The sequence below is a fragment of the Rhyacophila brunnea genome, unplaced genomic scaffold (assembly GCF_057557595.1).
Source record: "Rhyacophila brunnea isolate RB1 unplaced genomic scaffold, BYU_Rbru_1.0 scaffold_8, whole genome shotgun sequence".
NCBI lineage: Eukaryota > Metazoa > Arthropoda > Insecta > Trichoptera > Rhyacophilidae > Rhyacophila > Rhyacophila brunnea.
In genome coordinates this window covers 40,139,834-40,200,759 of record NW_028233350.1, presented here as the reverse complement: position 1 = coordinate 40,200,759, position 60,926 = coordinate 40,139,834, and the positions used below count along the sequence as shown (strand labels likewise).

The 60,926-nt window shown below is 35.0% G+C and overlaps 2 protein-coding genes across 2 annotated transcripts; one reads left to right on the top strand and one right to left on the bottom strand.

Moving 5' to 3' along the window:
• Positions 1–4,095: 4,095 nt before the first annotated feature.
• On the bottom strand, positions 4,096–6,943 carry LOC147064229 (DEAD-box helicase Dbp80-like). The gene is made up of 2 exons (XM_085958613.1): positions 6,810–6,943; positions 4,096–5,560 (listed from the first exon to the last, which is right to left on the bottom strand). Exon 2 carries the CDS (start codon positions 5,554–5,556, stop codon positions 4,153–4,155), a length of 1,404 nt encoding a protein of 467 aa, XP_085814739.1. The 5' UTR covers positions 5,557–5,560; positions 6,810–6,943; the 3' UTR covers positions 4,096–4,152.
• A 982-nt stretch (positions 6,944–7,925) lies between these two features.
• LOC147064228 (cytoplasmic dynein 2 heavy chain 1-like) lies at positions 7,926–39,042 on the top strand. Its single transcript, XM_085958678.1, has 23 exons — positions 7,926–7,985; positions 9,869–10,033; positions 12,264–12,369; positions 12,453–12,579; positions 13,675–13,808; positions 15,193–15,422; positions 15,928–16,027; positions 17,210–17,352; positions 18,507–18,731; positions 19,611–19,754; positions 20,648–20,869; positions 21,382–21,567; positions 21,904–22,032; positions 23,172–23,317; positions 25,539–25,691; positions 27,015–27,224; positions 28,050–28,299; positions 29,012–29,161; positions 30,908–31,113; positions 32,436–32,551; positions 33,378–33,691; positions 34,564–34,722; positions 38,866–39,042. The coding sequence occupies exons 1-23, from the start codon at positions 7,926–7,928 to the stop codon at positions 39,040–39,042; spliced, it is 3,852 nt and encodes a 1,283-aa protein (XP_085814804.1).
• The last annotated feature ends 21,884 nt before the right edge of the window (positions 39,043–60,926 follow it).

The following is a 60,926-nucleotide window of genomic DNA, read 5'->3' as shown; positions in this document are numbered from 1 at the left end:
TTTGTCTTGTTCTGTTCTGAGCAACGAAAATATTTAAAAAAAATCGCTTTTCTTACGGGTTGCCATAAAAGTGAACCAGGCAGAAGAGAATGCCGATGTTTTAATTGTAACTACTGACATTTTAAGAATTCAAAAGCGTAGTAATAATAGGTGAAGATATTGACCTTCTTGTACTGATGTCGGCAAGAGGACAATTCTTGAAGAACTTATTCTTTCGAAAACCTGGAAAGGGAAGGAAACCAGATGTGTTGTTCTCGACAAAATCGTTTAAATATGACGCACGTACCATTCTTTTCACACACGCGCTTATTGGGTGTGATTTTGGAGAAGAATATTCAGTTGAAGGAAGTGGTCACAGTATTCAACAATCCAGATGCCAGACCTGATGAAATACATACATGGGAGCTGCATTGCAAGACTTTGAAGACGTACAACCCTTGCCTACTCCACTTCCACCAAAGCGGCAGAAACGGTTAAAAAATTAAGATATTTGGTGAATATTATTATTCTGTAGGTAATCATTTGTTTTGCTATCATTACTAAAACTATCAACATACTTTATTTGTAAGATCTTAAATTTAGATTAGTATTTATTTTCATCATTAAAGGGGAGAGGCATAGAAATTCATTATCAAATTAAAGCTTTAAACATATTTTAATCGATCACAACGTATCTAAATACAATGGGAAAAATAAAATATTTTTTTTATTTCAAAGACAAAGCGATGAAGACTAAACTAAAACAAAAGTGGTACTGATTCGTGTCGTGGCACAAGCGGTACTGATGGGGGTATTGGAATGTGGCCCTTTCTACCACTCCTACCACCCCTACCCCCACCACCACGCACCATCTGGAACATTGGGCCCATTGACCATAAAGTCTAGTTTGTAACCCCAAACCGTTTATTTGTAAGATCTTAAGTTTAAAATGGTATTTCTTCTCATTAAAGTTTGATTTTTACTAAAACGCGTGTTTTCGAATACATATATATATATACTGTTTTCAACAGCAAATATCTCATAAACGGTCAGAGATAGAAAAAAACTTATTGCATATAAAATTTAGGAAATTTAATAATCTTTAAAATTGTTTAAAACAATATTTTTGCTACGACCGACCGTTTTTGACATATAAACGAAAAACAAAAAAAATCCCAAAATTGTGCGGTTTTTTGCCCGCCAAAAGTTGTGCCGAAGTCATCCGAATTGGCAAACTCGTTTTTTTCTTACTCATTATCATATATACAAGAAGGAAAAAAATCTTTTTGCAACCATTACGTATTTTTCGGCCTAATTTGACTGGACTAATAATAAATTATTGTAGAAATTTTATTTCCTTCGATATTTTGTAGGTACAATCGTTTTCATTAATTACTATTTTTTTTTTAAATATAAACTCAGCGCATCAGTATTTCAATAGGTACCAAAGAGATTATAGACTTTGATTGATAGGTACAATATGATTTAATTAAAAAAAAACGTAGATACCTACTCAAAATAATATAATTTTGGTAAATAGATATAATAATATAATTCGTGCTCGGCAATTATTTCGTTCAAAATGGAGAAAAAAATTTTCATATTATCATGAGACAGGATCCACTACAGAATGAAGGCCTCTCCTAGCTTGTTCCACTTCTCTCAATCCTTAACTTTCCCTCTGACTTCAATTTTAAGTTGTTTGGAGCGACCAAGGGAAGGAGTCGACCTGGGGCAGTCTTCACTCTGCCCTGAGAGAAGCAGAGGATCAAGAGGGATGGAAAGTCTAAAACAGGGGTAGCCCCTGTTGTATTGATGATTGAATATTTATGGCGATCGACTGATATCACTTGTAATTATATCATGCGAGAACAATAAAAACACATTTTTTATAATCAGATATGTATTTTGAAAACAGATATTTTATACATATAAAAAATAACGATACAGAAACATCGAATTAACGACAATAGTATACTTAAGTAATATTATTATGTCTTTCACTTCTAAAAAAATGAAGTAGGTATACATACATTAACTGTAATTTCTACATAGTTACACAATTTACTTGTATATCGAATATTAGAAATTTGTAGTAGCCAAGTAACATGCAACCCTTCGCCAGGAAACATACTTAAAATAAATTCTCTACAATATGAATTATCATTTAATTACATCAATAATCATATTGCATCAAATTGCATCGTACAGCCATGTATTTTAAAATTTAAATATCCCTTGAGGAAAATAGCTCCGCATACGATTTTTTTACTATTCGAGCAAATTTGTGGTTTGTGTTTTTCTTACTTAACTAGTCGACCCGCTACGCCGGGATCCCCTCAGGCTAGAGCCCTGTCAGACCCCCCCTTGTGGGAGCCATGCCTGCTGGTGTATAATGCAATGATAACTGATAAAAGTGGGTACTGTTTCCTCATTTTTACATAAAGTAATAAACTTAACATGATTTCCAACCATAGCAGGATCTCCATCAGTCGTTACCGATACTAGTTTATGAATAGAAAATCGAGCACGATTAATATACGGCTTAGATGCATTAAATATATCTTCTCTTTTGGATCGTTCCTCCATTGGTAAAACTGTTAATAATTCTTCTGAAGCAAACATGTCTTTAAAAACCAATCGAATAAAAATGCATAGTTGTGCAATATCCGTGTAATCTACTGACTCGTCAAATTGCAAGGATAGGAATTTACATTTATTTTATAAATATTTTCCTGTAGAATTTCTTCCAACTTCTCATCACTTGTGTTCTTCGAATGAGTGTACATCTTGATGATGATATCTAAGAGAAGAGATAATAACTAGCGGATTTGAAGAGCTGGAACGTCGAGTAGTTTTGACTCGTTTGAACAATAGTACAATATATTATTATGTCCCCGATCGACCAAAAATACCTTCGCGATCGACGCACCGGCCATCCAGTGTCTAAAAGATGACAACATGGAATGACCAAGAAGAGGGAAGCGTGTCGTCGTTTAGTTTCTTTTGGGTCTATATAATAGTATTTAAGTAGGTATATTATAATATCACTTACACACTCGTAAAGTGACATGTCTAGTCTGACTTAATAAGTTGAGGAAGCGGCCAGATCCATTTCTCATAAACCAAAAATCTGCTAAGAAACCTTTTTCGCGGAACAGACAAGATACACATCGAATTGTATAGCCCATTGAAAAAAAATAGAGATGTACGCGAAAGAACAAAGAGACTTACGCACCGGAGTACGAGGGCCAATTTAAAGCACTGAGCATCACCACCCAGTATTCTTAAATCGCATTTTGTAATATTTCGATGATTAGGTAGGTATCAAAAATTTCATAGGATGACGATTATTGATTAACAAAAAATAAATAAGTAGGAAGAAGCCTTATAATGTAGAGGTGGCCCTCGACTTTCGCACATTATTGGTTCCTGAAAATGTGTTCAAAAGTAGAGGGATGTAAAACAAATATCAAAAAGTGTACTTCAAAATATTTATTTATCGAGTATAATTTTTTTTTAAAAAAAATAAAATTAACGAGGTGTATAAGCAATATAGCAGTGTTTTCTTTATATACTTGTCAAGAGTTAGTTGAATACCACCCTTTTACGTGTTTGAGAAGGTGACAGGGAGCGGAGGAGAGAATGCATGGAAGCGTACAGTTTTTACATTATCAAAAAAAATCTAAATTTTAAGAAATGAACGAAATAGTGAATTATGCGAAAGTCGCCTGTATATAGTCAGTGAATCAAAATGACAAAGTGCTGTAAAAAGTGTAAAAGATTAAATTTCACTGAGCTAAGTTAAAATTATCTAATTATGCATGAATTCTATTACCATTTTTTCAAGTGAATGTGAACGCGAATGAATCTAAAATCCAGTTTGTTATATATGAAAGTTATAAAACATATACTCTACCTACCAATATTTCTCTTCTGAGTATTGATAGTTTTTCTTTCGATACTTTAAAAGGGCATCCTCTGTCAAATGTCTGTGGCCAACTTTAGATTTTATTTTTACTTTGATATAATTTTTCAATGCATTTGATCAAATAGCATTTTATTTGACATGTTGTTTGCAAAGCTGTTTTTGTGTTATAAAGAAAAGGCATAAAGTAGCATACAACTTTTTTTATTAAATAAAATAATAATTATTGAGAAAAAACTTAAAAATTACACTCCAATCTTTTCAATTTCATCTGAATCTTCTGTATCCAGTAAAGCTATCTTTTTGCCAAAATGCTTTTCAATATTCTGGCAAATTTCCAATGCCAGAGGGGAATCGATGAGATTGATGGCGATGCCGGACTTGCCGAATCTTCCCGTGCGTCCAATCCTGTGCAAGTATGTCTCGCAATCTGCTTTCTTGTCTAAGTCCATCGGCATATCAAAATTCACAACCAGTGTTACTTGCTCTACGTCGATGCCTCTGGATAGCACGTTTGTAGTGATAAGTACTTTTTCTTGTCCAGACCTGAATCTATCAAGAACAGATATGCGCTGTTCAACCGTTAGGTCTCCGGATAAAACAGAAACTGAATGCCCGTCTTTTGTCATTTTTTCTGAAAGCCATGAAGCCGTTTTTCTTGTATGACAGAATATTATCGCTTGGCCGATAGAAATAACTCCATAAATATTACAAATGGAGCGATATTTTTCGTCTTGTCCTCTGCATTTTACATAAAATTGTTTGATGTTATCCAAAGATTCTTCTTCACGCAAGAGACGAATGATTAGCGGGTTAGGTACAATAATTTCAGCAAACTCCATGACAGGTGTGTCGTATGTGGCGGAAAAGAACATCATTTGGCAAGTTCTCGGTAACATTTTATGAATTCGTATACATTGATCCTGATGCCCCTGTCTCGAAATCATAACATCTGCTTCGTCCAACACGAAGACTTTAATTTTTGTCAGATCAAACATTTGGAATTTGACACCCCAGTCCAACATTTTTCCAGGAGTGCCAATTATAATATGATCGGTGATTTTGGCAGATCTGGCCATTTCTTCGCCACGTACTGCATATTTTAATTTTATTTCTGGGCAAAACGTTGCCATTTTTGCGGCAACTTCACCAGTTTGAATTGCGAGTTCGTACGTTGGACTCATGCATAGCACTTGAGGGTGTTTTAAAGCTGGATCAACTCTACTCAGCATGGCTAAAACAAAAGCGGCTGTTTTACCGGTACCCGATTGAGATTGGGCAATCATATTTTGAGGCGGGTCGGCTAGTAATGTTGGCAATGCTGTTTCTTGAATTTTCGACGGTGCATTAAATCCCATTGCATAAACTCCTTTAAGTAAATTTGGCTTAAGATGCAGAGCCTCGAATGTTTTAACAGAGTAAAGCGGTGAGTTAGGATCTCTTCGTTGAATTTCAATATCTTTCTTTGACTCGACTAATCCATTACGAATGATCTTCTGTAGTAGTGATGTCTCAGCCGGATTTATGGCATCAACTGACTCTTCAGTCGGGTCTGGATCTTTGGAGGTTTTAATGTTCAGTCCAGTAACTTTGCGTGCAATTTCCAGATCATCAACAGGCTTTTCCCATTGCAGTTTCCCGGTCGCCATTTTTCTAGAAAAACAAAACATAAGTCGGTTATTCAATATTGGTGGAGTAGCCACATTTAATCATGTCATTTCATCATGTGAAATTACTCAAATCATTTTGTCACTCTTAGCTAACTGTCGCGTTTGCTCGCTGCACCAGCACTATAAAATATCTAACAGTTAAATAATGAATGCGATAGATAGTTAATAACCTGTCAGAAGTGATATTATTGTCAATGAATTGTTATGTAGTGACAGATCGCTTGATGGAATCATAGGTACCCTTCGATATATAAAATATGAAACAGGTGAATATATTTATATAAAAATTATGCACAGAAATTTATAAAATGTATGCCATTTCTTATAAAGATATGTAGAGTAAGTAAACTTTTATAAAATTGTCAAATATTTAAAAAAAAAAAAAAAAATACATGACGGCCATTATATAGCCTACACGTCACAAGTATACTTGAACAGTGCGAGTGTACACTTGAACCATGTCATCGAAAAACATAGTAATAAAAAAAACTGACTGCTTGAGGCTTGTGCAAGTCTCTGCTACACACATTGAGTTATGGTTGTGCATATTATATTATACAGTATAGAAATTCAATCATTTTCGTGTGGTTTGTATGTTCAAGAGACTTATGCAATATTATCAACCTACTTGTGTAAACAATGGGCAGTACTAGATGTTAACAATATTGTGTGGGAAGATAATAATAATTAATAATATACTTTGCTACATAATGTATAAGCAACTCCGGTAAATATGCCGCAGATGCCCACATGAGATTTTATAACTTTCTTTTTAGACCAAACCAAACCTAAACTAACCTACCTCAACTTAATATAATCTTAGTTTGTGATAATGCTGCATCAAAATGTATGAAAATTTCAAAAAATATTGAAAGAAACAAGTCTACTTCAAGTGAAAATTACTCATGGCTAGATAAATTTGCGGTGAAGGGTTTGAAACAAGTATTAAATATGTAGGTACCGAAGTATGAAGTCTGACTAGGTGACATATTGTCTCAATTGATAGCATCGCTTAATGGACGAAATTGGTAAATTAAAGGTTATATCGATTGAGATTGGACTAATGAGAGTTTCTTAGCACTTTCCTTCATCGTTGTATTGTATTTCCTTTGATGTCTAATATGTTGTGAGGTCGCTATCAAACCGGCTCGATAGTTTTCTAATTCGGGAATACATACATATATCAACAATACTGCGATAATGAGAGATTTGGAGAATACAAACATGCTTACTTTTTCGTTGGGATAAACTCTGCACGAATATAAATGGGATATTAGTGTAGAATAATAATATGAAAACCGCACAAACAGAATCCAATGCAGATATCCGAATCCGGCATGACGTTTTGTCTGTTCATAGATACTCCGCTCAAACGGCTCAAATCCGAAGTAGAGAAGACAAAATGACTATCTGACCATAGACAAAGATCAAAATAAATAAATTATTGTGTGTCAATCAGTTAACCAATAAAAAATCTGTAGCACATAGTACTATTCAGCTCTTACAAAACTATCCAAAATCTACTAAATTAAATATTGAAAGATTGAATATTTGAATTAAATTATTATAATATTTTATTTGTATAATACAATAAATTTTATTTAACTTTAAATACTCATTTTTTGTACTATTATTATCTTGAATAGGCCCTTTTTATTAGGCTTTTGAAGTCATTACTTTTACAGGCTATTAATAAAATTACTAACTACTTTGAGTTTGCAGGCAAAATATGTGGAGTTCCAAGGCATTTGCTCTGAATCGACAAAATTATAAATTATTTATTCATTTTTTATTTTTCAATAAAAAATATTCATTTATTTCAATAGCTCGGAAAAAAAATTTGGTATTTTTCCAGCATGCCATATTAAATTTAGTATAAGTACATGGCAATATTAGTTACCATAGAAATTAATTCAAACATAAGGGATTATTTTTAAAAATTCTTAAGAATTACAAATTGTGCTGTCATCGCCAGAACTATGACAAAAAACTCAGGAAAATGGATTCAATGAAGGAATTTATTACGTCTACAGCGAGTAAGAACTTTATTTACTTTTCGCAATCTTGTCATTTTAAGACTTCTGAACTAACGAAACCCTTATAACACATTCTATAAGTACGTATTAAAATGACTAAATAAACTTTTGAGTTTACTTCTACATGTCAGTCGTCATCATCTAGCCTTTATTGAAAACAAATATAATTTTAAAATTTAAACCATATAATATGAAGTAATTGGTGCAGATAGTATTTTACCAATGAATATAATGTTTTTGGTGGCCCTTTGGACCCGTTTTTCGTTTGATTCAATGCCTTTTCAATATTTTTCGAATACCCAAACGTGAGGAATGTACAGGACCGCTGCAAGGGCCCAGCTGCATGTGTGTGAAAATATAACTCCGCTCCAAGTTAGAAAAATAGTATAATTTCAAAAAGTGTTGCTAATTTATTAGTGACATACATGAGTTTAAAGCCAGTTTTACACTCTCTGTCTGCGTAAACTGAGATTATAAAGCAAGTCTAGGCAGTTTATACAGTCGGTAGGCCAATTCAAATTATTGTAACAAATATAAATTACCAATTTTTATTAATTTTACACACTTTTATTAATTTTTTTTTGATATTTATTTATCATACTTGTCATTCTTTTTGATTGTAACTTATGGAGAAATGGATGCGCTGGCTCTTGCACGATATTGTTTCAACACTGGTATACATCAACATATAATATTAATACTGATTTATGTATTTCCAGTTCGATATTATGATTCTCCAAAACTTGAAGTGGTCGATGACAATTCAAACAATATTGCGTTGGAGAATTTCATAAACAATGCACAATGTCTAACCCTGAGTGCTTTGATACAAAATCAAAAAATCGAGTATCATACAGAGGTAGGTCTTATTCTCGTAGAAAACATTTTTTTCTTGAGTAGAGTATTCGTTTCAAAATTATTATATTTGAGAGGAATTCAATCATAGCCATATACCATAGATGTTGAAAACCTCCTTCTATAGAGATGGAGCCTAAATGTATGAAATTGATACAATAAAAGACTGATTAAGTTAGCAACAGGTGACTTCGTATTACAGGTTCATTTGCAGAGAACTTCACACTACTGCTGTAACATTTATTTGCCAATTTGCTGGGCCTATAAAAAGACAATCCGTCACGATGAGTAGATAAGAAACCGATAATACTACATTTCGGCATTATTATTTAGTTGAAAAATCAAGTAAAATTTGTGTAAAACCGATTATAACTGCACTCGAGTAAGTAATTTCAGTGAATATAAAAAATAGCTGCCATATTGCGTGAATAAAAAAATCGTAATATCGATTGGGCGATGTTCATATTTGTGGAGTTTACCAACTTAACCATGCTTCATGCGCTTGCTAAATAATTTAAAATCGCAAAACAGATATAATGTATAAGGCTCCTTTTATCTATAGTTTAAACTCTTTGATGATAGCAGAATTTTTGTACTTAGAGACCGACAACTATAACTTGAGGTGCGGTCTTTTGGAAAGCTAAATTTCGCAATACACTGGTAATACTCGCATCGTGACAAGGTCACGCCTCAAATTATAGTTGTTGGTTTATTTTATACATTTATATACTGAATGATTTGATTATTATTCAATTATGGTTATAAAGAAATTACTATTTTCACTCAGAGACAAAGCAACAGAGCCTAAATATATGAAAGTAAAGCTGTAAAAAGGTTATTATAGAATTATAGATAATGATAAAATAAATTGCAAGTCACTTCACATTGCAGATTCATTTGTAGCAAACTTTAAACTTTTTTCATTTGCGTCTGTAAAAATTTGTATTATTAACAAAACGTGGAAACAGGCCATTGAAGATGGCAGCTTAAGAGTTTATAGTCACCATCTTTAAGTGCGGCAATCAGACCTGTGAACGGGACTGGAGACGAACCCCGGAAGCTTTGATTATGAATCTTGAGAACACGTATCGGAACCAGAACCTTTTAAATATGTAGGGGTTCTGCGGGTTCTATTATTCTATTATTTTTTTTCATCATCCACTCATGATGGAGTCACTTGTTTCAAAAAATAGTAATTAGTAATAAGTTATATATTCCAAAGTAATGTTTTTTGAACTAATGTGGTTAATACCTATAAATTGTGGTGGTCATATATTCCATTTGGTAATGGTATCTTCAAAGAAGAATAAAGACCTTTTGATATCCCCTGTCTAGGCGAGGTTGGTGTAATAATTACTTATGCCAATATATTTACTAACAAATATCTTGTATTGTGATAGGTATCTAAGGGTGAAAATGGATCGCTAATATTCTACAAGAGCACCCCTGTTTCATTGGAAAGCGAAAATGCCATTCAGTATGTCGGCATCACTGCCCTGCCCAGCAACCCTGTGGAATCTTTGTACCTTACATTACATCATGTATATGGACCACTTCTACAATCGGTCAGTACTGGCTTAAAGATTTAAAAAGACATATTATGTTTTTATCAAGATGAATACCGAAATTTATCATTTGAGTTTATTTAATATTAGCTAAGTACCCGACTTGATATGAGGTCGCTTCGTAGGTGGATATACATTAGTGTTCAGTACTGTAAAATAGAGGTTGTTTTTTAAGCCTGTCAAGAAAGATCATTACATGGCATTACCATTTGAAAATGATTACGGGCATATGACCACCGTGGCTGTTCTTGGCATAGCTCATTCTGGAAGTCCAATTTTGGGCCACTCTTTCAAGCACTGCTGGCCGTATATCACGAATAACATAAACAATATTGATTTTCATGGTGTCAATTGTTTATCAGCATAAACCAGTGACTTCATGTAGGCACTACGGCTACGCGATTGGAGAACCATATATGGTTCTACGTGTTTATTTTTGGAGAAACAAAAGTTATAATGAGGCAGTTTAGAATACTAACTACTTCATTGTTATGTTTGTTTTGTCAAAAATAAACACTTAGACCCTTGTATTGTCGATCAAGAACTTCTTGTCCACATGTTAAAATTGTGAACTAACAATCACCTCTAGTGCAGCTAGTCGCACTTCCGTTTTCAAATGAGGAACTCCCCCAAATTTATCATTTCATTTTACGCTCCCGCGGTGTATGGATCTATCAATTTACCTAATTTGAAGCTTTTTATAATAAAAATATGTCTAAAACGACCAGGAGTGATGTTAGAATTATTATTAGTAAAGTTTTAGTATATTGCGAAGAAGAAAAAGAGCCGATACTTTATTTAAACACGCCTCTAGCACGCGTTGCCACCAATGTCAATGTCAACATCAATGAGAAGTCTTCTATATGTGTATCAGACTCTAATAATTATTGTAATCAAAATTTTAATTTTGCCCTACATCTTAATATTATACATAAGCTTTGAATTGCAAAATAGCAAATTTCACCGCAAATTAATATTCAGCACCATAAAATACATGTATCAGACAATCAAACCGGATGATAATTTTTTTATAGAAGATTCACTTTTTGGCCGTCGTATTATAGATGACAGATTGGCGACCTTTATCACATTGCGTACTTTTGTCTGCCTCCTTATCCATTTGTGGTGCTCATGCCCAAGATGCATCTTTCTGTATATCAGATATTGTGCACTATGATCAAACTTACTTTTGACGGACACAACATGCACAATCTCAAATATTGCACGATATATTTTGATTTTGCTGATAACTACATGAACCACACAAAACTATGATAACATTATTTTTGTATAATACTTTCTAGTATAGGTACCTACGTACCATGGCCGACTATATTCAGGCTGTGGCACTGAATTGAAAATTCCGATGGTAGTGCTAGTTATTGATTGTCTTCGAATGCATTGCCATAACCTGTTGTGTAATAAATGAAGATTTTCGATTGTATATTTTCCTCAAATTATTAGGTACCATTTATTTCAATATGCAACAAACAGTTCATCACAATATTGCTAGCACTACCATCAAAGTTTACAGTTTCGTGTCATGGCCTGAGTATAATAATGGGCTTTGGTTTAAAGTTATGGTGGTTACATGCTATTTCTAGTCATAATTTCCGTGTATTTTGTCACACATTTCATAAAATATTCCCCGCGCCAAGATGGCAATTATTGTCAAGATGTTCTGGCATCCAGATGGCGTCACCAAATCACTGAACAAATGATAGATGCACGGTTGGTGATGGAGTGAGCGTATAGGTTATTTGTAAATTGTACATATTACATTTTTGCTGCATCACAGTTCACCGTGAACTGATGTACCAGAAAGAGATGGCCCTATAGCATTGATATCAAAAAATTATGCGTTGTTTGTGGAGCGTTCCAGACAGTAATGTTCAAGTTTTATTAGCTTCAATAAGAATATTAATTTGATATTTGATAGGTATGGATGACTTGATACGTACGAGCTATGCTAACCTAGTTTTGAATCAATCAGAATTTTATATAAAAATATACCTACAATATGATTGTATTTCTAATTTATTTACCTACCTCTTTGCTTCTGGTTTTCTATTGTATTCTGGTGATTTTTAATATGTGTTTTACTTTGACAAGAATTTAATCTCAATACTATACGGCCATCTATTTCCGATACAACAGTGAACAGTAATATGCACAAATTTCCGGACACGGAGTATATAAAGTTAAGTTGATATTAATTTCCACGGTACAGGACTCTTCGGTAACGGTGGATCCAAAGATTCAAGAGATGTTATCGCATCTTGAGGCCGGTTTACGTACAATAGCCAGCGGGAAAGACGGTGGACCTAGCTTGATGGGTAAGTATTTATTAATATTTAACATTCACCATTAACCACTCGATTGTCGGTACTCTATTTAATTATTATATGTATTTTTTCAGTTGTGTTATCGGTGGATGATGAGACAGATTATTGGCAAACTATCTTTGCCGAGAGCAAGACTCGTAAACAAAGAGATATGGCTGAAGCATTTATTTCAATATTACAACCGTTATCTCAAGAAGTCAGGTGGGTAACTGAACAATCATTGTCTCCACTCTCTTTAAATATCTCTAGTCTAATCTGATGCCAAAATACATCATCGCTTAAGAAACAACACCGCGGAAGTCAGTTAATTAAAATTTTCAGGGGAAACAAAAAACGTCTCAAAAAAATTGAAAATTGATACCTTTTAACTTATTTTTTTTGTGTTTAGTTAAAAAAAAAACATTTTTTCATTCAAAAAGAATTTTTCTATAGAAGGAACACGGTGTAGGATTTTTTTATCTACCGAATGTTATTCAAAACTCAAAACCGCCAAATGGGGACTTACGTGGTGTTGTTTCTTAAAAGACGACATCTAACCCCAAAGATTCCTTCAAAACTCCAAAAAAACCTTCTTCTATAAAGACGGTACCTAAATGTATGGGTTACATGTTAATTATACGTAAAACATTTCTTTCTACATGAGCTTTCTTATCGGAAAGAGAAACTATTCGGTTTCCAATTTTATTAGATTCAATATGAACATTATTTCAATTTTCATAGCTGATTTTCGCAAAATTCATGAATTCAAGAATGAAAACCTAACCTAACCTAACAAATAATCTAGTATATCGACAAGAACCGTGTTTTATTTAGACATGAATTTTATGTCAGTACTATACGATCCAAAGAGGTTGGACGGTCTTTAATATATGGCCTTATATTTCCGATACAACATTTCACGGTGAAGTGTGATACGGCGAACTGCATACGTACAGGTTTCCGGACATGAAATGTATGAGATTGAAGCAAAAAAAAAAAATGGAACACTGGTACACTGATTAAGTTGACTACAAGTGATTTCGCATTCATTTGCAGAGAACTTCACACTACTGCCATGACATTTATTTGCTAATATAAAGAAACTGTACGTCACTAGTAGATACGCAGCCAAAAATACATTTACAGGCATTATTATTTAGTTAAAAAATCATGTAAACTTTGTTTAAAACTCTCAAACAAATTATTTGTATAAACCCAATTTTTTTAGAAACAACACTACTTTACCTCTGGTGTCGATATCTTAAATGTCGTTTGCTTGAGTTCAGACAATATTATATCATCTTGCCGTTATTTCAGATCCATAGATGTGGTGGGAACGTCGGAAATACAGGAGGCCATGGAAAGCTCTGGAGGATACCTGGATGATCTTTGGAGGCACTCCAATTACGTTTATCCTCAAAAACGGATGGCGCATCTAATGGATGTCATCGGTATTTATAATTAAATAATCTGATGTTTGTTTTCGTCATATGCAATGAAATTTAACTAGATCACAATATTTATTCACAATAATACCTATTGGGATCAATAAACAAATAAAAATAATACAATATTTTATACGTAACTGGGAAGCGCCTCGGAAACATATCTATTAGAGAAATCTGAGAAAAAATGTTGTACTCAGCGGAATTTGAAACACATCTTTTGCTTGCCGGGTGAGGGTTCTTACCATTAAGTTACAGTTGTCTCAATAACTGAGGTGTTTTAAATTCCGTCAATAATGGCTATCATCTTTGTAATTTAAAGAAGGTAAACGAATTACTAGCTTGATTCATAGATGGTGTCAGGGTTACTCAAATTTTTATTAACATCCTTGCATTTACTAATAACATAACTGTTGGTTAAAAAAAAAATTCACATAAAAAAAAAATTCTATATTCTTCATTAAAAATATATCTAGGAAAAGCCTCAAAAGGTTTGGTGGGTTAAGAGCGTACTTCAGTGAAACGGAAAATAATTTTCAACTGTAGGTGTGACGAAATTTTGCACTCGTCGCCAATCGGAGACCGACTGTCGAGGTGTGCACACATCGATTTGTTTTGTCATGGCGTCGGATGAATATATTCTTAAATCATGTAAAGATGATTAAAAACCTTTACGTATGTACTTGAAAAAGAAAACATGTCAATGAATATACTATTATTATTAGTAATATAACAATAAACATAACATTAAATGGACGCATGTATAATTTTTATGACAAATTATATTTCGTTCGGTACGCGTCATTTGCACAATCCGCGCATCGCCTAGCCACGATTTTTTAGACCATACCTCAACTGAAGTATAGCCTTAATGGTAACAGCCTTCGCTTGGCATCCGCAAGATGTGTGATTCTCCTAATAGGTATATTTTTGAGACTATATTCTACATTCTTAAATTTTGTGTACTTATTGAACATGCATAATTTTGAAAACACTTCTGAGAAAATATATTATAACTTATAACCAATAGAAAAAATCTTTTTGAAAAAAGTAAGACATCCCGCAGGAATCGAACCTGCATCTCTCGGGTATCGTGCCCACGCACTTAGACCACTATGCTAAAGGAGTCATACTTAATTGAGACAAATTTTGTGTGCATATTTATATTAAATCTTGAATCTAAAAAACATAATACTAGATAATGAGAGATCTTTGAGTATGAGAAATAATTTTAAATTAAGGTTTTATCTGAAGTTCTTTACCAAGTTCTTTACCAACATTATTTTATAAAATACTGAAAAAATTCAATAAAACTGTCACATAATTAATTGTAATAGATTTTTGTTTACGCAGATACCAAAGTAATCATTAAATATATCTTTTTATTCAGGGAATGCTTGTATAACAAAACTCCAAGAAATCCTAACACCTCTCGACGTTTGGGGCTCAGATACTACAGTAATAAAAGTTCTGACGGAATGCTCGTCGGCTGCATCGGCGTGGCTCTCCGCTTGCTATTCTCTGACTCAGAAATACTGGCCGAACCATTCGCTGCACGCATGGGAGGGCCAGCCGCATGTTCCTCGATATTTGAACATGTTTCAAGAGAGGCTCAAAGAGGTAATAATCAATACATTTTTCTAAATTATTGAGATGAATTATTTTCTTGACCGGATCCAGATTTACCTATCGAGTGTCGACAGCTTTAAATACTTGGGGGTGCATGCATACTTTGCAAACAGAGCTTGCTATCCGAATGGGAATGACTGGGATTCAGAACTGTACTTGGTTAAAATCAAATATCGTCTATTCAACGCTTGTATTCTGATAGGTGCTACTTTACAGTACCGAGTCATGACACCTTAAGAATGCTCAAAGGAGCTGTATACTGAGCTTCGAGAACAGATACCCCCTTTTTAATCTTCTGATGAGTCGATTGCGTCATCTGCGTGAAAGATAATCACTACTGGCTGGATGGATTAAATAAAGTCATACCTCTGTGTTGAATGTATATCTAAATGGCCAATCTTGATTAATATATCTCCATTCATGTTTCATGTTCATTACTGACTCGTAAGGTCAGCCTCTGGTCAACCAGATATAATTTTTTTTTATTATGTTTTAGATAGCTGATGTCAGATCAATCCATCTTCAACTTACAAAACTATTATCCACATCGGAACAAGATGATTTAAAAGCGTCGAAGATATTTCAACCATTCCACGGTAATACCGGTGTACATTACTTATTTACTTCCTCCTATCATGCTCCACCATCGATGTGTAAGGCAAGCACAAGGTCACACCACTTCCCTCATCCATTATAGTCCACCATATTCTATACAAAACATGATGCATTTATGTACGGATTATTACAGCCTTTTAGAGCCACAGGCACAGCGTATCTGTGTAGATATATTGTGATAACTAGAGTCCGTATTCTTTATGCTGGCGTGCGGTTTTCCCCCCGCTTCAGCATCTTAACACTGCATTCCCTCTAGTTCCCTCCCATTGAAAACCTGCAACATTTGAACGCGATGACACAATGCTTTCCGTCCGCAAGCGATGTGACGTGCACGCCAGCATAAAAAATATGGACTCTTACATTATATTACTTATTTATTTATTTAAGAATACAAAACATTGTGGACATAACAAATCTAAATTCAAGACGTACACGACATGAGATTTACATTATAAGTCAAACATTACCCTCACAAGAGAGAAGAGAATATAGAAAAAGAAATATATATATAATAACAAAAAAAAATAATCAAAACATACTTAAGTACAATTTAATACAGAAAAATATAATTTTTGAGAACGAAAAACCTAGAATTTTATACAGAAAAATACAGTTTCAAAAACAAAATGCAAAGTACATCATTGAAAATGTCTATGTCTTTAGGGAGTGCATTTACTAATCTTGCACCCCTCGCTAATGGTGCCTGATAGGCTTGACACGAGGAAACGGTTCCAATCCAGAATAAATCATGGCTGCGACCACGTAGGTAATTGACAGGCGCATGGAAATTCAAATTCATTAGGACACCAGGATTGGAAACCATGCCTCGCGATAACAGGCAAAAGTGTTTCAACAGCAGAAGAGACCGACGAGATTCAAGAGAGTGAAAAGTAAGCATGCCTTGTAGAAAGGCAGTCGGAAAATAATCATATGACGAATTATCTAAAGGAAAATAGTTAAATGTTTATCGTATCAATACCTCTGTTTGTAATGTAATATAAAGTTTATTTTTATTAAGGTAAGATTTAAATAATCCCTAGGAAGGAGTCTTCACCACAGCTACTGTCAGAAGAATATGAATATTTATGACAATATCCATAAATATTTTTTTTTCTAATTAAATTTAATAATCATTCTAATTTATATTTTAAATTTCTTTCTAGGTTTAAATCTATGGCAATGTACGCCAAACAGTAATTCTGGCTGGGTAAAGTCAAAGTCTCACTTTGAACGTCTTTTGAAACCTGCCGAAGACAGAATCGCTGAAAAACTCAGACCCAAACTTGTCAGCTCGTCAGCGAAACAGGTGATAAAACTATTTAGGTATTACATTGATGATTTATCATATGATTGTCGGATGGACTCATTTGTTCATTTGTCTGTCTCATTACTGTCTGTCTCGGAAGCATGTATACAGATTGGGACAACAAAAGATGCATATTAATCTCTTTGGTAATATTTTTGCTCTTCCAAATTGGTCGTAATTTAGACTTTTTGACTGGGTGTTTTTTGCTATTGCTATTCTACTTTTGGTGTCAGTCTTGCGTCCACCTTTATCAGTGGTGGATCAGCGACCCAGCACTTCTTCAAACTGTTCTTATCAATATTATGCTACGTACATACGTAATTGTCTATGTCGCTGTTATTTAAAAATTCATTATTTCAAACAAATTTAAATAATGTCAGAAGTGAAGAAGAAAATAGAAAACCTATCTGCATCATCGCATAAGTATTTTACATCACTTGATTATCAAATTTGTGAGTGGTTTCATCAATACTTTCACGAGATACGACGGCACACACTTCACATTAACCGGTTCTATGCATTCAGCGAGTTATCTCCCTTTATGAGGCCGTGATCGACAAGCCGAACATACAAATTTCGCTAGTTATCTCGCCCGATTTTATACCCAAATTACTAGCCACTGTCTATTGATTTGCATTATCTAAAAAACTAAACACACAGTGACATCTGATTGAATAATTATGAAATACTACAAATTATCGGTATTACAGCGATTATAGTATGACATTTAACATGTGTCGTTAAAAATCTTGCGGCCTCTCAGATACTGCCATGGTAATATCGTGAGACATAGAAAAGGTTAACATTGGAAGAAAATTTAACAAACTTGTCAGCATTTTGGATTTGGGAACTATTACAGGTGGTAAATGCGGAGTTACGTGTTTGTTTATCTAATTTAGAGCCACGTTTTCACGTATTTTTTTCTCAAAACTAATTGCATCCTTCTCACTAATAAAAATATTATCTATATCATTTTGCTATTAATATAATATTGTTTCCTAGGTATACAAGTACATTTTTTGGTGCCACAAAACAAATTCCTCTTCCCCAGTATACAGTGAAATAAAAATATTTAGCGGACACTGATCTATTGGTAAAATTCTTTGCTGTCACCTTATTAACACAGTTTAGTAGACAAAGTGTATTATTTATAGATGCTCCATGAGTTTGGCAGATACACGGCACTCATTGAGAGACCAACAGTTCACGCAGCACTTAAGAAGGAAAGGGAGGTCTTCATGAGTACTCTGGGAACAATGTTAAAAGAGATTGAAACGCAAGTCTTGGAGGATAAATCTCCCGTTGATAGTGAATTCAACATTCAGGAGATATCTCCACTTGTACAACACATACAGTGGACAAAGTATATGATGGGACGGGTAAATATCATTTAATAATTACATAATGCAACACTGCTAAAAGGTGTCATCCCCTAAGAATCTAATTCCAAGAAACCCTAAAGAGTCCGGAATCATTATCGGGCAGACTCATTGAAATATGAGTATATATAATATGAATTGCCGATTAGCTGCGGTGAGACCCTCTGTATGTATTTTTAGATTGTGCATTTTGGCTCACCCAGAGAGCGTCAAGTTTGTCTGGAATAAAAATCAAAGCCAACGCGGTTCGAAACCAGTAGTAACATTAATTTTTTTCGGTTCCACATTTTTTTTCGGTGCGGCTGCAGATCTTATAATATATTATAGTCGCCACAAATAAATCTCGTGATACTCTACACAATCCGATGTTCTTCTTTATCACCCAATACAATACAACCCATTGCAATATGACTAATAAAATTGTAGGTTATGTAGATATGTCTGACATGTCAATACAAAATTCTTGTGTTCGGCTCATTACCGACTAGATGGCGCTAGTTCGGCTTTATCCGCTTGGGGTCGGCAGCACGAATATATCCAAATTTGACCGACATGTCTACCAACTTAAATTTTCGCTGTATTACGAATTAGAGATAGCCGCCGATAACAGTTTAGTGTATAGAATACCTTCCGTGCTAATTTGGAACAATTAAAATAACGGAAACGTGTTAAAGTGATAACCGTTAAGAATAGACCTGTTTATATCAATATAGGAATATCGAAAGCACCCGCCGCTTCTTTTAGATAAATTCAGCATTCATTTAGCAGTGATTCTTGGACTATTTATTATGGGATACTTTGATTACAAAGTGATATAAAAATATTATAAATTATAAAACTGCATATCTTTCATAGTATGTAACAATCGAATTTTTCAAGGTGTCCGAGATTGAAAAGACGACAGACCATTTGCTGAACGACTTGGATGGATGCGCTCTTATAAAAAAACAATCTGTCAATCTACAAAATGAACTTCGTCAGCTACAAACACAGCATTACGAGGACTGGACCAGGGACCTGCAGGTTATCATTGATTTGCAGTATTATTATAAAAATAAAATTTCCAATTATGTACGTATGTTATGTATTTTATGTCTTAGTTGTAGTAAGAGGGCCCGACAGACCTTGTGATACTTTCAGAACACACAACAGGGCTTTTGAGGGGGTCAAGAATTTCGAGTACCGGCGAGGCTATTCTAACATATCACCCAAAAAGTGATAAATATGATATATTTATGTATTTAGGCAGTTAATAAAATTATCACGAGAATTTAGCTATCAAACGTGCTATCTTCACTCCCTCTCTTTGCTGTGCTAACTTTTAGAGCGAGATAGAGTACGTCAACTACATAGTGAAAATTGAAATGCGACTATGTATTTTGAAAAATAATCTGCATCACAGGTCACGGCCGCCACCTCAATTTATAGTTCCCTGCGAGCTATCAAGTATCGAGTGGCGAGTAGCAATATATTTTTTTTTAATATATACTGCAATGGCATGACTCATAAAATCAGGAAACCTGATGCATGACTGTAAACTTGGAAGGAGTTTATTTGAATGGAATCGTGCTGCACAGTATCTTCGGACCCGTCAATGTCCTACAGTCAGGGTGGAGACGGGAATACAGCGAGCTGTATACTTTATACAGGAGCCCACACATCGCACAGTTCATCAAATTGAGCTGCCTTAGATGGCTGGGCATTGTGGGCCAGGATGGACGAGTTACACATGACATTCCGAAAGCCGGAAGGATAGTGGAAGTAGATCATAGAATAGGCTAAGACCCACACAGGGTTGTAGCACCTGGAAGAAGATGAAGAATTTAATAGTTCTTTCTTTATAATTGAATATGAAAATTAAATCAATCAAATATATATTTTGCAAAAAGAATTTTAGTCTGTTATTCCTCTTACAGATGGAGCTAAATAACAAATCACTCATCCTGTTGCCGGAATCTCCAGTCGTGGAGTTCTCGGCCAATAACAATCTGATGAGAGTTACGTTCAACCCTCGCCTAGTAGCACTAGAGAGAGATGTTCGCCACATGTCTGCGTTGGGTTTCAGCATCCCCTCACCCGTCAGGGAAGCAGTCAACCACGCTGCGCAGTTCATGGGACAAGCAAGGGCTTTGCAGCAGGTCAGTTTTCTCTTAACGCTATTGTCTGCAAAGCTATTGAAGAAATCCTTCTCAAGAAGATGGATCCTGAATACATGAAACTGAAAAAAGACTAATTATTATTAAATTAGTGTAAAAAGTCATTTTGTATTACGATTACAAATTCATTACACATTGACTATTTGGTACACTTGACTTGTACCGAAACCAAAACATTCACATTAAAATGAACATTCACAACAATCACGTATGTTATACATACATAATACTCATTCATAGTAAACATCAAAATAGCTGGCATTATGCCAATATTATTTTTTTTGTGGCTATCAATTCAACCATACTAAAAATGACACAGAATCACTGTGAAGTATTATAATGTAAACATTTTATAAGACATCCTCTGGTCCAATCTCTTTGTTTCTTCGGATGAAAAAAATCTGAAACTCAAAAAAATCTGCTTTGTTTTACAATCCATGACAGGCTTTTTGAAAACCGACATTCTGTGAGTTATTATTTTTTTTAATTCATAGGTTGCGGCGTTCCACAACACCCAAGGCGATCGTATGATTGTCTCGCAGAGGCCAATGATGCTCCAAGCTGCGATGCAATTGGCAGCCCTCGTCAAGGAACAATCCGCCGTGCCCTGGAAGAACATCGAAGCGGTTGCAAGATACGTTGACAAACTGAAGGAAGCCGAGTCAAAACTTGTCGAGCAGGTCAGACATATCATAAATCATCCACCGAAAAAATTTATAATTCCGCAAATACAGTAGGATTATACGAACTATAGGTTTTTCTTTTTAAAATACTACATACATTTCTAAAGCAGACAATTATTTTAACATGTTTAATACTCATTATTTATTAAGAAAATCTGTGATTTTGTTTTGTTTGCAGGAATCTTAATAATATCAGTTCGAATTTTCTAAAGTAAGGTTCATGTTTACGAAAGCAAGCGATTTTTTAAAAAATTAAATTCATGCACAGATATTTCGCAAACTGGATTGTTTACTGTATTATGATTATTTTGATTTTCGTTTTTATGCTTGCAGAATACTTATTTGACAAATCAACATAATGCCATGAGAAATATAGTAATTACTCTGATGGATACAGATTTACTTCAAAAGCAATCCGAATGGAAGAAGAAGATCAGAGAAATGAGAGATATCATTGAAAAGGTTTGATATTTTAATCATTTCGTATAGTATTTTTTAGTATTCTAGTATTTTTTATCTGACTAATCATTCTCTTTCTTCTCTTGGTGCCGTCTTCTATCAAAGGTCAATAACCAAATTGCAGTACATCTACCTATCCTTGGCCAGCAGTATCAGATCACCAACTCCTTGGACATTCAGCACTTATGGCGTTTCAGTATCCAACAGAATCTCTTTCTGCCTCCGTCTCTCCTGCCCCCAATATTTCCCTGTATTATGACTTGGAGTAAATCAAAATAAGTTTGTGGCTATTCTGTGTTTGATAGTATGCTATCTCAATATAGGTCATGTTTGCCACCAGGATATCTCTCCATCTGTCTGCACCAAGCTCTCTCTCCCCTTACCTAACTGCATGATGCTGTGTCTCTTTCTAAACAGGGCAAACACCTCAGTCTAGTTCTCCTGACCCTCCTTTTCTATTTTGGTTTATTAAAGAGGAGACTTGTGGGTGGTTGGGTATCTTCTTAATTGCATTTATTTTATGTTCTTTTATACCATTTCTTTAATAGCAAAGTATGTTGGCGCCCTTTCTAAATTACTCTTCTAACCGCAATTGGCCACTGCGATAATGTTATTCACCTACCTACCGGATCCAAAATGGTTCTGGTGGTCCTTTCCGTAAGGATCGGACCTCACCAGAGAGTTAGTGCGAGAACCTAATACCCTGAGCTAGCTTGTGCCTGTTATTCATCTAGTTGCGGAATAACAGTGTTAAGGATTTAGGTAAGTTGTGGTGAACTGCAACGATGAAAAAGTCCATTGTGACAATGGCAAAGTTTATTGTGCACCATTTATGTCGTATATCAATGGCCTACCTCCATCCCTCGCATTGATGCGTATAGTTTATGTTTGTACCTTCCTAGCCACATACTGTATTTGTTGTACATTGCTCTGATGCCCTTCGCCCTCAAATAATTTGTCTTTGACCGTGTGATTGCGGAATATGCACTATTAATTTATTCAGGGTTTAATATATAAAAGGATAATTAATCCCATTTAGCCCATAGTAAATCTGGCTCTGCGCACACTCAACACCAATAAAATATTATCGTACCAAGCCTGAGATCTTGTTGCTTTAATTATTCTAACGGTATCTTTTATAGGTCGAGACACGTGGCTTTACCAACAACCGCGCATGGAAAATCCATTGGGATATCCAACTGTATAAAGCGTTGGAACATCAATACCGCAGTACACTTATTAACCCTTTGCCCCATTTGCCTGTCATCAGAGTGGAACTTCTGTTTAGGTAAATAAATAGTTATAGTTTTTATATTAGAATCAACTTTACCTTCTTAACTAAATAATTGTTACTATGTAATATATTACATTATAAGACATTGAAGACCTTAGAAGATATTGACTGTGACCAAAGAATTTGGACTATAAAGAGAAGGAGTCTTACACATTATTTCTGTTATGACATTTGAAATTATTTTGCAAGCACTGAAGCGTGAACTCCAAAAATATTAAGATCACTCAGTTCCGATATTCCGATTTTCTTACATATGCAATGGCGGCTATTTTTTATATTCACTATGATTACTCACTCCAGTGCAGTTATAAACGGTTTTACACAAATTTTACATGATTTTTCAACTATATAATAATGCCGAAGTGTAGTTCTATATTTTAATCAACACTGAATATGCACAAGATAAGAATGTAAGAATTTTTATTAAAAATACGTAATTTTGAAAAACTGAAAAAAATTTGACTGAGTGGGTTTCAAACTCACATTTTTCACTGTCTGGCTGAGATCTCTTATACATTAATCCAGTGTCTCCCAACCAGTGTGTCGGAAAATTATTTAAGGTAAAACTTTTTAATTTAGTGATTATGAAATACTAATTAGTTTTAAGTGCGTCGCTAACTCAGGAAGGTTGGAAAACACTGCATTAAGCTATCAATCCATCTGTAATTCTTGCGAATATTTTTTAATGATTACACTACCTGCGAGTCTATTTTATACACAAGCCTGCTTTCGGTCCGCTACGGCAGCTAAATAGAGTAGGAAAGTATCGAATTATTAACACTTATTGTAACAATTAGAATAAGTTAACCGTCTGAACTGTCAAAACTGTCTATCTCTGTCTAAAATTTATCAGAGTCAAGAGAGGTGCTGTTAAAACATAGTACTTATTGTAACAATTATAACTAAATTATTGTACATTATATAATTTAGAAAAACACTTTCTGAGAGAGTATATTGTAACCAATAGAAAAAATCTTTTTTTGAAAAAAGTAAGCCACCCGGCCGGGAATCGAACCCAGCATCGCCACGGGTAAACGCCCCAATCGGCGCATTTTATCCATTATGCTACGGTATGACATACTAATAGCGACAAATTTAAACTATTGGTCACTGTAATACCTACTCATTAGCGTTCTTCGAAATCAAGCTACTTTGGCAATCGGTTTTTGTTTATTAAATCAAAGTAGGTAACTATTTTACTATTACTTAGATTACTAACCGACATCGTGTATCGACGACTATCACAGATGACAGATTCGATAGCTATGTATCATTTTTTAACACGTTGATCGCCATGGGGGTCACCGGTGACCGGCATTGGATTACGTTCAGGGGGCCATGGGGGTCACCGGTGACCGGCAAAGAAGACCTGCCTTAGAGTTGTTCTACAGCGCCGGCGGGCACGCGCGCAGTGCATTTTTCGATACGCGGTGACCGGCATGGCCCTTCTGTATATTACTGCCACTTGGCCTGAAAATATGTCTTCCCAGTCACAAAATATAGGCTCACTAATGTAAAGAATGTACATAATGAAAAAAAAAGTTTTCCTTTTAAATTGTAAATGTGTTTTTGTTGATATAAAAATAAAAATTAAATAGATTATAAAAATGTAAGTTATAAAAAATATGTAAATAATAAAAAAATAGAATAAAAAAAATGATTATAAGGTATGTATACGTATATTTCCAGTTTATGTGTATCCAGGTATTATACTTTTATTCCGTAAACTTTTATTCCGTATTTGTGCCTTTTCTGTTTATTGTACTATCTAAATCTAAATATAATTCGACCGCGAAATGGCACCATGCTCTCGTCAACACATATGGACAGGTGACCGGCGAAGTGGCCGGCCCGGCGCAATAGAATAAATTAACTTGTTGGCGCCGCGACGGACACATGTGGCCGGCACATCATAAAAACCAATATTTACGTAAAAAAATCATCAAAATGAAAAAAAACATTATATTCTTTCATTACCTATAAAATAATACCTTAGAGACAAATAATCATTTTTTAACTATTTTATGTAAAACTAGTTGGCGATCAATGTGTTAATGTGCAATCTACAATATATTAATTTCACTATGGCTACCAATTCAACCATATAATACTGAAAGCTCACGAAGCTCCCTCTAGTTATTGTCAAACTCTGTTCATGTATGATTTTAAAAATCTTCTCTACTTTGTGTCTTCCATCTTGCATTTCCAATTTCAGACACCAAGAAGTTCAACTGCAGCCTCCGTTGGAAGAACTTCGCGCCAATAGTTATTCTCAACTGCGTAAACTGGTGTCTCTTCCTTCGCACTTCATTGGACTCCAATCCAGCCCGACTGATACTGAATCTATTTTTGGATCAATCGTTAAGCGGTAATCAAATACATAATCTATTAGATGTCCGTAATGCTATTTTCTGCATTTAAATACACTAAATGGTCATTTTTACAAAGAGTAGATGCCTGAATGTTGAAGGAACGGACCATCAGAATACTGGAGGTTTTTGAGAAGTGGTTGTATCGGCGTATGATGAGGATTTCTGGGGCTGATCACGTTACCAATGAGGAGGTTTTAAAACGTGCGAAGGGAACCAGTAAATGGGAATCATTTGATTTTAGTCTCTGGAATGAGAAATAATTCGTTGTTGAAATAAAGCCGAAAAGGGCGGTTGGTGACAATTTCCAATAGAGCAATATGAAAAAAGCCTTTTATTGGTTTTATTGTATTCATACACACGTTTCACTAAATACCCTTCCAAAAATAGTTGCAACTCCATAACCTTTTAATATAATCATATAGAAAATAATCAATCTAATTAGGAATGTGATTTTTTGGCCGCCATCTTGGTATTTCATAGGCTCAATATTACAAATTATCAAGTTTATCTTCAAATTAGTATATAGCACCATAAAATACATCTATATACTGAAAATCAATCAAATTACACGGTAATTAAAGAAAATTGTATTATCCTCCGCCATTTTGGAATTTAGGGGCTCTTGCGCATCTATTCTATACACAGGACTGCTTTTGGCCACTATCTAGGGTAGGAAAGTATTAGCACTTATTGTAACAATTACAATAAGTTAGTTGTAATTGTTACAATAAGTGCTATGTTTTAATAGCACCCCTCTTGACTGTGATAAATTTCAGAGTGGGATAGACAGTTTTGACAGTTCAGTGGGTCTATTCTATACTTATCGTTAGCAGCAAGATAGGTGCTGTTAAAATATAGCACTTATTGCAACAATAAAAACCAACTTCGTGTAATTGTTACAATAAGTGCTAATATTTTGATACAAACCTACCCTAAGTATGATAATATTTATTACTTTATCACTTTAGCGGTCGATAAGTATAGAATAGACCCACTGACTGCTAACTTATTGTAATTGTTAGAATAAGTGTTAATATTTCGATACTTTCCTACCCTAGTTAGCTGCCGTAAAGCCCGAAAACAGCCTTGTGTATAGAATAGATGTGCTGGTTAAATTTTGATCTTTGCTCAATATCTTCAAAATGACCCTTAGGTCTATGCTTATTCATCATGCCAAATTTCATGCTTTTATTTATGACAATTATTATCGGACTATAATCATTCAATGATACTCAATAAACATGACAATATTTATTTAAATCTCCAGTTGCGGTATATATTATGTAATAATAACTGTTACTGTTTATTTGTTTTTGTAGAAATAATTGGTTGATCGGTGGTGCGCTGGAAGAGGTGGAGCGTACATTGAAGACTGTCATTAATTCAGTCCAGCGTTGGAGAAAATGGGGCGCAATGGGTACGGTGGACCTGGACAGCTTGTGTGATGTTCACCTTACTGATCCGGCAGATTGGGACAGAAATTTTAAAGATTGCAAGGCCTTCGGACAGGCTATTGCAAAACTTCCTATGTAAGTAGCTATCGTAGTGTGCAAACAATAGTAGTAAAGTCTCATACGATTTATAGAAACTTAAAGTGATATAAATAAATGTTGACATGTCCAATTTTATTTTTCATGGATTTATTGAAAAAAGGGTTACAATATTATATGGGTTAATAATGTGCATATTGTTCTCGTTTGAAAATAAAATACGTTAGAAAAAAGAAACTAACATTAAGCCACTAAAATGTAATTGACTATTTTTTTTATTCAACGAATAATTCACATTATTTAAGAATGTAACATTCTATTTATCCGTGGCGTTGGTTAGTATAAAATAATACCTACTTTGATTTAAAATACAAAAGCCGATCGCCAGTAATAGCTCAATTTGGAAAGCACTTCAGTGAGTATTAAAGGCCATTACTTAAAATTTGTCACAATTAAGTATGACTCCTTTAGCATAATGGTTATATGTGCATGAGCGCGATACCCGAGAGATGCAGGTTCGATTCCTGCAGGGTGTCTGACTTTTTTCAATAAGATTTTTTCTATTAGTTATAATATATTTTCTTAGAAGTGTTTTCAAAATTATGTATGGTCAGTAAATAAATAATTGTTTTGCTTGTATAAAAGCAAGAAATTTGGCGGGACATTAACCTGTATCTGGTGGATTTGCGCCAGTATGCTTTTCCAATTAAGCTACGGGCATCTTACTGAACTAGTAGCTGTTACATGAAATTGTCGTTGGGTGTTGTATTTTTTTTTCTCTGCAAAATGATATTTTCTAGTGTGTGTGTGCATGAGATATTTTAAAATTATGTATGTTCATTATTACTTTGAATTAATCTTTAGGGAAGACGAGCGAGTCGAGTGGATATGGATTAGCAGCGCATCACTCCGGAGTGAATTGGAAGCACACAACCGGCGGTACTGGTTAGCCCTCACCACGTCTCTGCAGACCAGCCTCCAGAGGGATACCGCCACGCTCGATACTTACATTATGTCCGCTAATAAAGCTCTCACTCAAATTGTTCCGAAGAATGCTAAAGAATTGGCGACTGCCAACGAAGAATTTCAGGACCTGAAAGAAAAGGAACCACAGGTGACTTGTATCAAATATGATGTCATGATTAGTTTATATAATTTGTAATCTTGAATCATACAATGATTGATAGGATGTTTTTTTTCTGTATTCCTTATGGCAGTGGGGAAGGGTGGAGGTAGTCTGTTAAAATCTTACATAAGTAGTGCACACTAAACTTTGTCAGTCATAATAATATAATGTATTTGTTTTCATTGAACTGACTACAAATTGCAGATAGTGTTGGTTAGTTTTTACAATTCAACTCTGCGTAAACCAAGCCATAATAGATAATAGTCTAAAGATGTTCGTCTATCTATAAAATATATAAAATTATGCCATTAAATCATAAATAATTTTGTATATTTTTTAGATAGAAGAATATTTTTCTCTTTTATGGGTTTGGAGTAGGTAGAGCTTAATGAATTTTAAAAAACTAACCAACACTATCTGTAATATTATGTATTCTTAATTGCACGAAAACAAATAAGTAAACTAACCAATACTTTCTGCAATTTGTATTCTTAGTTCGTTGAAAACAAATATGTATTGACAAAGTTTAGTGTGCACTATGTATTTATGTTGGATCTCAACAATGTACCTCCATCCTTCGCCACTGCCTTATATGGGTTCTTTAACGTCTCGAAGATTCACGATCACTCTCCAGTGTTCTCAATTCTTTCCAAGTCGCTGCTCCCATCTTTAAAGGGGTTTAATTAATCTTTTCTTTTAGATGACGATCCTATTGGAAGGATTACGCAAGAAGCAAAGCATGGTTCGTGCATGGGGAGGGGAAAGGACCCGTCCTCTGGAATACCTCACGAAGCAGTGGGACAATCTCATCTCGCATATGCAGAACCATGAACAGCTAATTATTCATCAGGTAGGTACTTATATAAATTTACCTAGAGAGCATGGACTGTATTAGCAAGAGCCTCGTGCATTTTTATTATTAGCCGGCTAGTACATCAGCCTCACGCGCCGCATGTCGAATTTGTTGATGCGACGTCATCGTCATCTACATAACAAACGTTGTCAAATGGAGCTTCGCAGATTGGTCGAATGCGACTGAAAAACATCTGTGTTGCAAAGCGACAGATCGAGTATCGACTCCACGAACATTTTGGACGCCGATAAAGCCGACCCCACACTTGCGCAAAGCGCGCGATTCGGCCATTTTTGCCATTAGTATCTAGACGTCACTGCTCGCCGGTGAAATGATGCACTGCGCATTGATATATGCCTAATTGACAGATAAATCCAATATTTTTGCCTTCTACTTTTTTAGAATTTTAGATTTTTTACCTTCTACTTTTTTTGCCTTCTACTTTCTAAATTTCTGCAGTACCAATATATAATAATCGCTGTTTCATCGTCTGATGCCATATTTACGTAATGGCGTCTGGCCAGGGTATATTTTTTTGACTTTTCGAGACACGAGTGGCGCTAGTAGATGTGCACGTTGTCACACGCAACAATGTTTCGCGCGTCTCGGAACTTGGTCGCGAGTTTTGATAGGAGAGCCGGCTTACAGAATATGATGGTATTTCTGGGACATTTTTAGTGTGGCAGAGTTGGTAGCCACGTTGATACATGGTGCCATTGTTTATAGCAAGCATATCCTATGCATCAACCGGTCGATCACTGGATGGATTTTGGTCAATTACACTGTTTGCCCATAGGAATTGAGTCATGAACAGTATGTACATTCAGTTTTAATACATAATTTCATTGAGATTTTGAAAAAGAAGCATTAATCATTCTTATTTTTATTTCCTTAACTGGCTTACGTGAAAGTCATTTTCAAATTCATTATAAGAAAGCCTTCGTGACCTTGTCAAACGATTTGATTTGTATTGCGTCACTCGTGGCCACGCAGGAGTAAGTGAAAGATAATATGTGAATCCCCACGCTTTAATTAAGTTAATTAAAAAATATATATTTCTTTACACTACTTCTTTCACACTACAACAGGCCATGAGTCCTAATGGCAGTAGTGTAGTGAAACAATCACAAACACCCAGGCTTTGAGAAAATCACTTAAATCTATTGTAGATCACAATAGATTTAAGTTATTTTAACCAGGAATTGAATCCCTGGACCCCCGAATGAAAGGCCGGCGCCTTACGCACTGGACTATGAGACATAAAACCGGGGTGTAGTTTCCCGTTACCATCACGCAGTAGGTTCTTTACATGGTAAGAGAATAATTTGACAATGATTGCCTAAAAGAAGACAAAACTTATAATTATGAAGACAAATGAGAAATTGCGTAGGTATTTATTTGTTTTGGTGAAAGATAAATGTTATTTAATTGTCCTTAGGCAAATATAATACATTTCTTCAGGTTTAAGAATGACACTAGTAGAGTGTGGTAGATCACTGGCAGTTTTGTTTATAGCATTGTATATTATTTGGCAGTTGACGTTTCAGTAATATTCAGTAATATACATAATGCTTTCGAGGAGCCATTAAGGAAGTCGACTTGGTGGCCTCTATCCAGTGGTGACGACACATACTCAGTAAATACCATCGTGTTGGTTTTCGTTAGTATAATTCAAATATCGTAGAATCAGCAAGAACTTTGTTTTGAAATCATTATCATGTTATGATTTTTATATCTTCTCAGGCAGAATCGGTAAAAGCGAGTCTCTTGGGAGAATGGGCCAATCTTAACGAGTCGGTTGAGGTGTGGCATTCGAGGTGGAGTCAAAATAAACCGAAAGCTGACCAGTTTTCAGATGTGTCAATGCCGCAGTTGCGCAACAGCTATCAGCTGTTGGCTGATGCCACTCAGAATTGGAGTACCTTCAAAGAGAACAAGGAAAACATGGTGTAAGTACTTCCATAGATATTATTTTAATTTATTTTATATATTTAAATTTTACTTACAACTTTGAAGTAGCATCTCTCTCTCTCTCTCTCTCTCTCTCTCTCTCGGCCTCTCTGTGTCCATCTAGATGTTGGCCACTCACCGTTTCTGGGGGAAGCCATAGTGCCGAGTGCTAATTGGGATTCCTTCATAAGCCTTATGCTGAGTTCTAGATCATTCGTGTCTATCAATGTGACTGTTCCATCTGGGTCTTCGTACTCTCAATATAGTAACTATGTATATTACTTGAAGCATTCAGTCTAATATGTATGTGCCAGTGGCGAATGGTAGAGGTAGGCTGTGGAGATCCCATATAGATAGTGCACACCAAACTTTGTCTGCCCTGCCTCATCAAACCATAATTTAGTAGAGGTAGGCTATGGAGATCCAATAAACATAATGCATACTTTATCAGTCATACATATTTGTTTTCATTGAACTAAGAATACAGGTTGCAGATGGTTTTTAAAATTCGATTAAACCCTGCCTAAGCCAAACAATAATAGATAAAAAATATTTTTCTATCTATAAAATACCTATCTAAAATGAATACGTGTTTTAATTAAGGCGCTAAGTACCAAAATAATAAAAACTGACATTTTTATGGAAAAATGTTCTACATACCAACGCCAATAACTTCAACTATGGTCTAAGTGCCTCAAGCAAGTCAAAAAAATACAGTAAAATATTTAAACCTCTCGACGTTGTAAGTCCGTTGGCGTGTTTTATTTATAACGGTGTAAGTACCACTGCAGTGGTCAACGGCATTCATTATAAAATGGCTGACGATGGTGTGTTGATACTCGCGAGTTCCTAATACATAAATAATGGAAGCCGCCGTGATTGCTTCACACTGTGAAACTACATTTTTCAAAAGATTGCTTCATGCAATTTTACTGCAATGACTCGGTATTTTGTAACTAAAGGCAATACTACTTTTTGGTACTTAGAGCCTTAATTAATACACGTATTCAAATTATGTATGAGTTAATGGCATAATTTTGGATGTTTTATAGACAGAAGAATATTTTTTATCAAATATCTATTATTATAGTTTGCTTTAGGCAGGGTTTAATTGAATTTTAATAGCTAATCAATACCATCTGTAATTTGTATTCACATTTCAATTCAAATGAATAAATATGACTCCACAGTTGTATACCTCCACCCTTCGCCACTGGTACCTACAGAGTTTCAGATTGCTCTCGCCATATTGAAAATTCTTCATTTTCGACCATTATGTGGCACCTGGGGCCTTAAGTTCTAAAGCTAAATATTATTTTAGGAATGAGTGCAACAAATTCGGTCTCGAGCTGGAAGAAAAATCTCTGTGGACTGATGTAGAAAAAAAAATGGATGATGACGCGAAGTTTTGGGAACTTTTCAAACAGTTTGACGAAGGTTTGTACGGCAATCAAAGAATCTTTGAGAATAATTTTTCTTTAAATAAAATAATTTTTCTTGACCCCCTAGTCTACCAATTTTCATACAACCAGTGAAGAGTTGGAAGTTTATATGGTTGATGTTGCATAGAAAAATGGAAAACTAAAACTTCCAATCTTTGGTATACAGGAACACCCCCCTCCCTGATCATTGATCGCGGGGGATACATTTTGGATACGGTCACAATAAGCAAACTGAAAAATTAACATTAGTTTTGTTCAGCGTTGCAAAAAAGGATCGAGTTGTTTGACCTGTCTACGACGTATCGGCTTGATTTTGTTCCACTCGAGCTCGTAACCTAATTATATGAGGCGGCTCTCGTGGTGAATTGCGTAAGGCGCCGAGAGTTCTGGGTTTGATTCCCGTTGAGGACACAATATTTATGTGATTTTCTCAAAGCCTGGGTGTATGTGATTGTTCAAAATGACTAACAACCACCAAAAAGCAATGACATGGTTATTAATTAAAAAAAAAAAAAACTTAATTATATGTGAGGGACTGAGAAAGATTGTACATTTGTGATTCTACTCATTATGATGATTCCTGGCATGTGGCACATGTCAAAATAAGTGCAGGACCAAAAAAACAATTATTAAAAATCGTCATGACAATATACCGAATTCGCATTCACAATGAACGAGGTTACCTGTAATTCAAATCACCTATCAGGAGTGTGCTACTAAATGTGAGATTTGTAGTATGGTTTTTTGATAATATAATATATTCATATTAATATTTTGGTACCTGTGATACCTTGATATTATATTGTGTTGTAATTTTTCAGATTTGTCATCACTGAGTTCCCAAGAATGGTTCCTGTTCCAAAAGAAACTGCATTTACTCGACGATTTGGTATCCGATTGGAGTCAGAAGCTGGAGCCATACACCGCAATCACGCTGTTCATTCAGAAAGAAATCAACCAATATAAGGAAATCGTACCGTCTCTGAAGCACCTGAGGGGCGCCGACTTCACCGAGAGACACTGGCGGGAAATATTCTCACTGCTCGATATTGCACCCAAACCTGCTGATACAATTGTCCTTGGAGACTTCCTCAATGTTGCTGGCAGTATCAAAATCAACGCCAAAATGCTACAGGTAGGTAATAAATAATTACTTTTATAAATGTATCAAAGTTGGCACTACAGCTCACTGAGATTCTTGGTCACCTTCAAGGATGTCTCCACTCCCCTCTATCTATTACTAAAGATGTATTTTAAAAATTTGGTGCCTCAGATGATTTCACTTATTTTTGGTATGCTACCGTTTATGTAGTATTCATTATTTTCTTCTTCTTCTTTGACCATGTCCGATCCTAATAGGATTATATGAGCCTCCACAGAGTGAAATTTTGTATTACCAGATTTAGTTTTTACGATGAATGGATGTCAGCCACTTGCTCAACCTATCAGGTCCATACTCTGACTCATACACAAATTGAAAAACAATATGTGAACTTGCCAGTATGCAAGACAAGAAGATTGACGAGCGACAGGGATTCTTGGAGGCGCTGTGTGGTGTCCATATGCTCCAACTGAGGGGTAGACATAGTTGAAGAAGAAGATTAAGTATGAAAGAAAATAATAATGGCGATTAAACACATTTGTGGATATTAGGACAAGTCTTGAGATGATGTATGCACAGTTTCAGCTTGGTGCGATTTTGCCATTCAAGGTAACAACCTGTCAAATAAGTCGTGTGTGTCTATTAAGAAATTGCTTGATTTAGAATAACGTTCAGCAATCAAATGTACGGAAGAAACTCATGAATGCATGGAATATCCAACAGATATATACGGCAGGTATACATAGTTTGTATGCGATAGAGATATTGTGTGTTACGTTCACTTCCTTAGTCCCTTGAGTGCTTTCGTGAGTCTTCTTCTTTCATGGTTGTTTGATCATTTTATCTGTCATTAAATGGCAATGTTCCATATTATAAAATTAATGGATTTCTTATTTGATTGACAGAAAATTTGGACGTCTGCCTCACACGAAGCGGTCGTGAGGGGTGCCGTGGCTGAACTCGAGTTGTGGCTGGCCGGAGCGAGGCTGCTCATCGTTAAGCACCGAGACGCCAAAGGACAGGAAGTGCCCATCATCAAAGATTACAAAGATATATTAGCCAAGGTATTTTCGCTTTGAACTACTCAATATTGTTACATTCTACTGATTCTACTTTGGTAGTTTTTGCTGTATTAACATTTTTAATGCATATAAAATATCATCGATATTCAGGAAAAAGTGTTTATCAGCAGAGCAAAGAGCAGAGGGATTTAAGCAACAAAGTAGGCTTGAAAATAAATGTAACAAAGACGAAAGTCATGTTCAACTGCTTGGCCCGCAAAGCAGTTGAACATGAGAATGAGAAAAAGAAATCCTCATCAATGGCACTCAACTCGAACAGGTGAAAAACTACGTCTATCTAGGACAACAAGTGTCTGGATAGTAGATGGATGTATATTTGATGAAATTGTTCCCAGAGTAGAGCTGAGTTGGAGTGCTTTTGGGCGCCTGAATAATGTCTTATGTCCCATTCTGTCTAAGTCAACCTCCGAAAATAAAATTGTCATTTCCGCTGATAGTGACGTTTGCTTGAGTGTCTACCAAGGCTCGAAATGGACAGGAACGCACCGGAGCGCCGTTCCTGTTCGTGAAATCGGTAAAATTATCGCTCCGTCTCGTGAAATAAATAATCTGACCGTCTGAGCTGGATAGGCCATATAATAGAAAATCTAACACACTTATTTTTATGAAAAAAAAACACATAAACTTTGATAACTTTACTATGTAAAAATCTTCAGAAAACTGTCGAGCGCTCCGGTTCGTAAATTTTTCCATTTCGAGCGCTGGTGTCTACAATATATTATAAAACTTTAGAAATCTCTTCTAAGTTTATAAATAAGCTTTTATGGATTTTTTATCGTTGTAACATGATAAAGTGATGCATGCATTGCAAACATCAGACCTTCAGAGAACACAATATTATGTTAAAAATCGATACTAGTTAGAGATAGCAGTGGCAAAGGGTGGAGGTAGACTGTTAAGATTCGACATCTTATTTGTCTTTATTTGTTTTCATTGAACCAAGAATACAATTTGCAGATGGCACTAGTTGGTTTTTAATATTCAGTTGAACCTAAACCAAACCATAATTGTTTAGGTATGCTATGGGCGATCCGACAAAAATAGCGCAAACTTTTTCAGTCATACTTATTTGTTTTTGTTGAATTAAGAATACATATTGCAGGTGTTGTTAGTTAGTTTTTTAAAATTCATTAAGCTCGGTCTAGACCAAACCTTAATCGATAAAAAATACTCTTCTATCAATAAAATATTTAAAATAATGTATGGTTTAATGGCATAATTTTAGATATTTTAGAGAACAAATTTTTTTTTACTATTATCTACTATGGCTTGGATAGGCAGGGTTTGATAGAATTTTCAAAACTAACACTATCTACACATTGTAGTCGTAGTTCAATGAAAACAAATACATACGACTGACAAAGTTTAATGTGCACTATTTATGTTGGATCTTAATAGTCTACCTCCACCCTTCGCCACTGTGAGATAGTCACCTATCTACTAACCTTTAGGTCACTTTATAATAGACGGCAGAAGCTACGGGTTGGGACTTTATCTCGGGGACTGGTGTGGTAATTGATAACAGGTACTTCATTTACGGTCGGGAACCCACCGGATGTATTTATTTTTATAATAACTTTAACATACAACAAAGCACATTTCATCTGCCTACTATGCAAACCTTCTATGTCTGTTTTATGTAAATGTTCAGGAGAGAGTCTCTTAGAGAGAGAGGAGAGAGTTTATTACATTTCTTTTATAAATAAAAAAGTTTTAAATTTATCAGAAAAGAGTGAACTTTAAATGATATAAAATACGTAATAAATAAAACATTTACACTCTCTCCTGAAAATTTACATAAAACAGACATAGAAGGTTTGCATAGTAAGCAGACGATTTATATCTGTACCTTAGAGCTGAAATTGCGGAAGTCACATTTTTATCATTTTTTAGTTAAGTAGGTATGCAGATTTAAATGTGTATTCACATTCTCTTAAGGTGATACATGAGTGAAACGGCAAATAATTTTCAATTATAGGCGCGACGAAATTTTGGACTCGCTGCCATTCGAAGAGAGAACGTCGAGCTGGAAACACGTCAATTTGTTTCGTGATGGCGACGGGCGTATTAATTCTTAAATCGTGTAAAGATGACTAAAAACGTTACCCATTTACTTTAATAAGAAAACATGTCAATGAATATATTATTATTGTTACTGATAGAATAATAAACAGAACATTAAATGGACACATGTTGGATTTATATTACAAATTATATTTCGTTTGACATGCATCATTTGCACCTGCAACCCGCAATCCGCGCATCGCTTAGCCACGATCTTTTTAGACCGTGCCTCAACTGAGGTATAACCTTAATGCTGAAAATTTGGGAGTCCAATGTCACATGGTTTTAAAATACTTACTTCTAAAACAACAGTAGTCCAATTATTATACTTTAGAGCTGAAAGAGTGGATGTCCAATTTAAGTCATTTTTTCTTTAAGCTATAGCAAAAAGATTAATTGCAAAAGTGCGGAAGTCCAACATACGGAGTTTTAGTCCGAGCGCGAGTGAGTATTTTCACAAAATTAGATTAACTATGGTAAAACTGCTCTCCTGGAATATGTTACTTTTGGACTCTCAGTTCTAAGGTACTTAGAGACATAATAGTTGTACAGGGCTCTCTCGCATAAAATAAAAAAAGAAGGGTATCGATTTTCATTTTCAATATTATGTTTACTAACACAGTTCTACATGACGACTGTCATCTATTGGTCAGTTAGAAAAAGGGATACGACTTCGTGTTGACCGCTATTCATGATCCTTGTTTTGCACTCTCTGTTCCGGCATAAGGTATCTATCTGGTTGCGGATAAATGTCATTTTATTTCTAAATATGACGGAAGTTTATTCTACTGGTAAGTGAGATCATTGAAAAGTCTTAACATGGCAATAGTTTAACACCCACAACCTTGACTATAACCAGTAACAAATAATCTTACAATCATAGCTCATAAATTTAATAAAATAAGGTGCAAATATGGACTATAACTTTTAGACAAGCATTTATTTCATTTGTAAAATGAGGAATATTTTAAGAAACGCAAAAACATCCAACCTGTACACCATACAGTATTCTACCGCAGGGACGTGTATCATTTAAAACATTGGTGTTGAATCTTTTGGCTTCCCTGGTTTACGTTGAGTGATGAGAAATTATATTAGGGTGCACATAAATATAAAAGTGAAGAGAGACACATAAAACTGGATATTTGACATTGTTTTTGTGAAACTAATATGTCAATATCCGGTATGATGAAAGTGGTCGCAATTATCAGTGTGCTCTGAAGTTGTTTACTAATATTTTTTGTTCTAATTTTGCTCTTTGTGTCATTCATCCTTGAAAATAATTGTTCACAAATGTATATGCTGCCAAAAAGCGAATACATGAAGGTGTGACTGTGAAGATAGATATATTTTCCTCTGGGAAGATAGGTCTTGTAAAGTTCAGTAAAGAGACATGATCAAATTATTCCTTGACTTGAATATATACGATTATAACTGGATTGTGGAAAATGAAGTCGCAAATAATATATTGTACAATATTGATAATTTTTCTGGAAATCTTGAAACCTGTTCTCAAATTCCTGTACCTATCAAAACGGAAAGCGAGGTTGAATATTTTTCACTGTTCACGTAATTGAGCCGCATTACTAGGTGTCCATCAGGTTTGGACTTGTTTGATTTACAATAAGGTAAGAGCAGAGAACACAGAATTAATGGGAACTGAAATACCTAACGGGTGTGGAGTAATAGGCAACCAATCTCGGGTGTGGAAGAATATGGAATAAACTTAAAGACGTGTCAAGAATACACCATTCTAAGCTCGTCCTTCGTTCTGGCAAGTGGTTTATGACGGTTTATCGACTGACGCTCATTCGATATTGGCATATTTGAAGGTTGCAACACACACGCTCACACATTCAAAACCCTGCTTCAAAATGTAGTGTATTGGGAATTCTATTTATTAATCTGTTCTGTGGGGAAAAGATTATGTGACGTTATTATATGTACAACACTTTTTTTATATACCTACTTATATGTGTCAACATCAGTTTGGTAAAATCATTAGAGCATAGAGGTGTCTAAAGAATCAGAACATTAATTTTGATTGTGATTTGTGAATAGGTGGAAGAGTATCAGAGCTTGGCAGGGTCGGCTCGTATGGCGGGTGGTGATAGCGGAGGCGGCAGTGGCGGAGGTGAAGGCGCAGGAGCGGGCTCCGACCAGTTGTCCATCTGGGAGACTCGCCTTGCCCATCTTCATACTTCACTCACTTCGCTGGCGCACGTGCAGAGAAAGTAAGTCAGCTGATACAATATAATTGTATTTTTCTTTTGTATTGCTATCACTGGTTTAGTGACTCATTTATTTACTCTCTGTTGAGTTGACGATTGTTGTATCCAACTTAAAAATACAATAATGACATCATTTTCTGTATTCCTGAAGGGCAATTTTAGAACGAAGCAGTATCTAAGCTATTGAAGCAGTCTGCTTCTATTCTGTATGAGAAATTTTAGTTCTACTTCGATTTTGACAAAATCGCATCTAAAAGTGGAGGACGCTTTTGAGTTTCACATGCTTCGGCGGTTGAGGTGCTGGTTTGTACTGGCGGTGGTCTGTTTTAATTTCGATTTGACACATCGAAAACAGATTAAATGTCGAAACGTAACGTCGAAAGGCTCTGTTATTTATTGTTTTTTGTCTTTTACATATTCGTTCACTACATATGTATTTTATCAATATTAGGTTTGTTAACATTAACATTATGCAAAGTTCATGCGCTCTGTCTTGAAAAATGTCCAACTACACCACTGCCTTGTAGAGAAAGTACAAATTCCTTGTATTGTATGGAATCTAGAGGTCCTTGCCTAGAAGGGTAAGATAGTCAAAGTACCCTTATTATTCAACAATATTGATCATTGACAGTTGGGCCCAAAGCTTGAAATATAAATGAATTGCCGAGTGGAAAAGTAATGTTTTGGATCGCAACAAATTAAAAACACCAACACCATTCGTCAACATTGATTATGCTCACATCCTCAAATGTCAATAGAGTGTAAAATATTAAATATATTACGTTTCATTAATTGAGATGACATTTACTTGGTAGCAATCGATTTTAAAATTTATAATATTCTACAGATAGGTATGTAGTCTTGATAAATGGTGTGACAACTGAAATAGCTATAGACTAATAAACCAATCTGTTTAATTTAATATACTACAAACAACCACTAAATTGACCCCTTTTGAGGATTAGGCCGAAACCGGCTTCTGACGGTCTTATAACAAGGAGTGGCTGCAGTGCAGACAAATATTAATAATAGGTTTTTTTTAAATAGTGTTATAAATGTGCCAAATTAGTTATAAGGTGTGCAACAAACATTTTACTTATCAGAATATTATTCTGAGAAATCCAGGCTCAGATAACGCCGTGTGCTGGGAATAGTGAATGAGTGCATTCAGAGTCACTTGATATTAAATCTGGAAAATTAACGTTGATAGTAAAGTAAATAGAAAAAATATTGTCAACTGTATACTGTCCATCTTGATCTTTAAAATATTAACTGTTCTCCGCCCAAGCTCTTATTCATAGGACTCGATACCCCCCAGCCTTAATACTAATTTATATTACAATTTATTAGATTTTAATAAATGATTTTTCGAACAAAACACAAGATTAGGTAGTATTAATTGAATCAGTATATTAAATTTCTTCAAAGGTAAATCCAAACCTTGCTTCACTCAAATTGATTTGTGTTTATTAATGTGTATGGGAATAATTTAAATATTAATTTTTTTTTTTTGATGCTTGTCGATTAATAAATTATTTAATAGTAAATTGCAAATAACCACTCACCTTTCTTGTACTGAACTACACCGCTACACGTTATGTCTATTTTCAGAGTTTATTTCGGTTAAAGGGGGGGTTTAACTTGTGCTGGGGCAAAAATAGAACATAATATTTAGTTTTTCCTGCTTTTAGTCAGTCACTCTTTGCATATTCCTATAAAATGGTGAATGCAATGTTGAAAGGCAAGCTATTATTTTGAAACGTCATTAAACTTAACTAAGCACTTATTATTATTTTGTATTTGATAGGTATTATTTAATAGAGTCTATTTGGTCACAATATTATAATATATTTAGTTGGGTTTACTGCAATACCAAATGAAAATAATAATACCCGTACCTATTTCGGTATTTCCTATGGAATACCGGTTACATGTAAATTGTACGTAAAAGATTTCACGGTGGCACAGTTCACCGTGAGCTTTCTTATCGGCAAAACATGACCGTATACTATACGGTCTCCAATTCTATTAGATTCAATATGAACATTAATTCAATTTTCATAGCTGATTTTGGCAAAATTAATGATTCAAGAATGAAAACCTAACCTAACCTAACAAATAATCCAGCATTTCGGCTATTTTCAAAATTTGTTTGCTGCTGGCTTCCTGTAAAGTGTAAACCGACAAGAACTGTGTTTTATTTAGACATGAATTTTATCTCAGTAGGTACTATACGACCCAATGAGGTTGGACGGTCTTTAATGTACGACCATTTATATTTCCGATACAACAATTTACAGTGAAGTGTGATATGGCAAACTGCATACGTACAAATTTTCCGACACGATTAATACCAGTATTCATGAAATATATGGAAAAAACAGAAGTATCTATCAATAAATATATATTATAAAGCACTTTAAAATATCAATATTTTATAGCATGTACTGCTGATCTCCATGGGCGTTGAAGTGCAACGGAAGTAAACCAGACATCGTGTAACCTAATAAAAAATAGAGTCCTGTTAAAGCTATGTTAATTGAACATAGTTATGCAGAATATAGCCAGTCCACAATAATGTCGAGCTGAGATAAAGGCACTTTAGTAACAACAAGATTATTAAAAATGTATGTAAAACGTAAAATGTCAAATTGTAAATAGTATTTTATTTCAAGAATATTTTTTTTGCGGCTTGGCTATTTTCAACAGAATGTAGAGAAAACCTTCTCGCATCTGATCTATATCATATCTCATTTTTTATTTTTTGTGGACTACTACTGTGCTACTTTCTGCATAACTATGTCCAATTAATACATTATTTTTCCACTTTCAATAATGAATATATCGGTACCTATTGTCCGATTTTTAAAACAGGTATTTCAGTATCGAAAAATACTGGGATACCAGTTTTGAATTACCGGTATTGCAATCCCTAATATTTAGATACCTATATAGAAATATATATTTTTTATTAATAAATATTTATTAATAATTAAACATGATTTAAGAATGTAACATTCTTTATTGAACATAGATAATTTAGAATACGTCAGAAACATAGGTATTAGAATAAAATATTGAATACAAATTTGAATAATAAATCACATTGGCTGGAATTCGCTGGATGCGGGTTCGAGTCTCACCACTCAGAATATAATATTTCTGTATGGTATTGTTGTTTTTATTTAATAAAACGCATTTTTTTTTATTGTACTTATTCCACTTTAATTAATATATTAGGACCGGTTTCGTCCGCCTCAGTGGGACATTTTCAACCACTGAAAATGTCCCACTGAGGCAGACGAAACCGGTCCTAATATATTAATTAAAGTGGAATAAGTACTATAAAAAAAATTGCGTTTTATTAAATAAAAACAACAATACAATGCAGTTCCACCATGAATTGACAGTTAACAAAATAAAAGAAATTTCTGTATGGATAAGTTTCGCCAATTATAATATGTATTATTTAAATTGTCTGACAAATCAGGATTGATTGTATTTGTATGTGCAAGCCCTGCTCATCGGCATCTGGGTCTGCAGGTACAAATTTAATTCTTTCGTAAGTAATGAACATATATTGTGAATGTGGTTGGTACATGAACTCTACCTAGATTGCAATATGGGTGCAATTATTATAAATTCGTGTTCAAGTGATTACAGCGTGGTTTTCCAAAGTGTCTGTTTAAATTCAAAAATGCCGCATACAATTTGTATTGTACCTATGTGTTTGAAAAACGTATTTCTTTTTGAAGGGGGTCAATATACCGAAAATTGTGTCACGTCATTTATGGACAACCCCTATGATAAACACACACGTTGGCTCGGTTTGCATTAATACAAAACAGTGAATCGCGGGCTTGAACCCACGACCGGTCAAAAAATGCATGTTAACTTTTTAATGTGTATTTAACCCGTCTTCTACGTATAGCTTATCATCGCTGTAACCGAGGATCTCGCCCACTTTTCCGGGTATATTCCCCATAACCAGACACTCCGCACTTTGTCCGTTTGTGTCGTCTGAGCTGTCTTGTCTTTAGACATGCCGCGTCCGAAAATTATTACAAATATTAGATTCCCTAATTATGAACAGGCTTCGTGTGTAGCAGAATGCCGAAAGCCAAGTCATCTAGGTCATGATCCTCCTATCCTGAAGAAGATATATATTCTATACACCTACATAATTTGTATTTTTTTCGTTCCTGAGGGTGGTCCGGACCCGATAATCCTTCCCCCCCTAGTATGCGCGCCTAGTTGATCGAATGGCTAACAGCTATCCCTTGTAAAAATATGTTTATACAACCTCCACTCTATTGAGGCCAATAGTACATTATAGTAGTATAATGCCCTAAATATGAAAGACGGAGTACAGCTGCGAATTGCGGATATTTATGAGAATGTTGACGAATTGAAAGGTGCCCTGGCGGTGGTGGGTAAGACGGAAGAGCTTGGCAAAATTGTAAAGTTCTTTAACATAATTGGAGTGAGGACCTGATCGGCGGATCCACCTCTAGATGAGAAGAGGCGATATGACAGCGAGTCGCAGTCGAAGCCTCGGTAAAATCATAAAAAAAGACTGAACATGATAGTTTTTATTTTTTTTTACTAAGATCAAATCATTGACTGTATGTAATTAATTATTTTTTTACGAAATGTGGGTTAGCTCACGTCAGCTTTACAAGGCCTGAATTATTAAAAATAGACATTACTCCAATTATTATCTACACACTAGTGGCATCTGCTAAAACAGCTAAAATTTTACTCGAGCGAAAAAAAAATGCCTTGTAATCAAATTCATTTATTTATTTTCTTCCAGAAGAAGCTTCTGAGAACAAAATAGAAATATGCAATTAATTATTAGCAAAATTATATAATGTCAGTGGTCCTCAACGAGTCAAAAGAAAAAAAACCCTCGGAAATTTTATCAACCATAATATTGATGTGTCACGTGTGTGAATTCATAATCACCATAATAATCGGCCTGGGTCAATCCACTGCTGGATGAAGACCTCCGTGTCCGGAAATTTATATGCATTATGCAGTTGGCCGTATACAGGGAACACAGAATTAATGGGTACCGAAATACCTAACGGGTGTGGAGTAACAGGCAACCGATATCGAGTGTGTAAGATTATGAGGTAAACTTAAACAAGTGTCAAGAATACGTCATGCTAAGCTTGTCTTTTGTTCTGACAACTGTTCTCGGCTTATGCTCTAACGCTCATTCAATATTGGTGTATTTGAAGGTTGCAACACACACTAGTGCACGTCTATAATGTGTTTCATTTTCGTAGGATACTCACACATTCAAAACCATGCTTCGTGTATTTGGGGTATAGGCTATCTGAATTCTATATTTTATTAATCCGTTCTGTGGCCGTATAGTATTGAGATCAAATTTATGTCTAAATAAAACACGTACCTAATCAAAATCACCGGAATAGAAGCAGTGACGTCCCTAGACAAAATGCCGCCCCTAGGCAGTGCCAAAATGCCGTCACATTTTTTTATACAGTACTTTTTATCATCCTTCATGACTACAATATCTAAGAAATGTGTTGTATGGATACATTACTAACAATACCACTAGTTAATCTAATTTAAATGCCACTTCTGCGTTAATAGACAATATCGCGTATCTACGATTTCAGATAGGTACATTTAATAATACGCCTGATGACTTCAAAATCGAGTAACTAGCAAACATATTTGGATAAATTTTAAATTAATGTACCTAAGTACTTATGTACCTACCTACAATCCAAATATTTGCAAATCTACACGTGTCATTGCTGTTCACGTGACGTTCAAGGACAACGGAAGTAAACAAGACATCGCGAACCCGACAAAAAAATAAAGTCGTTTTAAAACTTTTATAGTAATAATTAACACATTTTGTTTCCAACCAGTGAGCTGAATTTTTTAATGGAAATGTATTTCCGTTATTACTAAGTTTAGGTAGTTATTTCTATATATTAATAATGATTCTCCTCGATTTGCCGCCCTTCGGGAAAGTGCCGCCCCCGAGCGACGCTCAATCTGCCTACCCCCACGGGACGTCACTGAATACAAGGGAAAGACAAGATAATAGGGAGGTAGTGAATTGAAAATTAAATCATCGTGTAATTTAAATAAAATTCTGGTTGGTGCTCGTAAGTATCAAGTCGTATAATAATGACAGCGTTATTACTGTTACCATATATTTGATATAAATCAATATCAAAGTATTGTTCTTATTGAATCTAATGAACATAAGTAGGTACATAATTTTGAAAAACACTTCTGAGAAAATATATTATAACCGATAGAAAAAATCTTTTTGAAAAGTAAGACACCCGGCAGGATCGAACCTGCATCTCTTGGGTTTACGCCCCGTCCGCTCATTAACCACTAATTAGAATGGTACATTCTTAAATCTTGTGAATTATTCGTTGAATAAAAGAAATAGTTAAATAAAGAACGTAATAAAATTGGAACGTTACTGTTTGCAATACATACAAAGCGTTATTTTTTACCACGTTTTTCTTAGCTCGTATTCTTGTTTGTCCGGTGGTTGTTTATCCAGTACACATCTTGAAATCGATTTTTAACTAACTTCCTGACTAGCTAGACATTTGAAACTTTTAGATTATATCAGAACACGATGCCAATGCATTCTTTTAATACTTTTAACCATCTTTAAGTAGAATTGATTTCATTTTCAGTTAATTCTGTTTTGTATGAAAAGTTATTTCGGAAGAAATCCGTAATCCAATCCACTATTATTGGGTTGCTAAGGGGTCCTAGCAACTAAATTATTAATATATACGTGCGTTACTATGGAAATTAAAATGACATTTCAGTATTCTATATTTGTTTATTGCAAAATAGCAAAAAAATGATTTGTTGACAATTGCCTTATTTGTCCTAAATTATTAATACATATAATTGTCAAGTTTATATGATTCAACAGAAAAATTAAAAACGTGGTATATAAAAAGTTCTTTTTATCTTGCAATTATATGTGTGAAATAAATAAATTTATTTATTTTCCAAATAATTCACGAACCGGAATCCAATTTTTTTTTTTTACACGCCCTGGTTCATTTCGAGCGCTACTTCATACATATTCATTTTATAGGTTTACCTATCACCTTTATCCGTATTCTCTGCAAGTTTCGTGGTGAACACATGTATGGTGGTCACACCACCATACATGTGTTCGCCCCCTGTCCCTCTTACCTGGCGACTTTCCGAACTTCAGAAATCTCATGAATTTCTATTCGGCCAATTTTTTTAAAGAAACTTAATTCTGAGTAGGTAATTATTGAGTTTTAATTAGGCATTTTTGTCACTGGTAATTTTAATATCACAGCTTATGCAGTGAAACAATAATTAATATAGGTGGCAAAACGACAATAGCGATTAAAGTTCTTGCTAGGGTCATGTCTTATCTCTTCACACTAATTCTATCTTATTATATGTGAATGATTTCCTCCACAAACTTGGCAAGAAACTACAAAATTGAATCATTGTATGTATTATTACTAAATTATTATCTGTCTAATTTTATATTTGTGTTGTAGGTATATCAATATTGATACATTGCTATCTGAAATCTTCATTCTACGGAATTCTATTTAGCAGTATGTATTAATAACCGATACCAAGCACATTATTATCGTAATTTGTAATATAAATATTCATACAATATTCGGTAAGTACTTAGAAGTCTGTTCACCGGAAGCCAGGCGAGAACAGCGGCAAATTTCATGAATTCAAGAATGATAATCTAACCTAACCTAACAAATAATCCAGTATATCTGCTATTTTCAAAATTTGTTTACTGCTGGCTTGAACTAAATAGACAAGAACAAGAACCTAATATTCTTTTGACGTTGCATAATGCTTAAAATACACTCTATGACGATCGGTCATATATATGTCGAAAAACCCGTTTCTTATGTTGGCGTCCTGTGTCACAGTGTCACAGGGTGTCACAGAGTGTAAATACGATGTCATAGCTGTCATACAATATGTATGTATAAATGTCGGAATGGCATAGATTTGATCATAGACACTAAAACGCTCTTAGCATATAATATGTGCCCGATCGTCATATAGTCTATTTGAACCTTTACTGGCCCGTCGCCAAACTGCAGCTTTTTTATATACCTACGAGGGTTGTCCAAAAATTAAAAACCTTTATTATTTAAAAAATCAGGAAAATTTTATTTTCATAAAATCATACGAAATTTTAGATAGGTACTTAAATCCCCACTATTTTTCGACGTAGTCTCTGTTTCAATCGATGCATTTGGTGAGCCGTGGCACTAGGCCCTTGATTCCCTTGTCGTAGAACTCCGTCGCCGCCGTCCTCAAAAATGTTCTCACCTCTTCCTCCTCGTCCTCGACGGTCTCGAAGTGGTTTCCGGCCAAATGTTGCTTCAGATGAAGAAAAATATGGAAATAGCTCGGCGCCAGTTCGGGATATCCGGGACAGAGGACATCCTATTTGAATGAGTCCAAAAGGTTCAAAAAGACCTAAGCGTTTTGCACACGATTTTGTTTGTGAGCTTCCGTCAGCATTTTGGGCCCTCAACGAGCACACCTTTGCATACCCCAATTTTTCCCTCAAAATCGTTTGTATGGTAGACTTACTGACGTCTGGTATCAAAACAGCGAGCTCACGGACTGTCAGACGGCGATTTTCACGAACTTTATCATTGATTTTCTTCAACAAAACGTCACCAATTGAGGACCTCCTTCCTCTCTCCTCCTCATCATGAGCACTCGTTCTATCACTCGAAAACTCTGTACACCACTTCCTGATATTCCGCTGGATCATCACAATATTACCATAATTGGATGTGAGACGACGATGGATTACAACAGGGTGGACTCCCTTCTGGTTGAGAAACCGAATGATTGAACGCACCTCTCAGGCGGCGGGATTCGACAGCGGAGCGTCCATATCAAACGGACGCAAAGGTAATAAATACTGACGCAGCTACCGAGCCGGCTCACCACTCGTTTTGGTGAGGGAAGTCTACGCTACACGCCAGTGCTGCCATCTTTTGAATCTTTAATTCTTGGACAACCCTTGTACTTTAAAAAAAACTTTCGCTTCATAATTCGATTGGTAGACAACTGTGGTATTTCATTATCTGTTGAATGGAAACATTGTCAGCCATCTGTCAAACGTTATAGGATTCATGAACAACAAGAACTGCGTGACGTACCTACACGAAACTATATAATAATGCCGCTTGATACCGATAATAAACTGACTGTATACTCTCCTTTCACACTATACGGTTTTTGCCGTCACGGCAGAAAAACGAATGGCAATATTCCATCAGTGGCGCGAAGAAATGAATAACTTTTTTCACGTTACACTGCGACGGTTAATAGCCGTGTAATGTGAAAAGGGCTATTCATTTCTTCGCTCCACTAATGGAATATTGCCGTTTGATTTTTAGCCGTGACGGCAAAAACCGTATAATGTGAAGCGAGCGTATGGCTGACGGATCCCGATACGATGGCTGCTTCCGATGACGAATAAACACTCTGCGGTCACCCTGAGAAGATTATTATTCTTTAATTCTATACAAAAATCTAGTTTTGTGGTTAACTCTGAGGTTAATGTTATCATGAATAATATAATTTTATGTTGATCCGGTACCGACACCAAATGTTGAGAATCTTTGTAACAGCTTACTAAATTATTATTACTATCGGTTGAAGCAAAAACATATGGTCGACACATGATCCGTTTCACAATGAAAATAAGACGAATTTGTTTTTCAGGGACAACTTTTTGATATTATGATATTATCCACACTGAAAATTTACCAGCAAAAGAGAGAATTCAATATTTATTATGCATTCACCATTCATCAAAATTTGACCATTCACTACATATGCAAAAAGGTACTGAAATGTCAATCGGCTTAGCACAGGGGTTGGAAACTGTTTTAGCATCAAGTACCCAATATAACATTTGGCAAAAGTCAACAGTGCATATAAGATAATATACATATATGTATATACAGTGACGTCCCGTGGAGATAGGCAGGTCGGGCGTTGCATGGGGCAGGTCGTTATAACGGACGGCGAATGAAGGGACGAATATAATTATTACAACTTTTGAGAGCAGTGGCGGTTTTCAATAAAGCAGACTTCGTTTTAATCTATCGACATCTTAGTTTTAAAAATACCCATTGAAATACCTACATGACAGCTTATGCACAGTGGTGCCTCCAAAACTGTCAGCGCCACGTGCCTAAAACCACCACTATTTGAGAGTAGGTTATGTGGAAATGAACGGGCATAGGGGTCAAATTATGATGTTTAAAAACTGCACTATGATATTTAATCTTTTCCCCACAGTATGAGACAAAGGGGAGACCATTTGGTTCCCTCTCCATCTGCATATATATTAAAAAAATAAAATATTTCGCAGTGCTGACTACGTCAATTCGAAGGAGAAACCATTGTTGTAGGTATAAGCCCTATTTTTCCCAGTTCTTTTTCTTTTTTTTCTCCAGACCCACGACGAAGGGCCATGCGCTCTTCAATAATAAGTATACAAACGCGAATAGGTACTACAGATGACGAGGATAAAAGGCCGTTTGGCCTTGGTGCCTCGTATTATACCTATCATATTTGCATAAAATGGCATCCATACCTAGCTCAAAACACGATTTTGTCGATTGTTCTACTGTTGCACTGATGTAGCGATATAAAGAATCATCATCGTCAGCCTGAATCTATCCACTGCTGGATGAATGTCTCTGCAAGCTGATTCCACTTCTCTCGGTCCTGTGCGTTGCGTTGCCACGTACTTCCGCAGAACTTTATCATTTCACCGATCAAGCGGCCTCTAGGTCTACCTTGTGGACGTTTTATACCTCTTGGATACCACTGGATGACTAAATTTGTCCAACAATTGTCCTTTCTTCGAGCTATAGCAAATGGAAATGGGCTGGACACATAGCTCGAAGAAATACCTGTATTTGAATTGAAATATTTTATTTAGCACTACATTACAGGTCGGGCGACCTAAACTAAGGTTATTTCCACGTTTTTATTAGCTCGTATTCTTGTTTGTCCAGTGCAATTTTATTCTTGTTTGTTCAATACAAATCTTGCAATCGATTTTTAACTAACTTCCCGACTAGCTAGACATTTGAAACTTTTAGAATATATCATATCAGAACACGATGACAATGCATTCTTTTAATATTTTTAGCCATCTTTAGGCAGAATTGAATTCATTTTCAGTTAATTCAATTTTGTATGGAAAATTATTTCGGAAAAAAAACCGTAAAAAATAAAACACTATTATTAGTTGCCAAGAGGGTGAGGTCCTAGCAACTATATTATTAATATATACGTGCGTTACTATGGAAATCAATATGAAATGTAAAAATGACATTTCAGCATTCTATATTTTTATTCAGAAAATCTATCAAGTACAAAAAAAGTATTTATTAATACATATAATTGTCAAGTTTATATGATTCAACAGAAAATTTAAAAACGTGGTACCTATATAAAAAGTTCTTTTTATCTTGTAATTTATTTTTGTACCAAATTTCATGTTATTTGTTCTTGTTGCTTGTCAAATCAGCACATCGAAATATCTTCTTATATGCCTTATCATGTCTTAAACAAACAATAAATCAACTTTTATTATTCATCCTGGAGGCTTTTTTCTTTGAGCTTCTTGTCTGACGTTTTTATTTCCTCTATAATTATCAGTTATCACCTTTGTCAGGTGCAACGTATCGTTCCGAACTGGATGCTAAAACTACATGTAATTCGAGTCGGTGCCCTTTAAAATTTATGTTCAACTGGAATCCGGAACAGAGACTCGTTTTCCTCCCACTTATAAGTTATTCCTCGTGTCATAAGTTCGCTATCGCTGTTCTACATAATATACTTCCTAGAGTTTGCAAGATAAATAACATTAACGGAAACAGAGCTTTATCGTAAAATATATCTTATCAGCTTATCACTATTATCACTAGGCACTTAAATCAATTTCAAGGCTCTTCCGTTCCAGGGATGACGTCGCAGTAGCGGAAATTCAACTCCTGTCCCCACCATTAAAAAAAACAATCCCCTCTCAAATGATACAACTCTAAAGTAATTTCCCCAAATAGGTTGAAAACTAAAACTAAACATAAATAAAATGTTTAATGAACATACATAATTAACTATTTCTTTTATTCAACGAATAATTCACAAGATTTAAGAATGTACCATTCTGATTATTGAACATACATAATGTTGAAAAAACACTTTCTGAGAAAATATATTATAACCAATAGAAAAAATCTTTTTGAAAAAAGTAAGCCACTCCGGCAGGGAATCGAATCCTGCATCTCCTGGGTTTAGAAAGGCCAATAGTTAAAATTTGTCGCAATTAGTATGTCATTGCGTAGCATAGAGGTAATTGTGACGGCGGGGCGTAAAGACACCCCGCAGGAATCGAACCTGCATCTCTCGGGTATCGCGCCCACGCACATAGACCACTATGCTAAACGAGTCTTACTTAATTGCGACAAATTTTAACTAATGATTTTTAATACCCTCTAAATCGATTTCAAAATTAAGCTACTATTGGGCGATCGGCTTTTGTATTTTAAATCAAGTAGGTATTACTTTAATTACCAACCGACGTCACTGATCACTCCAAGATTATTTCTTGTAACTTACTTGATCTTGCTAATAGTTTTTATTAACTATTTTTTTATCAACGAATAATTCACAAGATTTAAGAATGTAACATTCTAATTATTGAGAAAACATAATTTTGAAAACACTTCTGAGAAAATATATTATAACCAATAGAAATAATCTTTTTGAAAAAAGTAATACACCCCGCAGGAATCGAACCTGCATCTCTCGGTCATCGCGCCCACGCACATAGACCACTATGCTAAAGGAGTCATACTTCATTGCGATAAATTTATGTAAGTATGTAATTATGTTTATGTAGTATTCTAGAACTCCGTTATAATGGTTTTAAAACAAAGTTTTTGTTGAGTGTACGATATTTATGTTGACAGCTGCTGCTGTTTCGGTTTATAATCACGATCGAAATATAATAAATTGACTGTTTAAATTAGTGTAAAACGCATGGACATTTTAACAAACTTGTGCCGCAGCGATTTTTTCGACGTGCAAAGAACTCATTTTACAAAAATTGCAAGGCGGTTTTATAGGCCTTGGCCGAAGTCATTTTCAATTTAAATTTTTCAATTTTCAATTTATTTATTTTTTTAACATATTGTGGACATTACAAATTATAAGTTTAAGACGTTCACAACATGACATTTAGAAACAAAGATATATAAATATAACAGTATTACATAAAAAAGAGATATATCAGTGGATGAATTAGATAGGTACAAGGAAGTACACCGGATGAGTTAAGCAGACCCTATTTTAAGAATTTATAAAACAATATCCACCTAAACTCATTCTCACGTAGGTGGAATATATCAACACCCGAAGCAATTTCGTTGAACATAGTTATCACTCTCCCAATTGGCATTACCAGTGGCAGGTTGGTTCTGCACCTTGGGAGAATAAACAACTGATGGTCTCTATTTCTAAGATAGTTATCAGGGACACACAGGTCAACACTGCCCAGAATGGCAGAGTTCTCATTTATACCTTGTATAAGTCGAAAAAAATACGTAGCTAAGTAAAGATTTCTTCTAAATTGCAGACTGCAGTATGTAAGCATGCCTAAGAGAAAGTCAGTTGGATAAAGCCACGGATAGTATCCATACAACCTCAAGTAAAGGAGTCTCAAGAATTTGTTCTGTACCCTCTCCACCATAAGGCCATACTTCAACTGGTGCGGTGCCCAAACAATAGACCCACTCTCAAGTCTGCTTCGAACTAAAGAATTAAATAAAAGTTTTAATACCGTAACATCTGAAAAGACCCGGGAAGTACGCATGACGAAGCCCAACATTTTAAGCGCTTTGTTACAAATGGGAACTATATGGCTAATAAATGTCAGTTTACTCTCAAACGTAATGCCAAGATCCCTTACAGATGATATTCGTGACAGAACTCTGCCATGCATCGAGTATTGGAAAATCAACACTTTTGAGGCTCTGGTAAACGATAAAAGATTGCATTTATCAATATTGAATTCTAGTTTGTTACGCCTGCCCCAATTTAATATATTATCTATATCAAGTTGGAGCTGACGACAATCGTCCAAGGTGACAACTTCCAAAAAGAGTTTAAAGTCATCAGCGAACAACAAAAACATATCAGCAATAATTCCCGATACAGATAAACGAATTGTTTTTAATAAGGGATCTTTGTCAGCCGGTAGGTATATATTTTTTTTGAATTTGCATCGAGCAGCGACGATTTTATTTAACACAATAACAGTGACACAATCGATTCTCCAGAAGATTTAAAAGGATGCCACGACACAGTTCAAACAAGTCATATGCAGATGCTTATTAAATTATATCAAAATCTTAAATGTCATTTTAGTGCGATCAGTTAGTCAATTTCAATTCAAGACTCCCTAAACACGCCACTGGCGTCAAGTAGAGTAGTTTGCGCGCCAAGACGGAGAAACCTTGATAGTGAATGCGAGGTATACATAAATGAATTATAAATGCATTTAGGATAAAAAATCCTATTCGGTCAAAGATTTTATTAGGAATTTTCGAACAAATAAATTTACCTATTTAGTTATATTTCTAAGGCTGTTACAAAAGTTAATCAAGTCGAAGTTAACAAAGTCATCTATTTTCAATGAAAGTTTAGTATGATTAGAAAAAATGCCTAATATTTATGATTATTCACTTTCCGTTTCCTTTCGTGGTTTGTTGTTGCACGTTGGTCGTTAGAAACGAATTCTCAGGATTCAAAGTTAACTGCACGCTGCATTTTATCTAAAACCAGTTTGCCCGTTATGGAACATTTCTTACATTTCTCTCTTCCACTTACATTACAACTCCTTTATTTTCGTCTTTGTTCTCAATAAAGTACCGACTGCGGTATAGGTCTAGTGAATGTACGCACTAATGCAGAGCTTCCCACCCTATTACGCGGCACTGTACACTATCCAAATGAGAAACAATTCGCGCCACACTGAGGAATAATAGCCTGAAAAATAATATAATCTAAAATGCAAAATTCATTGTAAATTATTGTGTCGTCAATAAAATTATGAACACACGATATTCGGTATTCGACCCTCATCCTTCTTCACAAAATATTTTACCCCTTCCCCTGACAAAATGACGTTACACATTTGAAAATAATTTCGATGAAAATTTCAGTATACCTACAAATAACCTTCTCACACATATTTTGTTCTCTATAAAATTAATTATTTATACTTTCTTAGTTTTCTGACGTCATATTTTTTACAGCCACCCCCTCCCCCCTAATCACATCATCACAAATCGTCACATTATATCTGATACTGATATTACAATTTATTATCTTTTCTGTGAATACATTTTTTTAAACTAGGATGTCGATGCCATCTAATGAAGCTGCTTTCTGAAAATTCGTTCCTTCGTTTGCCGCTCCTATGCAAGGTATGGTCTGCCTACCCCCACGTGTAGTCATATTTAATACATTTAAAACGATGTATCGTACACTGCTCTAGTAAAATAATTAGGCGCGGAGGACTGTGAATACACGTAGGTAACGTGAAAGTCTTCCACCACAAGCACCAAGATTATCCCCATTGCGTGTACCAAAATGTAGCATTTTAAACTCCCATAGGATACTCCAAGCCTGATTCTCTTTATTGTAGCAGACATCGTCATTTACTTGTATAGTTAATCTATCATAGAACGCCCACGATGGCTACGCGTTTTCCTACAATGTCGAGGGTCCCAGGTTCGAATCCTGGGTCTGGCAAATACACATATTGTTTTTCAATTTGTGTTTGCGTCAGAGTACGGACCTACTAGGTTGAGCAAGTGGCTAACATCCATTTCTCATAAAAACAGAAATCTGTTAAGACAGACCTCCACCCTGTGGAGGCCCATATTATGATCTTATTAGGATCGGACATGGTTTAAGGGGGGACATGCTCGTCGAAGGTCAAAATTGAGTTTTTATTGTATTTTCAAACCATGATCCTGGACACTCCTTAAACGTTGTAGATAATCTATTTATATAGTTTTGAAGCCTTATTATCCCTCATATTTATTTTAAACATTTGATGACTGCATAAAGTATTTTTGTTACATAAAATAGTATTCTTTTAAACCTCTCGCTCTAATGTTTTAGAATATAGTCATATTTCGGTACATAACTGTGCAGTGGTGTTAAGATTTTTTACATTTATTAGTTTTTAAACGCATTTATGAAACCATTAGTATAATTTATTATGAGATAATTTTTGTAAAATATTCACGATAAAAAATTATATTGATAATCTCTGTGATCCCAAATTTGACAAGAATTAGGCATTTTATTATTCAAAAAATCGGCAAGATGAACACATTTCAAGATGATTCTGAAGATACTTATTATAAGCTATGTCTTTGACCATTCAATTGTGATAAACATCTTATGAATAATGATTGCTTTATAATAATTATTGACCTAAGAATAAGGTAGTGTTTTTTTGAAATACGCCATTTTTTTTTGTAATTCCCTAGTGGTTAATACAGTTTAATTAATTGATTTATTAGTAGTTAGATATTTTTCGTTCATAAATTAAATTAATTCATTTATCTCCTACTCGTGAGTCGTGGTACAATACTCATTGTGCTCATACAAAGTTCACGATGGCTGATTTTTAAACGTTTTTTGATCAAATTATTTACTCAGAGCACCACCGTCACCAGTTCACAAAATATCGGTTAAAACCAGGGAACTCAGAAATAATGGGAACTGAAATACACAACGGGTAAGGCGACAGCAGGTAACCGACTCGAGTAAGGATGAATCCGGGTTAAACTTACACACGTGTCTAGAATACGTTTAACGTCGAATACTGAAAACTGCTCTCGGTTTATGCATTTACGCTCATTTAATGTTGGTGTATTACACACACTATTGCACGTGCATAATGTGTGCTTCATTTTCGTAGGACACTCACACATTCAAAAGCCTGCTTCACCATGCGGCGTATTGAATATAGCCTATTGGTATTCTATTTATTATCTCTTCTGTGGTTGAAACCATCATTAGAGGTTGCACTATATAGGTATAACAAGGTTTTTTTCATCAAAATTTTATTATTACTTCTGGTCAGGCAGGGGTGGGGGGGGATTCCGGCTCCCGCCCTCTCCCGCCGCTTTAAAAAATCAATAATTAATTACTATGGATATTTTTCTCGAAATGGACCCCCACTCCAAAACATATTTCTGTGTGCGCAGCTGCAATATGTTATCGACATTATTCTCGTTTCGAGAATAATTATTATCGAGCAACTGCGAGAAATTTTGATTATCGTTGCTCGAGATTTGTTTTTATAGCAAATTACGAGATTCCTGTTTCTCGAAAAATTGAAAATAAGGTTATCGAGAATTTGGGACGTTTTCTTCACCACTTGTAGGTACTAGATATATTATTATTATTGAATAATATCTCTTAGTAGCAGTGACGGCTTTAGGTATGCTTTTTTAGTTACAGTGTTGTGATTCTAGATCTAGAAAATAGATAATACATTGATATTTTGATACGTTGGTCACTTAGTCCCTATATTTGAATATCAAAAAAAATATATGTGTAAAAAAGCCTGTTGGTACACATCTGATTCTGAAAGGAAATATGTAATATCTATCTTCGAGCATGAAATATTTTTCGTCAGCGTAAAATACTCGAATCACACAAAAGAAAATAAATGAGTTCCCTGTTCTCAATAATCTGGCCTAAACCGGAACGTCTTACAATAAATATTTTGGAAAATCTCGAGAAACCAAAAATATCGGGAATTCTCGAGAAATTACAACCTCTAATCTTTGGGGTAAACTTATGAAATAATTGACTACAGGATACATTACCTATTACAATAATTATTCATTCGATATCTCCAGCGATACATCGCGTTGTGCAAATAAGTTTGTCGTCTATGGTGGGCTTTATTTTACGGGAATATGATAAATGTCATAGGACGTGTTTTTATTTGTGACCGAATTAAGTCAAATGGTACAATCAAATGCCAATTTTTTATTACTTACACAGTGCTGTCCAACTCTTTACTATTGTGTACTTGACTGCACACGAAACGTACATTGCATGTAGGTATTTATTTACAGCGGCGATTTTTTTGACGCAGATGACGCTAACGATCCGTCAAAATATTTAAAAGGTGCCTTGAAACAGTGCATATCAGTCATACGATTATTATTAAATTATACAAACGTATTAAAAAAAATCGTATTTCTCACAAATTGAGCATAAAATATTACCCAAAACATAACAATATCCCTCCACCTAACATCAAGGCGCCCTATAAGCCCTGTCGCACAAATAAACTCGTCTCGACTGTAGCACGTTGAATTTGTCGATGTGATTTCGTTGTCATTAACAAAAAAACAATATTATGTACTTAACTTAATGTAGGTAATGTTTTTCATTTGTTTCGGTTAGCCGCGTGTCGTCACTGTCCCGACATGGTTTTGTCTTGTGTGCGCGTAAGAGAGTTGCAACATTGTCGATGAATGTATGACCGTATCCCAGTCGAGACGATTTTCTATGTGCGACTGGGCTAACTTAACCGCTCATACACTGATACGTACATGTACATAAAAAGGCCACTAATATTATTCTGTCTCATCAATCACCACTGTAATCTTCAATGATAATAATTTTTAAATATAGAAAGTAATTCTAGGAGTTAGGTACTTTTAGATAGGTAGGTACTTAATATATTTATTGGGTACATTGATTGGAATTTATGATTTGTTAGCTATTTTTTAACGTGCGGGGTCTCAACATAAGTCAGTGCCTCGGGCCGCCGCGTCCCTAAACCCACCACTGTCTAGCTGTCTACGAAACGTATGTCGCATACTGCATCACTTCATTTTAACATTATCAAGTTACAACCAGATAGCTAGGTACGTAAAATACAAAAATAAGACAAAAATATTATTTTTTACTGTGCGTTCGACAGGTTTCGTAAGCTTTCAATGAATTGAACTATTTTTTTAATTCACGAACAAGAAGCAGCGTTGCCAACTTAGCGTTTTTCTTGCCAGATCTTGCAAAATTTCCGTCCGGTGTATGGCGTTAAATCTACGTTTTTCGACACCGCAAACAGCTTAAAAGTTCTCATAATAAAGCTGGAATATTACACCAAAGTTGCTTGAAAACAAAATGCTGGTCTTACGTACTTTATATCTTACCAGGAATTACAATATGTAAAAATAAATAAATTGAAAAAAAATACCCGGTGACAGTCCCATCTGTCAACATTTTTGTCGATGCGCTCAATGGATTCAATGGATTCATATTGTGTGATATATTGGCAATTATATTGTGTGTCTTGCGCTGCGATGTACAATGCAGATAGGTACACCTATATAATGAATACACTAAATTAATGTTACATGCAAAATTATGAATAAATTAAATTTCTTATCTGCCTTAATTTAAAATTTTGTTCTATTGTAAAATACTAAATTCTTTTTCGATCTTTGTTCTCATAAAAAGGATGTTTATAATTTATTATTGACATATTTTTTTGAAAATGCTAATTTAGACACTTTTCAATTTTGAAAAAATCTAGCAATTTATTTTTCCATAATAGCCCTACCCTATCTGTCATATTTTTGTGTGAATGACAATTAATTGGCAACACTGACCAGAAGGCTATTTTTAATTTTTCTATGGGACCGTACGATATACTCGAGCAGGGACGTAGCAAAGTATTTTTGCACCTGGGGCAGTGAGTAATTAATACAGAACGTGTACCTATGCTAACTATGGTTAGCTATGAAGTTCACTTGTGTTCGGTTACATACCATTTATGTAGGTAATACGGATTAAATAACAAAAATATATTTTGAGACTACCTGGAAAAAAATTACAACGACGGTACCTACTCTCCAGTTTGAATAGCATTTTACGAGCAGACAGTTTTGCTATGATCGCCATCTTATATTTAATATTTTATTTAAAATGTGCATATATTTATTTGCTATTATTCGTCTGAAAAACATCTCGTTCAGTAATTCTGAATATTATGTAATAATAGTATACGACATCTTCGAAAACCTCACTTCTGCCCTGCTCACCCTGGCCTTGGGGCTGAAACAGACGTACGGCCAGCCCGAGACATAATATGATTATCAATATTATCAAAACCAATCAGACAAAGTATACCTATATAATGATACATAATTCCTAGGCTCCATAATAGGTAATTTTTAAAACGCTGTCGATATCATTATAATCAGCCGGGGTCGATCCACTGCTAAATGAAGGTCTCCCCTAGCTCCCTCCACTCTTCTCGGTCGTTAGTTTTTTGCCGCCACGTACATCCAATGAAGTCCAGAGGAGTTTGTCTATCCAGTGGGTTTTTAGGGCGTCTCTATGGGCGCTTAGTGCCTCTTTGGGTATCACTGTATGACGGCATCTGTCCAGCGGTTGTCCACTCGCCGAGCGACGTTGCCATTGCTTTTGATATTATAAAACAGTATTATCTTAAATAAATGTAGATATAATATAATAATAAGTAAATAGTTACTGATATTTCTATATTTATTTATTTAACCTAGTATGCTACTGTGAGAAAATTACATAGGTACGCAGCGGATGTGAAATTCTAAAACAAATATGTTCTGTGTTTTGTCTGTCCAGATCAATGACATTATTAATGGACAACGCACTGGATACAGTACCTAGCTAGCAAGTAAATTCGCGCATAGCGACATTCGCACATGTATAGGTAGACGTCACGCAATTTCCATTATGCGATATCACGCACCGGGAATTTATAGCAATACGACCTTTATTGTAATGGCGTTAGAACAGTGTTGCTAGTGTCAATGTTCATTTGAGCGAACCCGTTCGAACCAAACCGTTCGGCAGACCGACAAAAAGCATCGGGAATTTATAGCAATATCACCTTTATTGTAATAGCGTTAGAACAGATTATGCCATTCGGCAGACCCTACAAAAAGTGTGTCATTTTTTTTCCAGATGCTTCGTCCATATTAATGTCATTGGTCCAGATGTATTGATAGGTATGCAGAATGCAAAGCAACCGTTGCATTATCGTAGGTAGACGACATTCGCTGTCCAGTGTGTCTGCGCCCTAACCTCTCGAGGATTTCACAAATCGGAGTAGAGTAGACAGTCTGCTGCTTACCCCAACAGGACATCATTTTATTTACCTTATATTTTCACGTGAGAAATTAAGTATCTCATTTTATTTACTCGGTTTACTATGACCACGCGTCCTCTTGAGGTTAAGAGGCCATCCATGGACTGAAACCGTATGCGGTTTAGATCCGTGTGCCATACTAAACTTATGATTTTTGTTCATGAAAATATTATATTTTCACTAAATTTGTAAGTGGAAGTGTATGGTATAAACGGAGACGATCAGATGCTTATAATATACTTTGTGAAAATATATTTCCATGAACAGAATAGATAAGCTAAATATGGCACACGGTTCGAAACCGCATACGGTTTCAGTCCATGGATGGCCTATTAATCGAATCGGTTGTTTGGTTTATTTACGAGGTAATGATTTAAGCTGTCAAATTGAAGCTTGTCACAACAAACAATATTGTCACTGTAACTTATATACATGTCGCATAATGTATTATAGATGTATAGAATAAATTAATCTATGTGCACATCATGTTCATGAAACACTTCTCCGTGGTCTTAATTCTTGAAACGGGCTGAACTAGAATGCATCAAATTGATCGCCCACGC

Bases quoted from the DNA above. Each gene is read 5' to 3' on its own strand.
- LOC147064228 (XM_085958678.1), top strand. From the start codon at position 7,926: ATGTACAGGACCGCTGCAAGGGCCCAGCTGCATGTGTGTGAAAATATA. The intron at 20,870-21,381 runs GTCAGTTTTCTC...TTTAATTCATAG, and splicing joins AAGCAAGGGCTTTGCAGCAG to GTTGCGGCGTTCCACAACAC. The intron at 34,723-38,865 runs GTATTTTCGCTT...ATTTGTGAATAG, and splicing joins ACAAAGATATATTAGCCAAG to GTGGAAGAGTATCAGAGCTT.
- LOC147064229 (XM_085958613.1), bottom strand. From the start codon at position 5,556: ATGGCGACCGGGAAACTGCAATGGGAAAAGCCTGTTGATGATCTGGAA.